The following is a 72,089-nucleotide window of genomic DNA, read 5'->3' on the forward strand; positions in this document are numbered from 1 at the left end:
ATTCCACACATTTTTCCACACCTCTTTCTAAACTTCATTCCACACATAATTCCACACATCAATCCACTCATCATTCCACACATCATTCCACACCTCATTCCACACATCATTCCACACATCATTCCACACATCATTCCACACCTCATTCCACACATCATTCCACACACCATTCCACACAACATTCTACACATCATTCCACACACCATTCCACACGTCATTCCACACATCATTCCACAGCTCATTACAAACATCATTCCACAACTCATTCCACACATCATTCCACACCTCATTCCCAACCTCATTCCACACATCATTCCACACACCATTCCACACAACATTCTACACATCATTCCACACACCATTCCACACGTCATTCCACACATCATTCCACAGCTCATTCCAAACATCATTCCACAACTCATTCCAAACGTCATTCCACACGTCATTCCACATATCATTCCACACATCATTCCAAAGCTCATGTCACTATCATTCCAGACATCATTCCACACGTCATTCCACACATCATTCCACAAATCATTCCAGTCATCATTCCACACATCATTCCAAACCTCATTCCACACATCATTCCACACATCTTTCCTCCACATCATTCCACAGATCATTACACACATCATTTCACGCATCATTCCACAACACATTCCACCCGTCATTCTAAACATCATTTCCACATCATTCCAAACTTCATTCCAAACCTCATTCTACACGTCATTCCACACATCATTCCACACATCATTGCACACCTCATTCCACACATCATTCCGCACATCATTCCACACATCATTCCATACGTCATTCCACTCATTATTCCACACCTCATTCCATCCTCATTCCACACATCATTCCACACCTCTTTGAACAAATTATTTCCACATCATTCCACCCCTCATTTTAAACATTATTGCACACAGCATTCCACAATTCATTCCACACATCATTCCAGACATCATTCGACACATCATTCCACACATCATTCCACACCTCATTCCACAAATCATTCCACACATTTTTCCACACCTCATTCTAAACATCATTCCACACAGCATTCCACACATCAATCCACACCTCATTCCAAACATCATTCCACACATCATTCCACAGCGCTTTCCTCACAGCATTCCACAACGCATTCCACACGTCATTCCACACGTTATTCCACATATCATTCCACACACCATTCCACACCTCATTCCACACCTCATTCCACACATCATTCCACACACCATTCCACACGTCATTCCACACATCATTCCACAGCTCATTCCACACATTATTCCAAACCTCATTCCACAACTCATTCCACCGGTCATTCCAAACAGAATTCCACACAACATTCCAAACTTCATTCCACACATCATTCCAATCCTCATTCCACACATTATTCCACACATCATTACACACATCATTCCACACCTCATTGCACACATCATTCCACACATCATTCCACGTATTATTCCACACATCATTCCACACATCATTCCACGCATCATTCCGCACATCATTCCATACATCATTCCACACATCATTCCACACCTCATTCTAAACATCATTCCGCACATCATCCAGACATCATTACACTCATTATTCCACACATCATTCCTCAAATAATTCCACACATCATTCCACGTATCATTCCATACATCATTCGAAGCATCATTCCACATATCATTCCACACATCATTCCGCACCTCATTCCACACATCATTTCACATATCATTCCACACATCATTCAACTTATCATTACAAACCTCATTCCACACATCCTTCCACACATCATTCCACACATCATTCCATACATCATTCCACACCTCATTCCATTAATCATTCCACACATTTCACCACACCTCATTCTAAGCATCATTCCACACATCATTCCACACATCAATCCACTCATCATTCCACACATCATTCCACACCTCATTCCAGACATCATTCCACACATCATTCCACAGCGCTTTCCACACATCATTCAACAACTCATTCCACACTTCATTCCACACATTATTCCACATATCATTCCACACACCATTCCAAACCTCATTTCACACATCATTCCACACATCATTCCACACGGCATTCCACACGTCATTCCACACATCATTCCACACACCATTCCACATATCCTTTAACACATCATTCCACACATCATTTCAGAACACATTCCACACATCATTCTACACATCAGTGCACACATCATTCCAAACATCATTCCACACATCATTCCACACCTTATTCCACAAATCATTCCACACATTTTTCCACACCTCTTTCTAAACTTCATTCCACACATCATTCCACACATCAATCCACACATCATTCCACAGCTCATTCCAAACATCATTCCACAACTCATTCCACACATCATTCCACACCTCATTCCCAACCTTATTCCACACATCATTCCACACACCATTCCACACAACATTCTACACATCATTCCACACACCATTCCACACGTCATTACACACATCATTCCACAGCTCATTCCAAACATCATTCCACAACTCATTCCACACGTCATTCCACACGTCATTCCACATATCATTCCACACATCATTCCAAAGCTCATGTCACTATCATTCCAGACATCATTACACACGTCATTCCACACATCATTCCACAAATCATTCCAGACATCATTCCACACATCATTCCACACATCTTTCCTCCACATCATTCCACAGATCATTACACACATCATTTCACGCATCATTCCACAACACATTCCACCCGTCATTCTAGACATCATTTCCACATCATTCCAAACTTCATTCCAAACCTCATTCTACACATCATTCCACACATCATTCCACACATCATTGCACACCTCATTCCACAGATCATTCCGCACATCATTCCACACCTCATTCCACAAATCATTTCCACATTATTCCACCCCTCATTTTAAAAATTATTGCACACAGCATTCCACAATTCATTCCACACATCATTCCACACATCATTCCACACATCATTCCACACCTCATTCCACAAATCATTCCACACATTTTTCCACACCTCATTCCAAACATCATTCCACACATCATTCCACACATCAATCCACACCTCATTCCAAACATCATTCCACACATCATTCCACAGCGCTTTCCTCACAGCATTCCACAACGCATTCCACACGACATTCCACACGTTATTCCACATATCATTCCACACACCATTCCACACCTCATTCCACACCTCATTCCACACATCATTCCACACACCATTCCACACGTCATTCCACACATCATTCTACAGCTCATTCCACACATTATTCCAAACCTCATTCCACAACTCATTCCACCGGTCATTCCAAACAGAATTCCACACAACATTCCAAACTTCATTCCACACATCATTCCAATCCTCATTCCACACATTATTCCACACATCATTACACACATCATTCCACACCTCATTGCACACATCATTCCACACATCATTCCACATATTATTCCATACATCATTCCACACATCATTCCACGCATCATTCCGCACATCATTCCATACATCATTCCACACATCATTCCACACCTCATTCTAAACATCATTCCGCACATCATCCAGACATCATTACACTCATTATTCCACACATCATTCCTCACTTAATTCCACACATCATTCCACAGCTCATTCCAAACATCATTCCACAACTCATTCCACACATCATTCCACACCTCATTCCCAACCTTATTCCACACATCATTCCACACACCATTCCACACAACATTCTACACATCATTCCACACACCATTCCACACGTCATTACACACATCATTCCACAGCTCATTCCAAACATCATTCCACAACTCATTCCACACGTCATTCCACACGTCATTCCACATATCATTCCACACATCATTCCAAAGCTCATGTCACTATCATTCCAGACATCATTACACACGTCATTCCACACATCATTCCACAAATCATTCCAGACATCATTCCACACATCATTCCACACATCTTTCCTCCACATCATTCCACAGATCATTACACACATCATTTCACGCATCATTCCACAACACATTCCACCCTTCATTCTAGACATCATTTCCACATCATTCCAAACTTCATTCCAAACCTCATTCTACACATCATTCCACACATCATTCCACACATCATTGCACACCTCATTCCACACATCATTCCGCACATCATTCCACACATCATTCCATACGTCATTCCACTCATTATTCCACACCTCATTCCATCCTCAATCCACACATCATTCCACACCTCATTGAACAAATCATTTCCACATTATTCCACCCCTCATTTTAAACATTATTGCAAACAGCATTCCACAATTCATTCCACACATCATTCCACACATCATTCCACACATCATTCCACACCTCATTCCACAAATCATTCCACATATTTTTCCACACCTCATTCTAAACATCATTCCACACATCATTCCACACATCAATCCACACCTCATTCCAAACATCATTCCACACATCATTCCACAGCGCTTTCCTCACAGCATTCCACAACGCATTCCACACGACATTCCACACGTTATTCCACATATCATTCCACACACCATTCCACACCTCATTCCACACCTCATTCCACACATCATTCCACACACCATTCCACACGTCATTCCACACATCATTCTACAGCTCATTCCACACATTATTCCAAACCTCATTCCACAACTCATTCCACCGGTCATTCCAAACAGAATTCCACACAACATTCCAAACTTCATTCCACACATCATTCCAATCCTCATTCCACACATTATTCCACACATCATTACACACATCATTCCACACCTCATTGCACACATCATTCCACACATCATTCCACATATTATTCCACACATCATTCCACACATCATTCCACGCATCATTCCGCACATCATTCCATACATCATTCCACACATCATTCCACACCTCATTCTAAACATCATTCCGCACATCATCCAGAAATCATTACACTCATTATTCCACACATCATTCCTCAATTAATTCCACACATCATTCCACGCATCATTCCACACGTCATTCGAAGCATCATTCCACATATCATTCCACACATCATTCCGCACCTCATTCCACACATCATTCCATACATCATTCCACACCTCATTCCATTAATCATTCCACACATTTTACCACACCTCATTCAACACATCATTCCACACATCATTCCACACATCAATCCACTCATCATTCCACACATCATTCCACACCTCATTCCAGACATCATTCCACACATCATTCCACAGCGCTTTCCACATATCATTCCACACATTATTCCAAACCTCATTCCACATCGCATTCCACCGGTCATTCCAAACAGAATTCCACACAACATTCCAAACTTCATTCCACACATCATTCCAAGCATCATTCCGCACATCATTCCATACATCATTCCACACATCATTCCACGCATCATTCCGCACATCATTCCACACATCATTCCACATATTATTCCACACATCATTCCACACATCATTCCACGCATCATTCCGCACATCATTCCAAACATCATTCCACACATCATTCCACACCTCATTCTAAACATCATTCCGCACATCATCCAGACATCATTACACTCATTATTCCACACATCATTCCACGCATCATTCCACACATCATTCGAAGCATCATTCCACATATCATTCCACACATCATTCCGCACCTCATTCCACACATCATTTCACATATCAATCCACTCATCCTTCCATGCATCATTTCAGGCATCATTCCACGCATCATTCCACACCTCATTCCACACCTCATTCAACACATGATTCCACATATCATTCCACACCTCATTCGACACATCATTCCACACCTCATTCCACACACCAGTCCACACATCATTCCACACATCATTCGGGACATCATTCCACACATCATTCCATACGTCATTCCTCTCATTATTACACACCTCATTCCACACCTCATTCCACACAACATTCCACAAATCATTCCCACAGCATTCCACACCTCATTTTAAACATCATTCCACACACCATTCCACAAATCATTCCACACATCATTCCACGCATCATTCTAAGCATCATTCCACACATCATTCCAAACATCATTCCACACATCATTCCACATTTCATTCCACACATCATTCTAAACATCATTCCGCACATCATTCAGACATCATTACACTCATTATTCCACACATCATTCCTCAATTAATTCCACACATCATTCCACGCATCATTCCACACATCATTCCACGCATCATTCCACATATCATTCCACACAACTTTCCACACCTCATTCCACACATATTTCCACATATCATTCAACACATCATTCCATACCTCATTCCACAAATCATTCCACAAATCATCGCACACAGCATTCAACTTAACATTACAAACCTCATTCTAAACATCATTCCACACATCATTCCACACATCAATCCACTCATCATTCCACATATCATTCCACACATCATTCCACACATCATTCCACAGCGCTTTCATCACAGCATTCCACAACGCATTCCACAAGTCATTCCACACATTATTCCACATTTTATTCCACACTCCATTCCAAACCTCATTTCAAACATCATTCCACACATCATTCCACACGGCATTCCACACATCATTCCACACGGCATTCCACACATCATTTCACATATCCTTTAACACATCATTCCATACATCATTCCACAACACATTCCACACATCATTCTATACATCAGTGCACACGTCATTCCACACATCATTCCACACATCATTCCACACATCATTTCACATATCCTTTAACACATCATTCCATACATCATTCCACAACACATTCCACACATCATTCTACACATCAGTGCACACGTCATTCCACACATCATTCCAGACATCATACCAGACCTCATTCCCAACCTCATTCCACACATCATTCCACACATCATTCCACACATTATTTCATATATCATTTAACACATCATTCCACACATCATTCCACACAACATTCTACACATCATTGCACACATCATTCCACACATCATTCCACACATCATTCCACACATCATTCCACACCTCATTCCACACATCATTCCACACATCTTTCCTCCACATCATTCCACAGATCATTACACACATCATTTCACGCATCATTCCACAACACATTCCACCCGTCATTCTAGACATCATTTCCACATCATTCCAAACTTCATTCCAAACCTCATTCTACACGTCATTCCACACATCATTCCACACATCATTGCACACCTCATTCCACACATCATTCCGCACATCATTCCACACATCATTCCATACGTCATTCCACTCATTATTCCACACCTCATTCCATCCTCATTCCACACAATTATTCCACACCTCATTGAACAAATCATTTCCACATCATTCCACCCCTCATTTTAAACATTATTGCACACAGCATTCCACAATTCATTCCACACATCATTCCAGACATCATTCGACACATCATTCCACACATCATTCCACACCTCATTCCACAAATCAATCCACACCTCATTCCAAACATCATTCCACACATCATTCCACAGCGCTTTCCTCACAGCATTCCACAACGCATTCCACACGTCATTCCACACGTTATTCCACATATCATTCCACACACCATTCCACACCTCATTCCACACCTCATTCCACACATCATTCCACACACTTTTCCACACGTCATTCCACACATCATTCCACAGCTCATTCCACACATTATTCCAAACCTCATTCCACAACTCATTCCACCGGTCATTCGAAACAGAATTCCACACAACATTCCAAACTTCATTCCACACATCATTCCAATCCTCATTCCACACATTATTCCACACATCATTACACACATCATTCCACACACCATTTCAAACCTTATTTCACACATCATTCCACACATCATTCCACACGGCATTCCACACGTAATTCCACACATCATTCCACACATCATTCCACATATCCTTTAACACATCATTCCACACATCATTTCAGAACACATTCCACACATCATTCTACACATCAGTGCACACATCATTCCAAACATCATTCCACATATCATTCCACACCTCATTCCACTAATCATTCCACACATTTTTCCACACCTCTTTCTAAACTTCATTCCACACATCATTCCACACATCAATCCACTCATCATTTCACACATCATTCCACACCTCATTCCACACATCATTCCACACATCATTCCACACATCATTCCACACCTCATTCCACACATCATTCCGCACACCATTCCACACAACATTCTACACATCATTCCACACATCATTCCACACGTCATTCCACACATCATTCCACAGCTCATTCCAAACATCATTCCACAACTCATTCCACACATCATTCCACACCTCATTCCCAACCTCATTCCACACATCATTCCACACACCATTCCGCACAACATTCTACACATCATTCCACACACCATTCCACACGTCATTACACACATCATTCCACAGCTCATTCCAAACATCATTCCACAACTCATTCCACACGTCATTCCACACGTCATTCCACATATCATTCCACACATCATTCCAAAGCTCATGTCACTATCATTCCAGACATCATTCCACACGTCATTCCACACATCATTCCCCAAATCATTCCAGACATCATTCCACACATCATTCCAAACCTCATTCCACACATCATTCCACACATCTTTCCTCCACATCATTCAACAGATCATTACACACATCATTTCACGCATCATTCCACAACACATTCCACCCGTCATTCTAGACATCATTTCCACATCATTCCAAACTTCATTCCAAACCTCATTCTAAACATCATTCCACACATCATTCCACACATCATTGCACACCTCATTCCACACATCATTCCGCACATCATTCCACACATCATTCCATACGTCATTCCACTCATTATTCCACACCTCATTCCATCCTCATTCCACACATCATTCCACACCTCATTGAACAAATCATTTCCACATTATTCCACCCCTCATTTTAAACATTATTGCACACAGCATTCCACAATTCATTCCATACATCCTTCCACACATCATTCCACACATCATTCCACACCTCATTCCACAAATCATTCCACACATTTTTCAACACCTCATTCTAAACATCATTCCACACATCATTCCACACATCAATCCACACCTCATTCCAAACATCATTCCACACATCATTCCACAGCGCTTTCCTCACAGCATTCCACAACGCATTCCACACGACATTCCACACGTTATTCCACATATCATTCCACACACCATTCCACACCTCATTCCACACCTCATTCCACACATCATTCCACACACCATTCCACACGTCATTCCACACATCATTCCACAGCTCATTCCACACATTTTCCAAACCTCATTCCACAACTCATTCCACCGGTCATTCCAAACAGAATTCCACACAACATTCCAAACTTCATTCCACACATCATTCCAATCCTCATTCCACACATTATTCCACACATCATTACACACATCATTCCACACCTCATTGCACACATCATTCCACACATCATTCCACATATTATTCCACACATCATTCCACACATGATTCCACGCATCATTCCGCACATCATTGCATACATCATTCCACACATCATTCCACAGCTCATTCCACACATTATTCCAAACCTCATTCCACAACTCATTCCACCGGTCATTCCAAACAGAATTCCACACAACATTCCAAACTTCATTCCACACATCATTCCACGCATCATTCCGCACATCATTCCATACATCATTCCACACATCATTCCACACCTCATTACACACATCATTCCACACATCATTCCACATATTATTCCACACATCATTCCACACATCATTCCACGCATCATTCCGCACATCATTCCATACATCATTCCACACATCATTCCACACCTCATTCTAAACATCATTCCACACATCATCCAGACATCATTCCACTCATTATTCCACACATCATTCCACGCATCATTCCACACATCATTCGAAGCATCATTCCACATATCATTCCACACATCATTCCGCACCTCATTCCACACATCATTTCATATATCATTCCACACATCATTCAACTTATCATTACAAACCTCATTCCACACATCCTTCCACACATCATTCCACACATCATTCCATACATCATTCCACACCTCATTCCATTAATCATTCCACACATTTTACCACACCTCATTCTAAGCATCATTCCACACATCATTCCACACATCAATCCACTCATCATTCCACACATCATTCCACACCTCATTCCAGACATCATTCCACACATCATTCCACAGCGCTTTCCACACATCATTCAACAACTCATTCCACACATCATTCCACACATTATTCCACATATCATTCCACACACCATTCCAAACCTCATTTCACACATCATTCCACACATCATTTCACACGGCATTCCACACGTCATTCCACACATCATTCCACACATCATTCCACATATCCGTTAACAATCATTCCACACATCATTTCAGAACACATTCCACACATCATTCTACACATCAGTGCACACATCATTCCAAACATCATTCCACACATCATTCCACACCTCATTCCCAACCTCATTCCACACATCATTCCACACATCATTCCAAAGCCCATTCCACACATCATTCCACAACTCATTCCACACGTCATACAACACATCCTTCCACATATCATTCCACACACCATTCCAAACCTCATTCAACACATCATTCCACACATCATTCCACACGGCATTCCACACATCATTCCACACATCATTCCACACAACATTCTACACATCATTCCACACACCATTCCACACGTCATTCACACATCATTCCACAGCTCATTCCAAACATCATTCCACAACTCATTCCACACGTCGTTCCACACGTCATTCCACATATTATTCCACACATCATTCCAAAGCTCATGTCACTATCATTCCAGACATCATTCCACACGTCATTCCACACATCATTCCACACATCATTCCAGACATCATTCCACACATCATTCCAAACCTCATTCCACACATCATTCCACACATCTTTCCCCCACATCACACCACAGATCATTACACACATCATTCCACGCATCATTACACAACACATTCCACCCGTCATTCTAGACATCATTCCACACATCATTCCAAACTTCATTCCAAACCTCATTCTACACATCATTCCACACACCATTCCACACATCATTGCATACACCTCATTCCACACATCATTCCGCACATCATTCCACACATCATTCCACACATCATTCCACACATCATTCCACCCATCATTCCACACCTCATTCTATATATAATTCCACACATCATTCGAAACATCATTCCACACCTCATTCCACACATCATTCCACACATCATTCCACACCTCATTCCGCACATCATTCCAAACATCTTTCCAAACATCATTCTTCACATCATCCCACACATCATTTCACACATCATTTCACACATCATTCCAGACTTTATTCCACACATCATTCCACACATCATACCACACATCATTCCACACATCATTCCACACCTCATTCCACATATCATTCCACACATCATTCCACACCTCATTTTAAACATCATTCCACACATCATTCCACACATGATTCCACACATGATTCCATGCATCATTCTACGCATAGTTTCACACATCATTTCACACATCATTTCACACATCATTCCAAACATCATTCCACACATCATTCCACCACTCATTCCACACACCAGTCCACACATCATTCCACACATCATTCCAGACATCATTCCTCACATCATTCCATACGTCATTCCACTCATTATTCCACACCTCATTCCACGCCTCATTCCACTCATCATTCCGCACCTCATTCCACAAATCTTTCCCACATCATTCCACACCTCATTTTAAACATTATTTCACACACCATTCCACAATTCATTCGACACATCATTGCACGCATCATTCTATGCATCATTCCACACAACATTCCATACCTCATTCCACACATCATTCCATACATAATTCCACACATCATTCCACACATCATTCCACACATCATTCTGCACATCATTCCACACATCATTCCACACATCATTCCACACATCATTCTCCACATCATTCCACACATCATTCCACCCATCATTCCACACATCATTCCACACCTCATTCCACACATCATTCCAAACCTCATTCCAAACATCATTACACACATCATTCCACACATCATTACACACGTCATTCCATACGTCATTCCACACGTCATTCCACACGTCATTCCACGCATCATTCCACACATCATTCCACTCATCATTCCTCACCTCATTCCACATCTCATTCCACACATCATTCCACACACCAATGAACCAGCGGTACTAAATTAGTTGAAACATTTCTCATGTCTTTCAGGGAAAATTTGGCACAACCAAGTGAATGCCTTTGTCATTGATGCTTGATCTACAATTCTAGTTTTCAAATCGTGTGTTCAACCGCCAGTTACTTGTTAGAAATCAGCAGAGGAGAAATCAGTTTTCTTGTCTAATGATGCCTTTGCCTGCAAAATGTGTGTTGTATTTTTCCGTGCAATATTAATTCAGCAGGTTGAATAAAATAAACGCCTTTTGGAATGCAGGCACTGCATGTTTTGCACTCAACCAAACGTTACATTTTGTTGTTATGCCAGGCATTTTAAATTAATTCATTGCAATGCGAACTCACCTTTTTCCCGAAACGTATGAGAAATGTTTCAACCGAAACATTGGTTTGATGGTGTAATGGTATAATGGTGAGCAATCTGGAATTTGAATTCAGCGATCCGAGTTCAAATCTTGGTAAAAGCTCAATTTTTGTTGTCCCAGCTGCTGCAAATTTGGGACAACCAAGTGAAATCCACCTGGTGCTGGTGTGCAGTTTTGATGCCTTTGCTATTGAAGCTTGATCTACAAATCTAGTTTTCAAATCGTGTGTTCAACCGGCAGTTACCTGTTACAAATCTGCGTCGGAGAAATCAATTTGTTGTCCAACAAAATTTCCCTCCTAATAAGGATATCCTTCAGTTCCTCCTTCTCACTGGACCTTCGGACCCGTAGTACATCGGGAAGGTTATTTGTGTCTTCCTTTGAGAAGACAGAACCAAAGTACTTGTTCAATTTGTGTGCCATTTCTTTGTTCCCCATTATAAATTCCCGCGAATCCAACGGCAAGAAACGAACGTTTGTCTTCGCTAATCTTTTTCTCTTGACATATCTATAGAAGCTTCTGCAGTCTTTTTTATTGTTTCCGGCAAGCTTCCACTCGTACTTTATTTTCCCCCTCTTAATTAAACCCTTTGTCCTCCTCTGCTGCATTATAAATTTCTTCCACTCCTCCGGCTTCCTACTTTATCTGGCTAATTTGTATGCCTCTTCCTTGGATTGAACACTCTCCTTAATTTCCCTTGTTAGCCACGGTTTAGCGACCTTACTCGTTTTATTTTTACTCCAGAACGGATGTACATTTGTTGAAGATCGTCCATATGATCTTGGCAATAGGTTTGCCATTGCATATCCACCGCCAACCCTTTAAGTATCATTTACCAATCTAATCTAGCAACTTCACGCCTCATAACTTCACGCTCACCCAAGGTGCCTCGCACATTATTGCATATTAGTCGCTTCTCATTACACATCACCCAGTCTATGATGGCCAGCTCTTGGGTTGGTTCCTCGAAATATTGGCCTCGTAATCTATCCCAAATACATTCCAGGAAATCCTCCTCCAAAGCATTGCTCATCCACCATATAACACATCCATCATATTACACATCCATCAGATTACACACCCATCCTATTACACATGCAAACGCTTACACATTCGTCATATTACACATCCATCCTGTTACACATCCATCATATTACACATCCTTCCTGTTATAAATCAATCATATTATGCATACATCACATTACACAACCATCCTATTGCAAATCCATCGTCTTAACATCCAACATATTACACATCCATCATATTACAGATTCATCATATTACACATCTATCCTATTACACATCCATCCTAATATACATCCATCATATTATACAACCATCATATTACACATCAATCATATTACACATCCATCCTATTATACATCCATCCTATTACACATCCATCATATTACCCATCCATCCTATTACACATCCATCATATTACACATCCATCCTATTACACACCCATTATATTAAACATCCGTCCTTTTATACATCCATCCTGTTATACATCCATCCTATTACACAACCATCCTATTACAGATCCATCATATTACGCATCCATCCGATTACACATCCATAATATTACACATCTATCATATTAAATATCTATCTTATTGCACATCCATCATATTACACATCCATCCTATTACACTTACCTCCGATTACACACCCATCGTATTTCACATTCATCATATTACACATCGATCATATTACACATCGACCCTATTACACATCCATCATGTTATGCATTCATACTATGACACATCCATCCTATTACGCATCCATCAAATTAAACATCCATCATATTACACATCCTTCCTATTACACATCCATCATTATATACATCCGTAATGTTATACATTCATCCTATTACACATTCATCCTATTACACCTCCATCATATTACACATCCATCCTACTACACATCCATCATATTACACATCTATCCTATTACACATCCATCATATTACACATCAGTCATATTACACAACCATCCTATTATACATCTATCCTATTATACATTCCATCCTATTACGCATCCATCATACTACACATCCATCCTATTACATACACATCATATTACACATAAATCAGAATACACATCCCTCCTATTACACATCCATCCTGTTACACATCCATCATATTACACACATATTATATTACAAATTCATCCTATTACACATCCATCCATATCAACATCCATCCTATTACACATTCATCCTATTAAACATCCATTCTATTACACATCCAACCTATTACACATTCATCATATTGCACATCCATCCTGTTATACATCCATCCTATTACACATCCATCCTATTACACATCCATCATATTACACATCAATCAGAATACACATCCATCCTATTACACAATAATCCTATCGCACATCCATCATATTACACACCTATCATATTATACATCCATCCTATTGCACATCCATCATATTACACATCCATCATGTTACATATCCATCCTATTACACATCCATCCAATTACATATCCATCATATTACACATCCATCCTATTACACTTCCATCATATTACACATCTGTCCCATTATACTTCCATCATATGACAAATCTATCGTATTACGTATCCATCATATTACACAACGATCATATTACACATCCATCCTATTACACATCCATCATGTTAACCATTCATCCTATTGCACCTCCATCATATTACACATCCATCATATTACACATCAATCATACTACACATCCATCATATTACACATCTATCATATTACACTACCATCCTATGATACATCCATCCTATTACACATCCATCCTATTACACATCTAAACTATTACACATCCATCATATTGCAAATCCATCCTATTGTACATCCATCCTATTACACTTCCATATTATTGCACATCCATCGTATTATACATCCATCCTATTACACATCCATCATATTAAACATCCATCCTATTACACATTCATCATATCATATATCAATCCTATTACACATCCATCCTATTGTGCATCCATCATATTGTGCAGCTATCATATTACACATCCTTCATATTACATATCCATCCTATTATACATCCATCCTATTACACATCCATCCTATTTCACCTCCAATCTAATACACATTCATCATATAGAACATCCATCCTGTTATACATCCATCCTATTACACAACCATCCTATTACAGACCAATCATATTACACATGACTCATATTACACATCCATTCTGTTACACATCCATCCTCTTACACATCCATAATATTACACATCTATTATATTACATATCGATCTTATTGCACATCCATCATATTACACATCCTTCCTATTACCCTTCCATCCGATTACACATCCATCGTATTTAACATTCATCATATTACACATCGATCATATTACACATCTATCCTTTTACACATCCATCCTGTTACACAATCATACTATTACACATCCATCATATTAAACATCCATCATATTACACATCCATCATATTACACATACGTCCTATTATACATTCATCTTATTACATATCCATCCTATTACACATCTATCCTATTACACCTCCATCATATTAGACATCCATCATACAACATATCCATCCTATTAGTCATGCTTCATATTACACATCCATCCTATTAAACATCCATCCTGTTACACATCCATCATATTACACATCCATCATATTACACATCCATCCTATTACACATCCATCATATTACACATCAATAATATTACACATCCATCCTATTACACATCTATCATATTACACATCCATCCATTTGGGACAACCAAGTGAAAGGCACCTGTTTCTGGTAAGCCGTTTTTTTTTGCCTTTGTCATTGATGCTTGACCTACAAGTCTCGTTTTCCAATCGTGTGTTCAACTGGCAGTTTCCTGTTATAAATTAGCGAAGGAGAAATCAGTTTGTTGTCTAATGATGCCTTTGCCTACCCGATGTGTTCTGTGATTATCTGTGCAATATGCATTCAGCAGAATGAATAAAAGCAACGCCTTTTGAAATGCAGGCACTGTATGTTTTGCACTCAACGCATCCCATGGCCAACAAATGGTCTAATGGATATCAACTCAGGTGATATTGTATCATGATGTGCATCGCAAAGTGCTACATGTAATATTGAATCTGACCAAAGTGGGACTACGTGGGTTGTGCAAGCCTAAAACAGCACGGCTACTTGGGAGAATTAACAACGGATTTTGGCAGAGGGCGAGTACAACCTGCACTGAGTTCAAGGAAAGTGATGTGCTTGATCGGACCTTGACAAGAATGATGTCGAGACCAGTCGGGTGAATCAACACAGAAGGCAGTTAGGCCTTATTAATATGTTGCAACTGGATTAATGCTAAAAGAGGGTAAACAAGATTATAGAAGGGGAACAAATCGTCTTCAACGAAACGGCTTGAAGTAATGTGTTGATCTTGGTTAGTGGAACAAGCCCAACGAAACCTGCAACATATTGCAGTAAGAAAAGTTTCTTTCTGGGTAACTGATGCAGACCTTGGGCAATGTTCACTTATCAACTTACTATGATTCAGGAGGTTGGTAAAAGTGTACCCGGTGGCATGAGTATCAGTTGCAGGAACAGAATGACACCACCTTGTTAGAGATAGTAGGATATTACACAAGCATGCCTGAGAAATACTTAGTTGAATGCAACGAACATAGGAAATTAACCGGGATGGATGGGATAACATGGAATTGCACCATGAAGGTAATTGCGGGATAGCATTTTCCTGTACGATCTGTATAAAGAAGGAAGGGTGAATATTGTTTCAGCACCATGCACCTGAAAGACCAGTATGGTACCAACCTGACTTTTCTCATTGTGAAAGGAACCTTTTGTATTACCCCATTCCAAACTGTGAAACTTGTGGCGCGTCTTTCACGGGTAACTATTTGCGTAGGCAATAAATATCATGATGAGGAAGGAGTTAAAAGTGCAACTGCCAAAGGGAAGATATAATTAATTTGGATTGTTAATTGGGCCAATTGAAGACCAAGTGAAATGGGCATTAAGCGAAATGGGCAACAGAGGGTAACACCGGCTAGAGGCTGAGGTGATATTTACAGTATATATGATCGAAATAGTCCGACAGTGAACCAAGAGACTATGTGTGGTTTTTATGTTCCCTATTATCTAACAACAGAAACACACTATCGGTATGTGGCGAGGGTTGCAGCTGTTAACACATTTGACATAGTCAGTATTGACCAAGAGGTTGAAGACGTTGCCCAACGATTTAAAATCCTTTTGCTAAAGAGAAACGGTCGGACTTCGCGGACTTGTCAGAAACGGGGGACGAGATCGCCAGATACATGCTGCAAATCGAGTAAATCGGAGAGCCTAATGCCCATAAAATCAGTACGATAAATAAGCGACTAAATAATCAACCCAAGAAAAACATAACGAACTTGTATGTGCAATGTATGGCTCATGGTTACTGGGGAACAGCTGGCGCAATATAAAGCAGATGAAACAAGTCAATACCCGATTGGATAACAAAGAAACCTAGAAAATAGGTGCAGGATTAGGCCATTCGGCCCTTCCAGCCTGCATCACCATTCAATATGATCATGGCTGTTCATGTAACATCAGTACCCCATTCCTGCTTTCTCACCATACCCTTGATCCCATTAGCCGCAAGGGCCACTTCCAACTCACTTTGAATATATTTAATGAACTGAACATATTCTGTGGCAGAGAATTCCGCAGGGTCACAATTCTTCACTCAGACAACTGTGAACCTGTGGAATTCTCTACCACAGTTTCTCCTCATCTCGGTCTTAAATGGCTTGCACCTTATCCTTAGACTGTGACCCCTGGTTCTGAAATCCCCAACATCGGGAACATTCGTCCTGCATCTAACCTGTCAAATTTCGTCAAAATTTTATATGTTTCTATGAGATCACATCTCATTCTTCTAAACTCCAATGAATATAAGCCTAGTCGATCCAGTCTTTCTTCATATATCAGTCCTACCATCCCGGGAATCAGTCTCGTGAATCTTTGCTGCACTCCCTCAATAGCAAGAATGTCCTTCCTCAGATGAGAAGATCAACATTGCACACAATACTCAAAGTGAGGTCTCACCAAGACTCTGTACAACTGCAGTAAGACATCACTGCTCCTATACTCAAATCCCCTCGCTTTGAAGACCAGCATGCCATTTGCTTTCTTTACTGCCTGCTGCACCTGCATGCATACCTTCAATGACTGATGTACCATGACATCCAGGTCTCGTTGCAGCTCCCCTTTTACTAATCTGTCACTATTCTGATAATAATCTTGCTTCCACGTCTTGCCACCAAACTGGATAACCAAACAATTATCCACATTATACTGCATCTGCCATGCATTTGCCCATTCACCTAACCTGTCCAAGCCCCCCTGCAGCCTCGTCGCAGCTCGCACTGCTACCCAGTTTAGTGGCATCTGCAAACTTGGAGATATTACTTTCAATTCCTTTGTCTAAGTCATTAATTTATATTGTAAATAGCTGGGGCCCCAGCACTGAAACCTGCGGCACCCCACTAGTCACTGCCTGCCATTCTGAAAATGACCCTTTAATTCCCACTATTTGCTTCCTATCTGCCAACCAGTTCTCTATCCACATCAATGCTTCACCACTAATACCATGTGCATTAATTTTTCACAACAATCTCTTGTGTGGGACCTTGTCAAAAGCCTTGTGAAAGTACAAATATACCACATCCACTGTTTCTCCCTTATTCTTACACTAGTTAGATCCTCAAAAAACTCCAGAAGATTTGTCAAGCATGATTTGCTTTTCATGGATCCATGCAGATTTGGAGAATCCTGTCACTGCTTTTCAAATGCACTGCTATTACATCTTTAATAACTGATTCCAGCATTTGCCCGAGCACCGATATCAGGCTAACCGGTCCATAATGCCCTGTTTTCTCTCTCCCTCCATTTTTAAAAAGTGGAGTTACATTAGCTGCCCTCCAATCAATAGGATTGAACCAGAGTCCATGGAATGTTGGCAAATGACCAACAATGCATCTGCCACTTCCTTAAGTACTCTGGGATGCACACTATCAGGTCATTGGGATTTATCATCCTTCAGTGCCTTCAATTTCCCTAACACCATTTCCTAACTAATAAGGATTTTGTCAGTTCCCCCTCCTTGCTAGACCCTCGGTCCCCTAGTATTTTCAGGAGGCTATTCGTGGCTTCCTTAGTGAAGACTGAACCAAAGTATTCTTTCAATTGTTCTCCCATTAACTTGTTCCCAATTATGAATTCACCTGATTCTGACTGCTAGGGACCTTCATTCGTCTTCACTAATCGTTTTCTCTTCACATATCTATTGAAGGTTTTGCAGTCAGTTTTTATGTTACTTGCAAGCTTACTCTCATACTCTACTTCCCCCCTCTTCATTAAAACCTTCGTCCTCCTCGGCTGAATTTTAATGTCTCCCAGTCTTCAGGTTTGCTGCTTTTTCTGGCCACTTTCCCTTTTAATTGTTATGCCACACAGGGATGTACAATTGTTGTAGTTCATCTATGTGACACTTAAATTTCTGCCATTGCCTATCCACCGTCAAACCTCTAAGTATGGTTCTCCAGTCTATCCTAGCTAATTCACGTCTCATACCGTCGAAGTTTCCTTTCTTTAAGTTCAGGACACTAGTCTCTGAATTACCTGTGTCGCTCTCCATCTTAATGTAGAATTCGACCATATTATTGTAACTCTTCCACAAGGGGCCCCGCAAGACCAGATTGCTCAGTAATCCTCTCACATTACACAATACCCAGTCCAGGATGGCCTGCACTCTAGTTGGTTACTAGACTTATTGGTCCAGAAAAGCATCCATTATGCACACCAGGAATTCCTCCTCCACAGTATTGCTACCAGTTTGGTTAGCCCAATCAATATGCAGTTTAAAGTTACCTATGATAACTGCTGTACCCTTAACGCACCCCTTCCCCAGTGCCTGCATCCAGCTCTACCCCAGTGTCTGCACCTACCCTTGCACCAGTGCCTGCATCCTTCCCTCCCCCAGTGTCTGCACCACCCCCTCCCCCGTGTCTGCACCCACCCCAACCCCCGTGTCTGCACCCACCCCGCCCCCAGTGTCTGCACCCACCCCTTCCCCCAGTGTCTGCACCCACGCTCCCCCGTCTGCACCCATTACTCCCCCAGTGTCTGCACCCACCCTCCCTCAGTGTCTCCATCCACCACTACCCCAGTATCTGCGCACACCCCTCCCCCAGTGTCTGCAACCACCTCTCCCCAGTGTCTGCACCCACCTCTCCTCCATTGTCTGCACCTACCCCTGCCCTAGTGTCTGCACCCACCTCTCCCCCAGTGTCTGCAACCACCCTCCCTCAGTATCTCCACCCACCACTACGCCAGTATTTGCACACACCCTTCCCCCAGTGTCTGCAACCACCTCTCCCCAAGTGTCTGCAACCACCTCTCCCACAATGTCCGCACCTACCTCTCCTCCATTGTCTGCACCTACCCTTGCCCTAGTGTCTGCACCCACCTCTCCCACAGTGTCTTCACCCAGCCCTTTCCCAGTCTCTGCGCCCTTCCCCATTGTCTGCACCCATCCCTCCCCCAGTGTCTGCACCCATCCCTCCCCCAGTGTCTGCAACGACCCCTCCATCAGTGTCTGCACCCACCCCTCCCCCAGTGTGTGCTTCCAACCTCCCACAAGGTCTGCAGTAAAACAAACAGAGAATGGGATATTCGACCCGGGCCTCGCAGTAACTGGGGTTTGTGTTCGGCTCCAGTCTCAGTTCCTGGTCATTATCATTTCAAAGATTCAGGGGGAGAGTCGCACTTAGATGGTGGTAGTTGCGGCGATACCCCGCCTCACAACACAAATCCCAAACACCACATCCTCCAAATCAGCTGGAATAAGATGTGTGCAAACTGCTTCACCCGTCTGTGAGAGGAGATGGAATAAGGTCTGAGATTGACAGGGATGGGACTATATACGCTGGAATATTCATGATTGTTAATTGTACCGGGGCCTTATTTAAAAGCTTTTGATTCCTGGAAGCCTTGGAAAAGTGTCATGTATGTACATTCTGTTTGTAGCCACCAGATGGCATCATTGTTGGAGGCCACTGAGCAGCACGCAATGGTGCTGCTCAGGGATAAAAGGCCAGCCATTTTGAGAGTCAGGCACTTTGGGCCTAAATAAAGCAGAGCCAATTTTATACCTTGCTTAGTTAAACAGTACTCAGTTTGATCCTTTATTGCATACATAAGATATGGCCAGGACAACACAACAACCTTTGCTTGCAAAATGAGCACGATTGGATTTTTAGAGCGTGTCGTGAAAGAAGATGATTGGGCAGACGTTGTGAGCCATTTGAACAAGTTTTTCAAGGCCAACAAAATGAGGCGGTCGACTGTGTGCAGCTCAAGGTCTACAGTCTGACAAAAATCGACTCATGCCGAGTGATCCAACAGAGAAAACGTATGAGGAGTTGTGTACTTTGGTATGGGAGAACCTCAAGCCAGACGATGGCATCTTCATCTCGAGATAATGATTTTCTACGCACATTCAATCAGAGGGCCAGTGTGTGGTGGAATTGTTTGCTGACCTGAGACGTCTAGCCAGACCGTGCAAGTTCGGGACGGTTTTGGCAGACATGCTGCGGGACTTCTTTGTTATCGGTATAAATCACGCGGTGATCCTGCGCAAACTTCTGGCAGTGGAGGAGTTGGATTTAAAATGGCCCCTCCAGATCGCTCAATCATGTATGATGACAGGAGTCAAAAGCAAATAGCGGTGAAGAACCGATCCTCGGCAAAAACTGTAAATACAATTGATTCAGCGTTTGGCAGAGCGGCACATGGCAGGGCCTCTCCGGTTGCATTCGCGAAACCTGTGGCTGCCCATAGTCCGCCAGCGGGAATGTATCCGACTTGTCTGTGTTGGCATTGTGGGGGAAATAATCGGCACCAGCAGTGCCGATTTAAGCAATATAGTTGCAAAAGATTGTTTGAGATTGAGGCATCTCCAGCGCAAGTGTTCGCAGATGAGCAAGCGAGCTGCGACACATCAAGTGGAGGATGAGAATCAGACCAGTGTGGATCGGGATACGCAATCCGAGATGACACAGGAGGAAGTCTATGGATTATATTCCTTCATAACCAAGAGTAAGCCAATTTTGACTTACGTAAATTTTAATGGGATACTGATATCGGTGGAACTAAACACGGGGGCGAGTCAATCGATCATGAACGAGAGGGCATTTAATAAGCTGTGTGATACTCAGATTGAGAGGCTCAGGCTGAGCCTGGTAATGCCAAGCAGCGCACGTACACCAACGAAATGATAAAGGTGATTGGCAGAGCACAAATTAAAGTGTCATATAATGGTGCAGTTCAGGAGTTACCGCTGTGGGTTGCTCGGCAGGAGCTGGTTGGAGAAAATCAGACTTGACTGGAACAACATAAAGTCTTTGTTATCGGAGGAAGATACATGTGCCCAAGAATTGAGCAAGTTCCCCTCGCTGTTCGAACCGGGTATCATAACTTCACGGGAGACAAAGTGCAGATCCATTTGGACTCAGCTACAAGACAGTCCATCGTAAAGCTCGGGTAGTGCCGTATATGATGAGGGAGAAGGTCAAAATTTGAACTGGACAGACTGCAGGGTGAAGGAATCATATTACCGGTCGAATTTAATGAATGGGTCAGCTCCATTGTTTCTGTGCTGAAAAGTGATGGCACAGTCAGAATCTATGGAGACTACAAGGCTCCGATTAACATGGTTTTGAAACAAGATCAGTACCCGGTACCGAAGGCTGATGACTTGTTTGTGACGCTAGCAGGAGGAAAGTCGTTCACAAAACTGGACTTGACATCGGCCAAGATGACATAGGAGTTGGTCGAGACATCGAAGAGACTGACGTGCATTAACAGACATAAAGGACTGATTATTCACCACAGATGCCCTTTCGGAATTTGCTCAGCAGCAGCAATATTCCAGCGGAATATGGAATGTCTACTGAAATCCATTCTGAGAACAGGCGTGTTCCACGATGACATCCTGATCACCAGTTGTGCCTCCAAGAAACATCTGAACCACCTGGAAAAGATTCCACTGCCTTTGGATAGGATGGGACTCAGACTGAATCGCTCGAAGTGAGTCTTCATCGCACCGGAGGTCGTATTCCTGAGGAGCAAAATCGGCGCTAATGGGATCAGACCGCCTGACATGAAAACCAAGGCCATTAAGAATGCAGCCAAGCTGTAGAATGTGATGGAGCTGCGTCCGTTCCTGGGCCTACTCAACTACTTTGGTAACTTCCTACCTAAATTGAGCAGCTTACTAGAATCACTGCACATTCTAATGAGAAAAGGGGCCAACCTGTTAAGGGGCACATCACAAGACAGAGCTTTCGAGAAAGCCACCAACTTGCTTTGCTCGAAAAAGCTTCTGGTACTTATGATCCATGTAAACGTTTAGTTTTGGCCTGTTATGCATCGTCATATGGAAGTTATTGCATACTCCAACAAGCCAATGAACCAGGGAAACTTCAATCTGTCACGTATGCATCCAAACGTTTGTCGAAAACGGAAAGAGCCTTCAGCATGGTAGAAAAAGATGTTTTAACATCTGTGTTAAAATGATATTAATACCTGTTCGGTCTGAAGTTCAAATTAGAGACTGATCACAAGCCGCTCATTTCATTGTTTTCTGAGATCAAAGTTATCAATACCATTGCTTCATCCCGCAACCAAAGGTGGGCGCTGACATTATCGACCTATGATTATGTCATTCGCTGCAGAACTGTCGCAGATAATTGTGCTGATGCTTTGAGCTGGTTGCCGTTGCCCACACCGGAGGTCGAAACGCCACAGCGGCGAATCTAATGTTAATCATGGATCCTTTTAAGAGTGAAGGAACCCCTGTCATGGCTCAACAAGTTAAGACGTGGACCAGCCAGCACCCAATTTTATCGGTAGTAAAGGTTTGCATCCTCAAAGGAGATTGGTCTGCCATACCTAAGCAAATGTGCGAGGATGACAAACAATACATTCGTTGCAAGAACGAACGGTCTATTCAAGCAGATTGCATATTATGGGGCAATCGCGTTGTAATGCCAAAGAAAGGGATAGACAAGTTCGTGCATTAGTTACACAGCATACATCCTGGTATAGTGATGTTGAAGGACGTCGCCAGGTACCACATTTAGTGGTCAGGAATTGATTCTGAGCTGGAAGGATGCGAGCATCAGTGCAACACTTGTATGCAGCTCAGAAAGCACCAGTGGAATCGACGCTCAGTCTGTTATCATGGCTATCCAAAACTTGGTCCAGGATCCATGTAGATTTTGCAGGTCCCTTTCTGGGCAAGGTGCTTTTAGTGGTGGTAGACGCTAATTCAAATAGAATGCATAATCATGACCGCTTATTCGAAGTGGATAGAATGCAGAATCATGTCATCCAGTACCTCCACGGCAACTATAGAGAATATCAATGCCATATTCGCCACACATGGTTTTACTAACATAATTTGAGCGACAATGGGTTGTGCTACACGAGTCAGGAGTTTCAGTAGTTTGTAAAACTTAATGGCATAAACCATGTAATGTTAGCACCGTTCAAGCTTGCGTCCAACGGGCAAGCTGAACGTGCAGTACAAATTATCAAGCAAAGCATGAGGAGAGTAACCCAAGGGTCACGAAAGACCCGCTTGTCCTGCATACTGCTGTGTTACAGGACAAGACCCCACACACTCATAGGGGTCTCGCTTGCTGAACTCATGATGAAAAGAGGTCTTAAGACCAAGCTATCTCTGGTACACCATATTTAAATAATCATGCTGAATGCAGAAGAAAAAGTCAACAACGGTACCACGTTCACGCAACTGTGTCACGTGAGATTTCTGTTAATGATCTGCATATGTGTTGAACTCTGTTCAGGGTCTCAAATGGACTGTTGGTACGGTCACGGCCAAGAAGGGCAACAGAGTACTCGTTATTAAGCTCAAGAATAGGCAAATTTGCAGGAAACACATGTTTCAAACAAAGCTGAGGCACAGAGATGAGCCAGAACAGTCGGACGAAGAAACTGTCGATGACCAACCACCCTAACAGCAGCCTTCAGAGAACCCGGAATTTCCATCATGGAACTGTTCAATAAAAATGGAATTGCAATTCCAGACATGGCCACGGCCACCCCCAACAAGTCAGCCTTCCAGCCACCAGCCAGAACAGACTCCGCGCGTTCACCCAAGGCTGGAATCGAAATAAGAGGGTCAACCCGGAGGGGCAAAGCACCGGACCGTCTTAGCCTGTGAAACACTGTTATACGATTGCACAGGGGTGTATTTTCATGTATGAACATTCTGTTTGTAGCCACCAGATGGTGTGATTGTTGGAGGCTACTGCGCAGCACGCACGCAAAGGCCAGCCATTTTGAAAGTCAGGCAAATTTGGGACTAAATAAATCAGAGCCAACTGTGTACCTTGCTTCGTTAAACATTCCTCAGTTTGAATGCTTATTGCATACATAACAATATGAATTTCGAGTCTGTAAGGATTTGTGGGGAGCGCTGAGCATCGCTTCTATTGTTGATAAAACAATTTGAAATTGGCGGTTGCAGAAAGCTGGAGCTGGAGCTGGAAGATCAGCGCTCTGCTCTCTCTCTCAATTTTGATTATGTTGCCTTCCCTGCTGCACTCTCTGTTGAATCTCTCATTCTGTCTCCTCCCCTTCCCGCCTCTTTCAATCTGCACTTTCTCAGTCAGGTCGGGGCTAGCTCAATAAAAAGGAGCCAGTTGCAGTTCGTTTCTCATTCATACCTGGCCGAGGTAAATGAGGCAATGGAATGGGCAAAAGCAGAGTCAAGTGGCACCGTAAAGTGCTCCGTGATGACATCCAGGGCATCACCAAACCTGCCATCCGCCACCTGGCTCGCCGTGGCAGTGTCAAGCGGATCTCGGGGCTGGTCTATCAGGAGATGCGCGGGGTGTTGAAGGTTTTCCTGGAGAATGTGATCAGGGACATGTCACCTACATGTGAAGCACAGACAGTCACTGCCAAGGATGTGGAGTACGCTCTGAAACGGCAGGGCCGCACTCTCTATGGATTCGACGGCTGAACAACTCGACCCTTTCCTCCGGACATAACACAAAGGCTCTTCTGAGAGCCACCCATCGCCTCACACAGAGAGAGCAGCGACCTGGGGATGGGAGTGTGGACAGTTGGATTGGGATATTAATTCAGCTACTTCATTAATGGAAAGAGAAATAAGTATCGGATTTATATAGCGCCTTACAGGACCACTGGACGTCGCAAAGACAATGATGTACTTTTTGACTGTTGTCGCTGTAGGAATATGGGAATTATTAAATCTTTGAGAACAATATTTTAATATGAGAGATCAGAAATTCGATCACGGTCAAAATGAGAGGGCGGGAATACAGAGTCTCCTTTACCCAGACATTACAGTTTCCCCTGACAGGTAATCCTGTCATATTGTGAGATTTCTATGTGCGAACCGGTTAAACGAGACGGCACTGGTGGGATTGATGCGGGAATTTGTGCTTCCAGGTTGCAGTGACCGGGGATGTATTCTTGCCCGGTACAGACCGATCAGGGAATGGGACAGAATTCAAACCGGAATGCTAAAGAGAATGAGATTGGTGACTGATAATGGAGCAGCAGCGAGGTTCTAAAAAAGGGGATTCTTAAACTGCTGGTGGGAAATTAGAGTTTCTTTAATCTGTTTGTTGATACTCTGAAATTGGCCGGCTGTTTGAAATTGACAAACTGTCAGTTTCATTTCAGTCAATCATGGCCCAGTAATCCCCGCCCTTGCTTTTCACTCTCGGTGATTGGTTCAAACTTGATTGGCAGTCGAGCTGCGACCAATCACAGCCCCGGGGCGGACATTCCCAGACACTTTCAAAGGTGGCTCCGCATTCATCATCGGCAGTCCCTTGGGATTGATGAAGACCTGCTTCCACTCTAAAAATGAATACTTGGGTGGCTGTACAATCCAATATGAGAACCAGAATCCATGGTACATGTGGGCAGATAGTCATTGAGGGTAAGGGATGAAGGGACAGGTTTGCCGCATGCCCTTTCCTCTACTTGCGCTTGGTTTCTGCATTTCCCGGCGATGAGACTGGAGGTGATCAGCGCCCTTCCGGATGCACTTCCTCTACTTAGGTTAGCCTTTGGCCAAGTAATGCCAGGTGTCAGTGGAGATGTTGCATTTTATCAGGGAGGCTTTGCGGGTGTCCTTGTAATGTTTCCTCTGCTCAAATACATCCAGGTGGCCCGATGCATCAGTAGGGAGTGCGTCTAGACTCCCCCTGCCCGGCTCGAAGCTTCAGCACCAAATGCAACAACGGCTCTTTTCAGAGCCACCAAATCAGCATAGGAAAGAAGTGTGACCAGCGCCAGGCAAACTAACCTGTGCACACACCGTGCAGGTCTTGTAGTGTTACTGCAACTGGGTTTACACAGGGCAGGCGGTGAATAACTTACGGTGCGGGATTGATCCAGGTTTAAAAGTGAATGAGATGCCCAGTCTATCGACAGCGCACGCCCAATGTGGGTCAGTAAGTATAGGTGAGAGCTCTGATAGTGAATTGTTCCCTGTGCACATACCGGGATAGATTCCAGGGAGAGGACGAGGTGTCTACAACCTGTATCTCACCGTTAAACCAGCTTTTAATGCGGGGATATTATTTGGAATATTTTGAATTAACCAGAGATGCAATTCTGGACCAGAACTTAAAGAGGGTTGATTTTGAAGGTATGAGGCGTGAATTCGCTAGGATTGATTGGCGAATCATTCTTAAGGGGTTGACAGTGTATGGGCAATGCCAGACATATAGATACCGCATGTATGAACGACAACAATTCTACATCCTCTCTGGCATAAAAATAAATAAAGGAAGGTGGCTCAACCGTGGCTATGAAGGGAAATCAGGGATACTATAAACGCCAAGGAAGTGACATAAAAATTGGCCAGAAATAGCAGCGAACCCGGGGAGTGGGAAAATTTAGAAATTAGCAGAAGAGGACAAACGGTTTGATTAGGGCAGGGAACATTAAAATGGACTGCAAAACCTTCTATAGATATGTAAAGAGAAAAAGGTAGGTTCCCTGCAGGCAGAAACAGGGGAAGTCATAACTGGGAACAAAGAAATGGCAGACCAAATGAACAAGGACTTTGTTTCGGTATTCACTACGGAGAAACAAACAAACTTCGGATATAAAAGTGGTCAGAAGGTCTACAAAGAAGGAGGAACTGAGGGACGTCCTTATTAGTCGGGAAATTGTGTTGGTAAAATTGATGATATTGAAGGCCGATAAATCCCCAGGGCCTGATGGTCTGCATCTCAGAGAACTTAAGGAGGTGGCCTTGGAAATAGCGGATGCATTGACAGTCATTTTCCAACATTCCATAGACTCTGGATCAGTTCCTATGGAGTGGAGGGTAGCCAATGTAGCCCCGCTTTTTAAAAAAAGAGGGAGAGAGAAAACAGGGAATTGTAGACCGGTCAGCCTGACATCGGTAGTGGGTAAAATGATGGAATCAATTATTACGGATATCATAGCAGCGCATTTGGAAAGAGGTGACATAATAGTTCCAAGTCAGCATGGATTTGTGAAAGGAAAAGCATGTTTGACAAATCTTCTGGAATTTTATGAGGATGTTTCCAGTAGAGGCGACAAGAGATAACCAGTTGATGAGGTGTATTTGGACTTTCAGAAGTCTTTGGACAAGGTCCCACACAAGAGATTAATGTGCAAAGTTAAAGCACATGGGATTGTGGGTAGTGTGCTGGCATTGTGAAATGGTTGGCAGACAGGAAGCAAAGAGAAGGAGTAAATGTGTACTTTTCAAAATGGCAGTCAGTGACTAGTGGGGTACCGCAAGGATCTGTGCTGAGGCCCCAGCTGTTTACATTGTACATTAATGATTTGGACGAGGGAAATAAATGTAGTATCTCCAAATTTGCGGATGACACTAAGTTGGGTGGCAGTGTGAGCTGCCAGGAGGATGCTATGATGCTGCAGAGCGACTTGGATAGGTTAGGTGAGTGGGAAAATGCATGGCAGATGAAGTATAATGTGGATAAATCTGAGGTTATCCACTTTGGTTGTAAAAAGAGAGAGACAGATTATTTTCTGAATGGTGACAGATTAGGATAAGTGTAGGTGCAACGAGCCCTGGGTGTCATGGTACATCAGTCATTGAAGGTTGGCACTCAGATACAGTAGGCAGTTAAGAAGGTAAATGGCATGTTGGCCTTCATAGCGAGAGGTTTGAGTACAGGGGCAGGCATGTGTTACTACAGTTGTAAAGGGCTTTGGTGAGGCAACACCTGGAGTATTGTGTACAGTTTTGATCTCCTAACTTGAGGAAGGACATTCTTGCTATTGAGGGAGTGCAGCGAAGGTTCACCAGACTGATTCCCGGGACGGCGGGACTGATATATCAAGAAAGACTAGATCAACTGGGCTTGTATTCACTGGAGTTCAGAGAAATGAGAGGGGATCTCATAAAAACGTTTAAAATTGTGACGGATTTAGACAGGTTAGATGCAAGAAGAATGTTCCCAATGTTGGGGAAGTCCAGAACTAGGGGTCATAGTCGAAGGATAAGGGGTCAGGCATTAAGTATGGAGATGAGGAGAAACTTATTCACCCAGACAGTGGTGAACCTGTGTAATTCTCTACCACAGAAAGATGTTGAGACAAATTCACTACATATATTCATAAGGGAGTTAGATGTAGTCCTTACTACAAAGTGAAGCAAGTGGTATGGCGAGAAAGCAGGATTGGGGTACTGAAGTTGCATGTTTAGCCATGAACTCATTGAATGGTGGTGCAGGCTCCAAGGGCCGAATGTCCTACTCCTGCACCTATTTTCTATGTTTCAATCTTTCTATTCTGTATAAAAATGAAACGGGTAAAAGTCTGCATGGATCAATGTGTTCAGGATGTATAAACCTCTCCCTGTGGAATTATTGTCCCAATAAGATACGGTGAGGCCATCAACCGCCCATTTCCTTTATACTCGGCTCTTAACATCCGTTCATATTCAACTCTCACAACAACTTTTTGAATGATTGGTGGTCTCACGTTCAGGTTCCGCCTGATTTGTATTTTTCTGAAGCCATTCCCTCTCTACTTTGATTCACTGATCTGAATATTGGCTAACAGCATACATGCGGCACTGGTTGGTGAGCTGGACTTCGAGATGTTTATGCTCTTAACTGAGAAGGTCTGAGGCTCGTTTTTGATCAGCAAACTCCCAGCTTAATTACAGAGATTTAATATTAAATTAGAATCGGTAAACTGCGACCCATAGAACTGTAACCAGCCGTTTCATAGATACTGTGTGTGTCTCTGAAAACAGCCTTTGGGTTAATAGATTCAACCCTGTCCGCTTTACATGCTCTTTGTTTTCTTGGGCAGCAGCACAGCCTGGCTATCAGGCAGCATCCTGCCCTGAGCGATGGCCACCTTTCCCAGCTGCTTGTTGAGCTCCTGGTCGTTGCGGATGGCCAGCTGCAGGTGGCTGGGTATGATATGAGTCTTCGTGTTGTCGCGGGCCGCGTTGCTGGCCAGCTCCAGGATTTCAGTGGTCAGATACTCGAGCACAGCAACCATGTAGACCGGGGCTCCGGCACCCACATGCTCAGCGTAATTCCCCTTCCGCAGGAGCATTTGAACACGGCTCACAGGGAACTGCAGTCCGGCCCTGGAGGAGCGAGACTTGGACTTGGCCCGAGCTTTACCGCCGCTATTTTCCTCTTCCAGACATTTACTTATTCCACACGTTCAGAGAAAGAATGAGAAAATGTTCCCACATCTGCCCTTCTTATACTATCTCGAGGAATGGAGAGAGCGAACTTGTGATTGGTTGCTCTGTGAGGAATTTCTTTGGTATTTTCTGATGACCAATCGCAGCCTGTTTAGCCCGCCAAAAAAACCTGGGCGGAAATGAATGTTCTCAACAGTCAGTCCTCTAACGATTTAGATATTGATAAAATACCGCAAATAATTGTTAAAATTTCGGATTATGAAAGTAACTTCACCATTAGCCAAATATATCCAAACATTTTTTGTTTCCTTTAATCTTAATCCATATTTCCATTGCAAAATCCAGGCTTTTACAATCAGGATTAAATTCCGGTTCAGTATAAACTATCTGTAATGTGCGAGAATCATTCCCCACTGATTCTATAAAGGGATACATTCCAGCTCAATCTTTGTAAAACTCGGGATTCATAGATTATCGATCGATCCAGCGCAAAGGCGGCAGTGAGACCAGAACTGGGAGTCCGTTTGTGAAAAGTGAAGAGGGACAGAGTGTTCAAACTGTCCCGTTTGTTACGTTCGGACTCCAGGGTTAATAAACTGTTTGACTCCTAACTAGAATGTTCTTTTAATTTGAAAAGGGCTTGAGAGAGAATGAGGTAGCCAAAGTCTGAGTCTCAGCCTAAAACAAGCTTCAAATTCGTCAGTAGGCGGTGTAAAGGAACGGGCCTGAGAGTAATGGGAAAAATGGACCAGGGACCGAGTTTTTAGTTTACGTCAAAGCGGACAGTACAATCGGTTATCTGAGAATTTAAAACTAAATCTGTAGCAGGGACTGCAAAGGTTCGCACACAATTATTCTGAAAATAATTACAGTAAATTGAGTCCAAATGCAGATGCGTTTGTGCAGCTTTTTGAGAGTGGTTGTGGGTGCCTCTTAAAAGAGCCGTTGTGTTTGGGTTTGATCTCTCAGGACAGCACGCAGTTATACTTGGAGCTGGTGGACATGGTCACCGCCTTTGCCCCTTCCGATACGGCGTGCTTGGCCAGCTCCCCGCATAGTAGCTCCAGAAACACAGGAATGATCATATTACCGCATTTACCTCTAGAAATAGGGAAAGTGCGTTTAGAAAGAGGATAGTTACCTTCAGGAAACGTGAATTTTCCGTTCATATTGCAGGGTAATTAGGAGAGCGCACCATAAACAGAACAATGCGGAACCATATATATCAGCAAACTACTCGACACGTAAGAAGTACAATTATGTGCTTTATAAACCGCACAATTCGGAGCTCCCGAAAAAGGAAAATTTGAGCTCCAGAGGAATTTTCCCAAGAAAAAAACTTTAGCTCCAGAAATAGTTGAATTAATAACAGAAATAGGGGAGTTACCTCCAGAAGCAGATACATTAAGGGATCCACAATCTGGGATATGAATAACTCCAGGAAAAACATGAGCTCCAGAAACAGTGAAATTAGCTCCAGGAACAGGGGAACTAGGAGCTGCAGAGAAGGGGATTAAGAAGAGGATTGAGGAGAGCGCAACATAAAGAGGACATTTCAGAAATATATATATATAACTAGTAGACACTTAGATGGACAATTAGGTGCTTCAACAACAGCGCAATTTGGAGCTCCAGAAAAAGGACAATTAGGAGCTCCACAGCCAACTCAGAATCTGCAGAAAATGGAGAACTAGGACTTCCAAAAACGTCGAATTTTCTCCGGAAACATAGATATTAGCTCCAGAAACAGCTGAATTAGCTACAGAAACAGGATAATTCCCTCCAGGAACAGAGAAATTAGGAATCGCAGAAAGTCGAAAGGTAGGAGCTCCAGGACATGGGAATTAATGCAAAAACAAGGGAAATAGTGACGGAAAATGTGGAATTAAGTTTAGACACTGTGGAATTAGGTCTTGAAAGAAGAAAAGTAGGAGTTACAGAAACTGGTAAATTAGACGCACCAGAATCTGTGGAATTTGCTCCAGAAGCAGGGAAATTAGGAATCGCAGAAAGAGGGAAGTAATAGCTCCAGGAACACGGGAATTAGCATAGAAACAGGGGTTTTATCTCCAGGAACAGGGGAATTAGGAGCTGCAGAGAGGGGAATTAGGAGCTCGAGGAATACTGGAATTCGTTCAGAAACAAGTGTATCAGCTCCAGATAAGGGGGAATTAGATCTAGAAAGATGAGAATTAGCAGTTACAGAAACTGCCGAATTGGACATTGGAGAAACTTGGGAATTAGGAGCTCCAGAAACACGGAAATTTGATCAGTACAACGTAAGTAGCTCCAGAAAAAAGAGATTTACATTTAGAAAGAGAAGCATTAGCTCAAGTCGCAAGGGAATTAGGAGAACGCACGGCAAGCAGAATAATGCACAGCTAAATATATCGGGAGATGGTAACCACATAAGATGCACAATTAGGTGTTTCATTAACAGCGCAATTTGAAACTCCAGAAACAGAGGAATTAGGATCTCCTCAAATAAGTGAATTAGCTCCAGAATCAGGGGAACCATGACCTGCATAACCTGGGGTGGTAGGAGCTCCAGCAACAGTGGCATTCGGAACTCCCACAAGATGGGATCTAGCAGCTCCAAGAACATTAAAACTAACCCCTGAACAAGGGAAATAGCAGCAGAAACAGGGGTAATGGGTTATCTTTAAATTACAGGAAATAATTCCATAAATCGGGGAATTAGCTCCAGAAATATTGGAGTTAACTCTACAAGCTGGGGAATTAAGTTCTTCAGAAACACCAGAATTAGGAACTCCAAAGAGAGGGGAGTTATGTCCAGAAATATCGCGATTATCTACAGAAAGAGACAGAATTAAGTTCTCCAGAAAGAGAGGACATTTCAGCTACAGTTGCAAGGTGATTTGCTACAGGAACATGGAAAGTTGCTCCAATAACACAGAATGGGAAATTAGCAGCCTCTGGAATATTAGAATTAGCTCCAGAAACAGCGAAATTAGCTCCAGAAACAGGGGGAGTCGGTTTAGAAAGAGCAGAGTAAGCTCTAGAAAGAATAACCTTAGCTGTCCCTGCAACAGCGGATTTAGAATAGCGCAACATAAACTGGACAAATCGGAGCTATGTATATCGGCAAACGAGTGGACAGGTAACAAGGACAATTTGTTGCTTCATAAACAGTGCAAACTGGAGCTCCAGTAACAGGGGAATTAGTTCCAAAAACAGCTGAAATATTTCCGGAAAGAGGACCTTCAGAAACTATGGAAACTTCTCCAGAAACAAAGGTATTTACTCCAGAAACAGATGAATTCGCTCCAGAAAGAGGAGAATTCCATCCAGGAAGAGGGAATTTGGAGTCGCATAAAAAGGGAAAGTAGGAGCTCTAGGAACACGGGAATTAGCGCACAAACAAAGGAATTAGCGCCAGAAACAGGGGAAAAAAAAGATGAATTTACATTTCATGTTGCAGGGTAATTGAGAGAGCGCACTATCAATAGGACACTTCCTAGCCATATATATCCGCAAACTACGAGACACTAAAAGGAAAGAACAATAATGTGCTACATAAATTGCACAATTTGGAGCTTCAGAAAAAGGGAAATTAAGATCTCCAGAGTAATTTTCCCCAGAAACAAAGGTTAGATCCAGAAACAGTTGAGTTAGCAACAGAAACAGGGGAATTATCCCCAGAAACAAATGCATTAGTAGATCCCCAATCTGGATATCACGAACTCCAGAAAGACATGAGCTCCAGAAACAGGTGAATTATCTCCAGGAACAGGGGAATTAGGAGCTGCAGAGAGGGGAATTAGGAGCTCCTGTATGACTGGATTTTAGTTCATGAAAATAGGTATTAGCTACAGAAACTGGGGAATAAGGTTTACGAAGAGGAGAATTGGAGTTACAGAAACTGACGAGTTAGGCACTGGGGAAACTGGTGAATTATGAGCTCCAGAAACATGGAATTTTATTCAGTACAGCGAAAGTTGCTCCAGTAAAAACAATTACATTTAGAAAGAGAAGCGTTGGCTCATGAAACAGGTAAACTATCTATTCCTGTAGCGGGGGAATTAGGAGAGCGGACCATAAGCAGAATAATTCGAAGCTAAATATATCAGTGAAATGGTAGCCACATTAAAAGCCCAATTCGGTGTTTCATATACAGCGCAATTTGAAGCTCCAGAATCAGGGCAATTATGGTCTCCACAATTAAGTGAATTAGCTCCAGAAACAGGGAAACTCGGACCTGCATAACCTGGGGTAGTAGGAGCTCCAGCCACAGCGGCATTGGCAGCTCCCATAAGATGGGATTTAGCAGCTCCAAGATAATTGAATCTAAACCCGGAACAAGGGAAAAAGCTCCCGATATGGCAAATGGAATATGCTTAGTTACCAGAATTAATTCCAGAAACCGTGGAATTAGCTCCAGAAATATCGGAGTTAACTCCACAAACTAGGGAATTAAGGGCTCCAGAAACCGCGGAATTAGGAGCCGCAGAGAGAGGGAACTTATGTGCAGGAATATCGCGATGATATACAGAAACAGAGAAAATTAGGTGCTCCAGAAGCAGAGGAAATTTCAGCTTCAGATAAAAGGTGATTTGCTGCAGGAATAGGGTAATTTGTTCCAGTAACAGAGGAATTATGAGCTCCACGGACAGGGAAATTAGCAGCAACACAAACCTTGGAATTAGCTCCAGAAACTGTGCAATTAGCTCCAGAAACAGAGGAATTGTGGCTAGAAAAAGCAGATTAAGCTCTAGAAAGAGGTGACAGCAGAGGATTTAGGGGAGCGCACTTAAACAGGACACTTCAGAGATATATATATATATATATATATATAACTAGTAGACAGTCATATAGGACAATTAGCTGCTTCATAAACAGCGCAACTTGGAGCTGCAGAAAAAGGACAATGAGGAGATCCATACACAACTCAGAATCTCCAGAACGAAGGGAACTATGACTTCCAGAAACTATATTTTTCTCCAGAAACTAAAGGTATTAGGTCCAGAAACAGGTTATTTGCTGCAGAAAATTGGGAATTCCCTCCGGAAACAGGGAAATTAGGATTCGCAGAAAGAAGGGAAGTAGAAGTTCCAGAAACACGGGATTTAGCGCAGAAACAAGGGCATTAGCGACAGAAACAGGAGACATAGCGACGGGAACAGGGGACATAAATCTAGAAACTGTTGAATTAGGTCTTGAAAGATGAAAAGTAGTAATTACAGAAACTGGTAAACTAGCAGCTCCAGAAACAGAGAAATTTGCGCCAGAAACAGGGGAAGCCAGCTGGCGGAACACAGTAATATTCACAGTACAGTGCAATTTGCTCCAGAAACAGTGGAATTACATTTAAAAACGGGAGAGTTAGCTCCAGAAAAATTGCATTTTCATGTTCATGTTGCTGGGTAATTAGGAGAGCGCACCATATACAGGACAATTCGGAGCCATATATATCGTCGTCTACTAGACAGGTAAAAAGCACAATTATTTGTTTCACTAACTGCGCAATTTGGAGCTCCAGATAAAGGGAAATTAGGAGCTCCATAGGAATTTTCCCCCGGTTAAAAGGTATTAGCTCCAGAAAGAGTTGAATTAACAACAGAAACAGGACAGTTACCTCCAGAAACAGATGCATTAGGAGATCCACAATCTGGGATATTAGGAACTTCAGAAAAACATGAGCTCCAGAAACAGGGGAATTAGCTCTAGGAGGAGGGTAATTAGCAGTTGCAGAAACAGGGGAATTAGCTCCAGAAACTATGGATTGGGAGTTACTGAAACTGCCGAATTGGGCGGTGCAAAAACTGGGGAATTAGGAGCTCCAGAAACATGGAAATCAGTACAGGGGAAGTACATAGAAACATAGAAACATAGAAAATAGGTGCAGGAATAGGCCATTCGGCCCTTCTAGCCTGCACCGCCATTCAATGAGTTCATGGCTGAACATGCAACTTCAGTACCCCATTCCTGCTTTGTCGCAATACCCCTTGATCCCCTAGTAGTAAGGACTTCATCTAATTCATTTTTGAATACATTTAGTGAATTGGCCTCAACAACTTTCTGTGGTAGAGAATTCCACAGGTTCACCACTCTCTGGGTGAAGAAATGCCTCCTCATCTCGGTCCTAAATGTCTTATCCCTTATCCTTAGACTGTGTCCCCTGTTTCTGGACTTCCCCAACATTGGGAACATTCTTCCTGCATCTAACCAGTCTAACCCCGTCAGAATTTTAAACGTTTCAATGAGGTCCCCTCTCATTTTCTGAACTCCAGTGAATACAAGCCCAGTTGATCCAGTCTTTCTTGATAGGTCAGTCCTGCCATCCCGGGAGTCAGTCTGGTGAACCTTCGCTGCAGTCCCTCAATAGCAAGAATGTCCTTCCTCAGGTTAGGAGAACAAAACTCTACACAATACTCCAGGTGTGGCTTCATCAAGGCCCAGTACAACTGTAGCAACACCGCCCTGCACCTGTACTCAAATCCCCTTGCTATGAAGGCCAACATGCTATTTGCTTTCTGAACCGCCTGCTGTACCTGCATGCCAACCTTCAATGACTGATGTACCATGAGACCCAGGTCACTTTGTACCTCCCATTTTCCTAATCTGTCACTATTCAGATAATAATCTGTCTCTCTGTTTTTAACACCAAAGTGGATAACCTCACATTTATCCACATTATACTTCATCTGGCATGCATTTTCCCATTCACCTAACCTGTCCAAGTCGCTCTGCAGCCTCATAGCATCCTCCTCGCAGCTCACACTGCCACCCAACTTAGTGTCATCCTCAAATTTGGAGATACTACATTTAATCCCCTCGTCTAAATCATTAATGTACAGTGTAAACAGCTGGGGCCCCTGCACAGAACCCCACTAGTCACTGAAAAGTCCCCATTTTCTCCTACTCTTTGCTTCCTGTCTGACAACCAGTTCTCAATCCATGTCAGCACACTACCCCCAATCCCATGTGCTTTAACTTTGCACATTACTCTCTTGTGTGGAATCTTGTCGAAAACTTTCTGAAAGTCCAAATATACCACATCAACTGGTTCTCCCTTGTCCAATCTACTGGAAACACCCTCAAAAAATTCCAGAAGCTTTGTCAAGCATGATTTCCCTTTCACAAATCCATGCTGACTTGGACCTATCATGTCACCTCTTTCCAAATGCACTGCTATGACATAAGTGTGGTGCCAGATGACTTGCGTTTTGCAAACACTGTACCATTGTTTAAAATGAAGAAAGGGGTTCACCGAGTAATTCAAGCTGTGTGACCCTGAACGAGACCGTGGGAAAATTATCGGAAAAAGTCTGAGCGACTGTATTAATCATCATATGTAACGGCACGGATTAATCAAGGACAGTCAGCATGGATTTGTTAAGGGAAACTCATTTCGAACTGACATGATTGAATTTTTTGAGGCGGTAACAAGGAGGTTCGGGGAGGACAGTTTGTTTGATGTAGTCTGCATGGATTTGAATCATTGCTTGCAGCAAACTCCCACATGGAAGAAAAATAAAAATCATCGGATCCAAGGGAAAGTGTCAAGTTGGACCCATAATTGTCCCAGTGGCAGGAAGAAAAGGCAAATGATTGGTGTGTTTTTGTGACTGGAAGATTGTTTCCAGTGGGGTTCGGCAGGGCTCAGTACTAGGTCCCTTGCTGTTTCTTTAATTTTTCCATTAGTTTCTCCCCGCTACCCATCACTTACCACCTATTTAAACGCTGAGATGTTATAGCACCCGGTTATCTCCCATTTACCCAGAAATGGAAACTAACGTCCATCTATCGCCTATTTATTTCCCATTTATCGCCAGCATTAGTTTTAGAATCAAGTTAACGCCGACATTTAATTTAACCACTCGTCCATATCTTTAAGAAGTCAACATCCAGAAAACAGATTTTCATGGAAACTAACGCCAATAAACCGCCCAGCCTAACGTTAGCCCAAAAAAACACTGAAAAAAAGCTGCATTCACCTGATCTTAACCCAGCGGCATGGAATCCATTTCGTAAATGGAAGGACTTTTCTAAAAAAGGCTGCTTCAATTTCTGGAGAGCATTGATTTAATCTGTGAGTTATTTTAAGGTGAATATCAAAATTTAAAAAACACCTTATAATACTGTGGTCGAGTTTAGAAGAATTTATGAAATTTCGGATGAAAATGTATTATTTCTGAAGAATACGTCTAATAGTAATTGTAATGGGGCCTGAAATTTCTCAGCCTGTATTGATGACTACAGACATGCTGCAGATTAGAGGTGAAAGAAGGGATATTGAAGAGCATTATCTGCCCAATTAAGGACGTGGCAGGAGGAGGAGGAGAACATACACCCGACGCACTTCCAGAGAGAAACGGTCTTACCTGAACGTGTCGGTGAACACGTGCCTTGGGAGAGTATGATTCCAAAAGAGGTCATCGCTGGGATATGGCAGATCATCAAGGAGATCTGCAGCCTAACAGCACCATCATGACCGTGCTGCCCTTTGAGGTCAAGGTTACTGCGGCACTTTCCGAATATGCATCTGGCTGCTTTCAGGCTTCAGCAAGCGACATTTGCGATATCTCTCAGTATGCCACGCATTGCTGCTTTCGATAGGTTACTGAAGCCCTTTACGCTCAAAGGATGGACCTGATAAGCTTCCCTTTGACCAGCGTGGCACAGACTGAGGGGGCTTTGGATTTCGCCAGAATAGCAAACTTCCCCAAGTTACAGGGAGGAATACACAGCCCGCACATCTTCATGAGAGCACCCTTTCAGGAAGCAGAGGTGTTTCTGAACAAAAAGGGAGTCCACTCCCTGAATGTGCATCTCGTTGTTGACCACAAGGAAATGATCATGGCATTCAATGCAACATTTCCAGGCAGCATCCCTGTTGCACTCATCATGCGTGAGAGTACTTTGCCTGACCTGATTATGAGTCAGCCATAAGTCACGGTTGGATGCTGGTGATAAAGGATATGGCATTACCAGCTGACTGATGGACTCCCCTGCGTAAGCCACAGACAGAAGCCGAGAGGTGATAACATGAAAGCAACATCGCCACACAAAATGTCGTCGAAAAGACAATTAGAATGCTTAAACAACACTCCAGATGCCGGGACCATTCAGGAGACGAATTGAAATAATACTCTGAGTAGTTTGCTCAATTAATTGTGGTGTGCTGCATGCTGCATAATTTGGCTACCAGGTAGGGATAAGAATTGCCAAATGGGACTGCCGATCCACCTCAGGAGGGAGGAGAAGATGATGAAGATGAGGTGGATGATGACCTCGGGGAAGACACTCAGGCTGATGTTGAAACCATGCCCTTACTCTCCTCTAGAACGCAGGAAAGGGCCCGTTGTGACTACACAGCTGAACGTGTTATGTCTGCAGCTCATAAATGAAAGCTTTGCGTTAAGTTTGTGACAAGTACCGTTACGTTTGATGTTAACCTTTCATGGTAAGGACTCGCCGGAGTTTAATGCTACAAGTAGCTGAATACAATGCACAACAATGTTAAATTAAGTTTTTATAAATACGTTTAACGATATATTTTTTTTAATAAAACATAACACAATACAACACAAAACAACAGTACCCCCTCCCCCACCTCAACCCAAACTTTCAACATTTTAACGTTTTAGCAATACAATAACAACAGATTTTAATTTAAAAAAAGCCTTCATAACCCACTCTCTCGCAAACCATCCCAACAATTAAACATTTAAAAATAGGAACAATTTAATCAATTAAAAGTAAACCGAAACACACACCCCACCTCACAGACAACAATAGTTACGTATAACAAAACACATTCCCTCCATCCTTACGGCCACGCCCCTCCTTAACTTTCCACCGGTCTGATCAGCACCTCTTTCCTTTCACCTACCAACACCAAGGTGATGATGGTGGAGAGGACATTTCTGTGGAAATATCCTCCGAGCCAGATGCACCAGCTTCCTCTGGCTCGCATGGGTCTCGGGCAATGGGGGTGCGGCACATTGGGGAGCAGTGCCGGATTCCTGGACCAAGGATAGCACTCTGGCACCAGTGTCCCTGGCTATTATCTCCAGGGCCACCGCTATCTGTGTCATTTTCTCGTTCACTTTAGTGGATAGGGTGGCCATCTGCTGAGATATTCCACCCATTGCCTGGAGGAGCTCTTGACAAAAGTCAACACTTCTCCAGGACAAGTTAAACATGTACACGCTAAGATCTCCTGTTCGTGGAGCAGTTCGACTGCGCCGAACCAACTGCCGCGTGCTCGTCACCGGCAGTGAATCACTGGAGGCACCCTTTGGCAAAGCACTTGGCCTAGCTACCTCCTCGTTCGAGGAGTACGTGGCCGCAGGAACACTGGAAGCTACGGCTGCTGCAGACTCCTTCTTGACCTCCTCACTTTCTTCAGTGGAGAGTAGGACCCGCAGCAGAACGGGGGGGATTCAGGCCTCTATGAACCCAGAAATAAGTTAGACCGGCTCCATTATTTGAAGTGGTGGTTCGATTTCCAAGGCCTGCACCCTTGGTTGAACTAGAAGACAAAAAAGAGCTAATTAGAGGAGAAGGCGGTGCTTGGGTCACATCAGAATCCAAACGCTACACAGCCATGTGCATGAGAGCAACTCTAATGTTGTAAGAATGATGACAGACTTCACGAATGATGAACATCATGATCGTACTAAATTAGCATTACAATAACTTTCATGATCCCATCATTAATTACATAACAGTACATTACATAACATAATATTACATAACATTGCATCGATAAATCATCAATGATATATTTTATGGATATATGAGGCATCAATTGACTTTACATCACCCAATTGTTTATAGTTTACTCACGTGGCCTGACGACAGGTTCTGACGCAGCACAGGTGGGCAAACGCTTGTGGAACCCCAGAAGTGCCAGCACCGGCTCCTCGAGATCGGTGAGGGGACATAGATCTGCTGGGCCGTTATCCGTGCTCCGCTGCTCATCCCTGTTCTATGAAAGTTTTTTCTGCAAAAGGTGACAACGGCATGTCATTGTCAGGTATTGTTACAGATAGAGATACATAGATTACTGACAGATATTTTATTATTATCATCATTATTATTATTAATACGCAACACAACACAACATACATGACTATCCACCGTAAAAGTTATGCATACTGCATGCATGGTTACATCTGCCGTCTGCAAAAAAATTACTTAAGATCGACATTTGTATTAAATGCTGAATGAGAGGTGAACTTATCGAAACGTATAAGATTATGAGTGGGATTGACAAGGTGGATGCAGAGAGGATGTTTCTACTGATAATGGAAACTAGAACAAGGGGGCATAATCTTAGAATACGGGGCCAACCACTCACGGCTGAGATGAGGACAATTTTCTTGTTGCAGCAGGTCGTAAATTTGTAGAATTCGCGGCCTCAGAGAGCTGTGGAAGCTGGGTCATTGAATAAATGTAAGACAGAGATAGACAGTTTCTTAAACGTTATATGAATAAGGGGTTATGGGGAGCGGGCAGGGACTGGTGCTGAATCCATGATCGGAACAGCCATGATCATATTAAACGGCGGCGCAGGCTCCAGGGACCGTATGGCCTACTCCTGTTCCAATTTCTTATGTTCCTTTGTTCTTAATTCTAATTAAACACTCACTGTGTTCTCCCAAATTTCCCAGTCCTCTAATTCAAATGTAACTCTCATTGTATTCCCCTCAATTCCCCAGACCTCTATTTCTACTTAAACATGCACTGTGTTCCCCGAAATTCCCCGGCCCTCTAATTCTCATTAAACACTCACTGTGTTCCCCTAAACTCCTCAGTCCTCTATTTCTAATTAAAAACTCACTATGTTGCCCTTAATTCCCCAGTCCTCCCATTCTATTTAAACTCTCACTGTTTGCCACTAAATCCCCAGTCCTCTATTTCTAATTAGACAATGACTCTATTTCTCTGCAATTACCTTTATATGATTTATAACTGAACAGTTGTTCTATTGCCCTAAATGCACCAGTTCTCTGTTTCACATTAAACTGTGACTGCATCCCTCCACATTCACCTGACCTATATTTGTAATTTAACAGTAAATGTATTACCATGAATACCCTGATGATTCCCATTTCCTGTCGTGTTGGCGACGAGCTCATTCTGACCGCCTGATCCACATCGTGTTAAATATAAACATAAAAACATAGGAAATATGTGCAGGAGTAGGCCATTCGGTCCTTCGAGCCTGCACCGCCATTCAATAAGATCATGGCTGATCAATCCTTCAGTACCCATTTCCTGATTTATCTCCATACATCTTGATCCCCTTAACCGTAAGAGCCATATCTAAATCCCTTTTGAATATATCCAATGAATTGGCATCAACGATGCTCTGCGGCAGGGAATTCCACAGGTTAACAACTCTCTGAGTGAAGAAGGTTCTCCTCATCTCAGTCCTAAATGGTCTACCCCTTATCCTAATACTATGTTTCCTGTTTCTGGACTTCCCCAACATCGGGAACATTCTTCTCGCATCTAACCTGTCCAGTCCCGTCAGAATCTTATATGTTTCTATGAGATCTCCTCTCATCCTTCTAAACTCCAGTGACTAAAGGCCCAGTTGATCCAGTCTCTCCTCATATGACAGTTCAGCCATCGCTGGAATCAGTCTGCTGAACCTACGCTGCATTCCCTCAAGAGGAAGAACATCGTTCCTCAGACACTAAACACAAGGTGAGGCCTCACTCAGGCCCTGGACAACTGCAGAAAGACTTCCCAGCATCTATATTCAAATCCCCTAGCTATGAATGCCGACATACCATTTGCATTCTTTATCGCCTGCTGTTCCTGCGTGCACACTTTCATTGACTGATGAACCATGACACGCAGGTCTTGTTGCACCTTTCCTTTTCCGAGTGTGCCGCCATTCAGATAAAATTCTGCCTTCGTGTTTTTGCCCAAAAATGGATAACCTCAAATTTATCCACATTATACTGCATCTGCCATGCATTTGAACACTAACTTAATCTGTCCAAGTCACCCTGCAGTGTCTTAGCGTCCTACGCACTGCTCACACCGCCACCCAGTTTAATGTCATCTGCAAACTTGGAGATATTACACTCTATTCCTTCATCCAAATCGGTAATGTATATTGCAAAGAGCTGGGGACCCAGCACTGAGCCCTGCGGCACTCCAGTGGTCACTGCCTGCCATTCTGAAAAGGATTCGTTTATCCCGATCTCTGCTTCCTGTCTGCCAACCAGTTCCCTATCCACCTCAGTATATTACCTCCAATACCATGTGCTTTGATTTTGCACAACAATCTCTCGTGCGGGACCTTGTCAAAAGCCTTCTGAAAGTCCAAATACACCACATCCACTGGTTCTCCCTTGTCCACTCTACTAGTTGCATCCTCACAAAGTTCCAGAAGATTCGTCAATCATGATAACCCTTTCATAAATCAATGCTGAACTGATGCGATCCTGCCACCGCTTTCCAAATGCGTTGCTATTTCATCCTTCATGATCGATTCCAACATTTTCCCCACTACTGATGTCAAGCGAACCGGTCTATAATTACCTGTTTTCTCTCTCCCTCCTTTGTTAAAAATTGATGGTAAATTACCTACCCTCCAGTCCATAGGAGCTGAACCAGAGTCGATCGACTGTTGTAAAATGATCACCAATGCATCCACTATTTCTAGAGATACATCCTTGAGCATTCTGGAATGCAGACGACAGGCCCATCGGATTTATCGGCTTTCAATCGCATGAATTTTCAGAACACAATTTCCCGCCCAATAAGGATATCCTTCAGTTCCTCCTTCTCACTAGACCCACTGTCCCTAGTACCTTCAGATGGTTATTTGTTTCTTCCTTCGTGAAGACAGAATCGAAGTATTTGTTCAATTGGTCCTCCATTTCTTTGTTCCCCATTATAAATTTACCTGAATCCGACTGCAAGGGTCCTACGTTTGGCTTTACTAATCTTTTTTTCTTCACATATTTAGAGAAGCTTTTGCAGTCAGTTTTTATATTCCCTGCAAGCTTCCTCTCGAAGTGTTTGTTCCCCCCCTTAATTAAAACCTTAGTCCTCCTCTATCGAATTCTAAACTTCTCCCAGTCCTCGGGTTTGTTGCTTTTTCTAGCCAATTTACATGCCTCTTTCTTGGCTTTAACACTATCCTTAATTTCCATTGTTAGCAATGGTTGAGCCACCTTCCCAGTTTTCTTTTTACTCCACACAGGGATTTACATTTGCTGAAGTTCATCCATGTGATCTTTAAATCTTTGTCATTGCTTATCCAGCGTCTCCCCTTTCAGTGTCGTTTGCCAGTCTATTCTAGCCAATTCATGCCTCATACCGTCGAAGTTACCTTTCCTTAAGTTCAGGACCTTAGTTTCCGAATTAAATTTGTCACTCTCCATGTTAATAACGAATTCTACCAAAGAATGTTCACTTTTCACCAAGGGGCCTCGCACAACAAGTTTAGTCCCTTCTCATTACACATCGCCCAGTCTAGGATGCCCAGCTCCCTGGTTGGTTCCTCGACATATTGATCTCATAAACCATCCCTAATACACTCGAGGAAATGCTCCTCCATCGCATTGCTACCAGTTAGTTTAGCCCAAGTAATATGTTGATTAAAGTCGCCATGATTACTGCTGTACCTTTATTGCACACATCCCTTATTTCTTATTTGATGCTGTCCCCAACCTCACTACTACCATTTGGTGGTTTATACAAGCGTTTTCTGCCCTTTAAATTCTGCAGCTCGACCCATACCGATTCCACATCATCCAGGCTGTTGGAGCGGATTTTTGGACATATACTTGTCCAACATTCTTTTTATTTGCCCCTTTAAATGAATTTTGTAAGGGATAATACTGATGCATTGTGCTTTCAACAGTTAAACTTCAAGGTATAATGGCCTTGAGTTAATGGAGATAGGAAAGTGAGATAATGAACACTGAAGAGTTAAGTGCTGAGTATGTTTGTTTATACCGGTGTCAAAAGCCTGCACTTCTTTATACTGCCCTGTCACAACGCAGGATGGGTTATATCAAAAGCTTAGCCTTCGATAGTCAAAGCTTTGTAGTGCTAAAGCATGTGTTGTAAAGTGACGTAATTTGTAAGATAAAAGAACTTCACTGCAGATACCAATTTGAGTCGTGGTTCAGAGACAGGGGTCTCTAACACTTCTCCCAAAGCTTTGTCTCCGATTTAATAAACCTCTCTTTATATATTATACAGTCTCGGAAATATTTTTCCACAACAAAATGGCGTCACGACCGGATACTCTCTGATCAGACATGACCATTTAAGACAATATTTGGAATCTGGTGTTAGAGACTGAAAAGTGAGGTGTCCGGGCACAACGGGATAGTGTATAAGATACGAGTAAGTAGATAGCGGGAGGAGGTTGTCTAACCAGTTTGATTTTTCCCTTTGGTAAATAAGGTCTGTGCGGAAGGGAACTGATCACTCCAACCAAGAGCCGAAAAACTCCAGTGGTAAAGAAACACGCTTGCTTTGTTGCGAAGACAAAGAACCCCACAGAGTAGTCGTGGTCGTGAGTATTACAGGAACAAAGGGAAACGTGCGAGCCTGGCGAAGATTGATGGTAAGGAAGGGAATGTAAAACGTGGGCCGCCCGGCTCGTTAATTAATTCCTATATGACCGATCGACAGGTCTTAATCAAGAAAATGCAAAAAGACGGTTGGGATGTATCCCAGACGTTAGAACAACATCGAAGTTGGATAGTTAAACAAAAGAAAGATAAAACTAAAAAAGCCGGAGTATTATTGGTGCATCAGTTAGCAGGACTAATGGAACAGGTTAAGGATTTTAAAGAGAAAATGGATGAAAAAAGTAAACAATTAAACCAGGCACAAAGGAAAAAATAGAGTGGGAAAAGAAATGCCTGGCGGTGGAACAACAGATCCAGGGTCGATCTCAATGGGGGGGATCGCTGCCCCCTCACGAGAATTATCAATGCGAAGCAACTGCCCCGGGTCAGGAAGATTTAGAAACCCTCCCGGTGGCGCTGGTAATAAGAGGTGGGACGGCTGCAAATCCCATTGCGAAATTAAGCCCTTTACCTCCGGCGAAATACAGCAGATAATGGCATCCCTGGGTAAATTACAGCCCCGATGTGCGAATATTAAATTTTGGGCAGAGCTGGATACAGTTTGGGTGGGCCACCAACTACACCTCAGAGATATCCACCAACTAGTCTGAGCGGCTTGCCCGGCAGATCGGTGGATAGTAGTGGCCCGAGGAGCCGCGGTAGCAGCCAATGTCGACTTTTCAGGGGGACGTTGGACACACGCGGTACCTTTAACCACCGAAGTAGATGGTCAACTGGCGGCCTTTGGACATTTTAAAACCGAGATCCAACGGGTTTTAGGCAATGCCCCTACTAATTGGGGTAAAATTACTACAACAAACAGCAAAAAGGGGAAGGAGCCTCAGAGTATGGGGAACGATTGTTCCCGATATATCAAGAATGCTCTGGACAGGGAAACCCAGGCCGCGGTGACCGAACATTTATTCAGGCATTCAAGGACGGACTATCCGCTGCACACCAGACCATTATAAAAATAGGAGTAATTGTAACCCAGGATTATGATGAACTGGTCGAGTGGGCTAGTGGCGTCCAGGGAGGGGGCGATGAAAAATCTCAGACAAAGATAAAGCAGGAAAAGGTATCTGCCACGGGAGCAGGAGGAGAGCAGGAAAGGGGGACTTGACATAATTGTGGAAAACCGGGCTATTTTGCCAGGGAATGCAAAGGGAAAGGCAGTGAAAAGCAATGTATGTATTGTGGTAAGAAAGGGCACCTGGAAGCGACATGCTATGGTAAAAATGAATGTCCTAAAAAGGCAAGGAACCTGTCACAACAGGAAAACCAGCAGTGGCAGGCGTACAAAGCCACCCTGTGATGTCCGGCGGCCCCTGTACAAAGTAAAAAGAAGGAAAGGATATATGTGTCTGAACGAGTATGTGGCCGACAGTGTGAGATGCTCGTGGACACGGGAGCCTCAATATCCATCACCAATATTCACCTTCCCGTCACCGACAAAAAGGCTCTGATAAACGGAATAGATGGACGGCCCACACTGGCAACCTGAGCAGCACCCAATTGGAGGAAATTGATAACTTATATATACCCATGAGATTTTACGTATGCAAGAATCGTGAGGGAACAATATTGGGGAATGATGTATTGAGGGAATTTAAGGCCCTGATTGATTGCGGCAAGGGGAAACTGACATGTCTAAAGGCGGATGGCAGTAAGGGAGATATAGGACAAATAGCCCACCATGTGGAAAGTATAGGTGTAGCTACAGCCACAAAAACTGACTGGCTTATCGGGACTGGAGGGTATGGAGGCATATGTGCCTCTGTGCCCGGGGTCTGGGCACAGACAAAATTGTATACTGGAAAGTCGAAGATGGATCCTATTAAATTCCCTGGACCACCTCATAAACCACATCGACAATACCCTATAAGACCTGAAGCTAGAACAGCGTTTGTAGAAATAGTAAAAGGGCTAGTGGAAAAGGGTTTCTTAAAAGAAACAGTTAGCACCACTAACTCTCCAACATGGCAGGTAGGGAAACCAGAATGGAGTTATAAACTCACTATCGATAAAATACCCTTAACAAGGTCACGCCCAAATTACACCCGATAGTGGCCAGTCACTCCACAATCCTTAATGGATTATACCATGAACATAAGATCTTTACAGTCCTAGACATAGCCAATTGGTTTTGGGCCTTTCCACTCGACCCAGAATCACAAGAAAAATTTCCCTTCAAGGTGGAGGATAAACAATATTCTTGGGCCCGATTACCACAAGGATTCCATAATAGTCCTGCCATATTCCATCGAGTCATGAGGGATGTACTAAAACAAATAGAGGTACCGGCAGGAAATAGTATTTTACAATATGTCGACGACATATTAATAGCCTCAGAAACCAAGGAAGGACATCAGGCAACCCTATACTTAGTATTAAGGGCTCTGGAAACGGCGGGCCTTAAGGTTAACCCCAAAAAGGCCCAGGTAGGGAAATCCCAGGTCCTGTACCTAGGGTACTGCCTCTCAAAGGGGCTGAAAGAAATGCCCTCGGATATGAAAAAGGCTGTCAAGGACAAGCCTCGACCAGTAAAGGTAAGGGGGGTGAGGAAGGTACTGGGCCTCTTTAATTACAGCCGGAGCTTTATCCCTGATTTTGCAGAAATTGCTGAGCCAATACAAAGATTAGTGAAAGGGGGGAAACCGGCCCTAGACCTTATAGAGTGGGGTCCTGAACAAGAACAGGCGTATAGTAAACTCAAGTCAGAACTAGTCTCCGCACCTGTATTGGGACAGCTTGACATGAGTAAGGATTTCCACATCCACTGTGACAATGAAGGTGGGTTCTATATGGCCGTGGTCATCCAAGATCACGGGCATAAAAGGAGACCTATAGCCTACTACTGTACCAGCAAAAGCCCGATGGTAACTGGGTTATCCAGATGTATAGCCACCATAGATTGCGCAGCTTGGGCGGTAAAAATAAGCGAGCCTGTGGTGATGACTGGAACCATCATTCTCCACACTAAACACACATTGGTAGAAATGTTAAACACAGGAAAACTGAGAACCATATCTAATATGAGACGGGCAAAGTGGGAAGCAGTCCTCTTAACACCCAACAAAGTGGTAACCATAATTAGGGATGTAGGAAACAACCCCGCAGAAGGTATGATGGGTGAAGGGGAACACCAATTTTGTGAAGAGGTATGTGAGGATATGGAAGAGGATAGAATAAAAGACGCCCCCCTTCAAACCGCAGAACAAACTTTGTTTGTGGGCGGCTCACGAAAATACGTAGAGTGACTACCTCGTACCGGATGGGCCGTAGTTAACCAGGATCTAGAGACAGTTGAATAAGTGGCAGAACTGGTAGCCCTCACCCGGGCACTGGAATTATCGGAAAATAAGATTGTTAATATCTATACGGACAGTAGATATGCATTCGGGGTAGTACACGATTATATGACAGCATGGGGGAGAAGGGGTTTTATCACAACTAGCGGACATTCCATAAAGCATCAGCTGAGAATAGAAGCTCATTTAGCAGCCAGTAATAAACCAAAACAGGTAGCGGTTATTAAAATTAAAGCCCTCAGGAGGGAGCCGGACCGAACCAGTCCAGATTGGCTGAGTCACCAGGGAAATAAAGCTGTAGACGTAGCAGCACAGAAGGCATTAGAACAAGAAGCGTGTGAGGAAGCCTCAGTCAGTGCCGCTGGGGTCCGAGACGAACATTTAAGTATTGAGAAACGACCCCAGGACATTTCTGAGGAGGAAATAAGTATGTGGACAAAGCAGGGCGCAACGCAAGGGAAGGATAACGTTTGGAGACGAAACGACAAGGTAACGGCGCCTGAATGCATACAGAGTTGCATCATGGCCTGTCTCATTCAGGACGAGAGGCCATGACCGGGAGTCTTGGAAGAGATTCGTGGTGGAAAGGGATGGGGAGAGATATCGCCAAATATTGCCATCGAGGCGTTACGTGTACACAATATAATCCAGGCAGGCCCATTTAAATTAAAATGGGACACCAGCCCCGTTCACGGGGGCCATGGGAACACGTACAAATTGATTTCACAGGTCTTTTGCCCCCATCCCATGGAAAAAGTTATTGCCTCGTGATTATAAATCAATTTACCAGGTTGGTGGAAGCTTTTCCCACACGTGATTGCACTGCCTCACAGTGGCAAGGATATTCTGACCAAGGTACCCACTTCACCGGAAAAAAATTGTAAAAAATATATGCCAGCTTATGGGATTAAAGCAATAATTCCACATCCCCTACCACCCGCAGAGTTCTGGGATGGTAGAGCGCATGAACCATACCCATTCGGGATAGGACGCACCATAGATGAATTACGTAACCTAGAGAGGGTAGTGGAACAGATAGTTAACGACAGTGCTGAAGCAATAGAGGGCATAACGGCTGAAATGGTAGCTATACGCACAATGGTACTCCAGAACCGAATGGCCATGGATACTAGCACAAAGTGTGGGCACATGTGCCTTAATTGGAGCTGAATGTTGCACTTACATTCCCGATAATTCAGAAAACATAACCAACCTCGCTGAACACGTAAGAAGGGAGGTAAATAAGTTATCCACGACAGCAGGAGGATCTAGCTGGTTTGACTGGCTGTTAGGGGCATCCTGTGGTCCTATCTTATGCATGGAGTAAATATGCATAATTACTCTGGTAATTATTCTGGTTGTAATAATAATTACTTGCTGTCTGATTATCGGGTGTTTTAATATCTGCTGTAAAGTTATGATGGCTCGACTGATGCCAGTAGCAAGTGTAATCGCCGAAGAAGAAGCACACCTGATGGAAATACTTGAAGACACACAAGGATGAAGAAACAGATCACGATGACACCGACCACTATCTTTGAAGGGGAGCCTAGAGCTGCAGGCAAGGTGGACATACGGAACATCAGGAAAGTAACATAACCCAAAGGACGAATATATGACACCATGCTACTATCATTGTGGTCATCTGGATTTCGTGAACATCCTCAAGGACCAAAAGGGGGAATATTGTTGGAGCGGATCTTTGGACATATACTTGACTAGTATACGGGATCAAACATTTGTTTTTATATTCCGCTTTAATGAATTTTGTAAGGGACAATACTGATGCTTTATATAAGAAAAAACACAGTTAGACTTCAAGGTATGCTGGCCTTGAGTTATGGAGATAGGAAAGTGAGATAATGAACGACTGGAGAGATAAGTGGGGGCCTGTTTGTCCATACCGGTGCCAAAAAGCCTGCATTTGTTTATAATGCCCTGTCACAATGCGAGGATGGATTATATCAAGAGCTCAGCCTTGGATAGTAATTGTATGAAAAGCTTTGTAAACCTTGTAATGCGATGATAAGACTGAAGGACTAGTGTTAAAGCATGTGATGTAAAGTGACCTAATTTGTAAGATAAAAGAACCTCACTGGAGATATCAAATTGAGAAGCTGGTTCAGAGAGAGGAGTCTCTAACACTTCTCCCAAAGCTTTGTCTCCGATTTAATAAACCTCTCTTTATATATTATACAGTCTCGGAAATATTATTCCACAGCATGTCTGTGGGAAAATATTTCATACATCAGTGTGACTGGAAAAGCACACACACATCCGAGTGAGAGTGTTCCAGTGCACTGACTGTGGAAAGAGCTTCAATCAATTACACAGCTGAAAAAATATTGCACCATTCACAGCGGGGAGAAACTACACGTGTTCTGTGTGTGGACAAAACTTCAACTGATCATCCAACCTGGAGAGACACAAGGACACCTGCATCATGGAGAAACCGTGGGAATGTGGAGACTGTGAAAAGGGATTCAGTTCCCCATCTGATATAGAAATTCATTGTCACAGTCACACCGAAGAGTGGCTGTTCACCTGCTCTGTGTGTGGGCAGGGGTTCACTCAGTCATCCAACCTGATGAAACTCCAGTGAGTTCACACTGGGGAAGTGTGTGGAGGGATTCACTCAGTCATCTGAATTGCGTGTTCACAAGTGACTGCCCGGGTTATGTTCCACTGTTATTACTGCTGTTAATCGCATCCTGACTGAATCGTGTTCATTCTGTCAGTTGGGATTTGTTTCTGCTGATATTACAACCCCGAAAACTGGGATGGAGTTTAATATTTTGATATTTCAAATAATACAATGTGTCGATATTTAAAATATCCATGATAAGAGGAGACTAATTGATGTCCTGTTATATTTTGGTCCTTTTCTCCTTTCTATCTCTAGATTGTTTCAGTTCTCATGCCTTTGGTTACTCTCAGGGAGAAGTCCCAGTTCCTTATACCTTCCAGAGTGGCTCTCTTTGCCTTGGTGTCCGAGGAGTAGGGATAGCTATCATGCCTGGGATCATTAAACACAAAACACAGGCTGTTAATCCCTATCAGCTACAGGACTTAGCGCGTTCCTGGCAGCATCTCTCTCACTTTCGATGTGTGAATAGAGAATCGTGCAAATCTGTTTTCGATTTAAATTTGAATCCATTCAGTGAATGTATTTGAAGAAAAATGTACAAGTAAACCCATCACATCAAGTAATTGGCAAAGGTTTACAGTCAACAAGATGAACAAGTAAAAATATCACGGCCCAGTAACCCAGCTCTATATTCACAGGAGAATGTCTGTTATCTAAGTCCTCGAATGTCAGTTGGTGAGATGAGAGACTGAATCACTTTCCACATTCTGCTGGTAAACGGCCTCTCCCTAATGTCTTTCCACCCAACGTGCATCTGCATCCATTCCCACTGTCCCCACATTTACAGTGTTGAGTCAGCTGGGCACACGAGTCTCACAGGCTAGACGATTGGTTGAAGGTGCATCCACACACAGAACATGTGTCCTATTTCTCCCCGCTGTGATTGGTGTTTTTCCAAAGGCTGATGATAGGGTGATCCTGATCAATCCGGTGAATCTCTCAAATCTTGCCGTGATGTTTGCTTTCAGTTTCCCAGCTGTAGACCCTCACCTTCTGATACCCTGCAAATGGCGGTTACAAGCGTTGTTACTTTAAGTACAGGATAGACATTTCCACTGTTGTAGGCATCAGAGTCGAGTCCAGTCCTGCCCTCAAATTACAACCACACACTTCCCAGTGAGGTAATTTCCCAGTTGAGGTCATTGGAACGGCATCAAGAACATGGGCACTGACTAATTTTTAATCATATTTAGCCCAGTGGCAGTGAGGACAATTATAACCCCTGAACTGCTGCCTTGGCTGAGATCAACTAACAGCACAGATCAAGGAACGAATTTGGGAACTTCCCAGTCAGTATTGCAGAGTGTTCTAAAATTTGGGGGATGGGGGGAGGGTTAGAAATAATATTTTGAAACACATTTTACTCCAGCTTTAAAGGAAACCTTCGTCACATTGCACAATTCTGAAGTCTTTCTAAATTCAAGTCCAATGGATCATTAAAAAGAGTGTGACATTTTAGAAAGGCGCAAGTCACTGAAATCGACAGCTTTTCAATCACTGCACAGTACAGAAGGGAGCGACTGTTAATGGGAGCTCGGTTCGTGAAGTCCCCCGACACTCCGAGATAAACTACACTGTTCCTTTAAGTATAAATAGGCAGTGAAAAGGGAGTCCGGGTCCCTTTAAATATCTTCTCCATTCCCCCAGGTTTGGAGGAGCAAACGCGTGCGGTCTCCTTATATCCTCACATAGCAAGCACCGCCGGTGGGCTCCCGCAAGGTCCTAAAGGCCAACATTTTTAACGCATCTGGTTAGGCACAACAACTGAAAAGTGCACACACAAAGTCTTTGATATATATGCGTGTGTGTGAGCGTGTGTGTAAACAAAACACATCATTCTTAATGTTTGACAGTGAATTCCACAGAGATAAGCTATTGTCTTCGCCAGTTATTTTCCAGCATTTTATTTGCTCTTATTTACAATGTAATTGCAGAGTGTTCAATCCCTTTACCATTTATTGATGACCTATTGTCTTGTGTGCTCTTGATTCGAAAGTGATGTCACACTGACCATGCCGTTACCAAGGTGACCACTTGTCCGCAGTATACTGTGGGAGAGGGGATTAAATCTCACCGAGGGTAATAAGCAGCCTCCCACCAGTCTCTGCACTTTATTGCCCAGTGATTACCTCGCCATCGCACAGAAGGTCCTGAGATTTACCTCCAGTGTGGATGACTTATGTAAGTGATGTTAAACATTAAATTGTCGGTTAAAGAGGAGTTGGGTGAGGAGGGTTTGAGAGAAATGCGGTGATAGAGGAGTTGGGGTGAGGGGTTGGGGAGTTGGGTTGAAAGAGTAGTTGGGGAGGGGGAGGTGGAGAGTTGGGGTGAAGAAGGTGTATGAGTGAGTGGGATTTACAGCCCCTTAATTGCCTTTGTTGAACTATGATGGGGTTTATTTTTCCTTTAAAATGTTTTGTATTGTGTGTTTCACTGAAGTTAGACGTGGGGTTGCAGTTCCTTGCAGGCACTGGACTATTTCTGGTGAATTAATGTGGGAAGTGTTAATTGGGAAGAGATTTGAGTGGGATCATTCTGTGCTGAATGCGTGGCTGGGCGGCGGGTTTACCCTCAGTCCCAGTGATGAGGTATTGTTGACACCAAATCCAGGGACCACATACATTGTGCCTCCAAATCCAGGGACAACTTACTTTGAGTCAACAAATCCAGGGACCCCTTACACTGAGGCAACAAATACAGGGACCAGTTACAATGCGACATCAAATCCATGATAAATTACATCGTGACAGCAAATTGAGGGATTACTAATACCGTGACAACAAATCCAGAGACTAATAACACTGAGGCACCAAATCCTTGGACCACTTACACTGAGACTATAGAATTACATCAGATATATGGGACAGAAATGGGCCATTCGGACTAACCAGTCTGTGCCGGTGTTCATGCTCTGCTCGGTAATTTTAGAGCCTCAGTATGGGGAATGGCCATGCCACTGAAAGCAGCTCTAGTTAGAGGGGAAAGGTGGGTAATGAATGAAGATATGATGGTGGAATCAGACGGTGACTGTGAGGCCTGGTGACAGATTATTGTCAGAAGCCCTTTTCAAGCAGGCTGATGATTAAATGTAACCAGCACAACAAATGTATCCTTCTGTTATTGTCCCAAAATCCCCAAATCTAATGTCACTAATTGATTTTTCTGTGAGAAATGTAGAGATGTAAAAGAAGGGAGGAAATGAGGCTTGGGCAGAAACGAGGGTTCCTTGAATTAACACATTGTGAGGCTGTTTTGTGACTCGTCTGTGAGAGGTTAAAAACATGAAATGGAAAAAGGCAAGTTCAGTGACACTTATATTGCCAATAGTGCTTTCTACGCTAATCACTATATCCTAAGCCGAATATCATATTGACTATCCCAATCACTAATCCCAATGCTAACACATAACCACAAACCACACACACTAACCACTGAACCTACATCTAAACCCAGCCCCTAATCAATGCTAAGAACATGAAAAATAGGAGCAGAAGTCGGCCATCTAGCCCCTTGAGCCCGCTCTGCCATTCAATAATATCATGACTGATCTGATCTTGGCCTCAATTCTAATTCCCTGCCCTCTCCACATAACGCTTGCCTTCCCTATCTTTCAAAAATCAGTCCATCTGCAACTTAAATATATTCAATGACCCAGCGGCCGTTGCTCTCTGGGGTAGAGAATTTCAAAGATTCACGACTCTCTGAGAGAAGAAACTCATCCTCATTTCCGTTTTAAATGGGCGACACCTCATGCTCAGACTATGCCACCTAGTTCTCGATTCCCCCCACAAGAGGCAACAGAGATCAGTGGGGAAGCTAAAGACCCGATAAAGGAAGTGTTTAAACAATTATTTTGATGCAAAAGATTTCTGCAACGTATTAGTAACAAGTAATTATAATCAACTAACCCATCAAAATTAGCAAAGACAATTACAAAGACCAGAACATTTCAAAGGTGATCACATGCATTACGTGTGGAGATCTATTAACCGCATTCAAAAATCGTTAAACAATATGGAAAATAAGAGAGTTCCAGTCTTAAGCAAGATAGTTCTTTCAAGGAACATCAACTGAGTGTAAAGTTATACACGCCGGTTCAGTGTATGACATCCACAAGCCGTATACTCAAACGAAACAAGCTTGGGATTTGATGTGGCAAAAGGTGAACTGTGTGAGAAGTGAAATAATCTAGAGTAAGAAAAGGCCCAAAATGAAACGGAAGGGAACATGAATTAGTCTCCCGTGCAGCGGCACGGTCCCGGCCTGGATGACCATCAGCAGGTCGGGGCCATCAGAGGGAGCAGTGTGCGGCGGTGGCATTCCATTGTAGGATGGTGACGGCTGCAACGTCACGTCGCTAATTGCAGTGTGGGCAGGCACAGCAGGAGGGGCGAAGGAGCAGCAAGAGATTATAGAAGGACGTGACCGGGGCCCAGGAGAGGCATGAGACTGGGGCCCAGAAGGGGCAAGGGCCTAGGGGCAGCACGGGCCAGCCCAAACTGGTATATGTGTGCTCAGTCCGTGCAGCACAGCTGGTCTCCAGTCGTCTGGGGTAATCCTTGCCACTGGACCAAGACCGAGCTCTGTCAAGCCAGTGTGGTGCCTCGTGTGCAACGGCCACCGCACGTTAAAACAATTCAAGCACAGACAGCTTCCACCCTTCAAAATGTAGCTCGGGATCTGCAATATTAGGTCCTTCATTAAAACACCTGTGACCTTAGTCTTTTTTGGTGTGGAAAGAAATCATCCTCGCTTCAAGGCCTGTGATGATGATGATGGTTATGGAGAAATCCAATATTGGACACAGGGTGTTTGAAACAATCCTGAGACAGAACATTACTGTCCAGCTCAGGGACAGGGTTATACAGAGCAGCAGGAACAATGACTGAGGGCCAGAATGAACATGTTCAGTGCCCAATGGGGGCCCAGTAAATCCTGTCCCAGTCACTGAGGTGGTCTTGGGTATTTACCCAGCATTCCCCGCGATGGAGAATGTGCCGAGCCCAGACTACAGGGGCCCAGTGCGCAGGCGCGGGACATGGCTGTATTTGGAGCATGCGCGGTGCGTGTAATGGCGGAGCGGCTGTGGTGAAATGTGTTCCGCCAAACAGCTCCTACTCCGCGGGGCGGAGGGGAGTAAAGGACCAGCGGGGAGCCGGGGAGGCTTCAGAAACACCTGGTGCCCGCCGGAAGCCCGGAATAATAACCGGAATATCGGCGGCTGCAGCCTCGAGGCTTTCTCCCGGTCACAGGCCCCGGGTAACGGCGGCCATCTTTGTACAGGAAGGCAGGGTCAGTCCTCTGCCATCTTGGTTCAGTGAGCAGCAAAGCGCATGCGCGGCCATCTTGGTAAAGTAAGAGCTGAGTTATTTTATTCTCACACCTCGGATTTCTCTCATTGTTCTGATCTCCAAAGTGTATCGTCCCAACCTGCTCAACCTGTCCTCATCAGAGAATCCCCTCCTCGACGGAATCAACCTCTGAACAGCCTCCAGTGTAAGTATATCCTTCCTTAAACACACAGTATTCCAGGTGTGGTCCCACCAATACCCTGGTCACTTGGAGCAGGACTTCTCTGCTTTTTATTCTATCCCCCTGACAATAAAGGCCAACATTACATTTACCTTCCTGACTACTTCCTGAACCTGCATACTAACTTTTTGTGTTTTATGCACAAACACCCTCAGGTCTCTCTGTCCTGCGTAGCACTTTGCAATTTTTCTCCATTTAAATTATAATTTGCTTTTCTATTATTTCTGCCAACGTGGATAACCTCACATTTTCCCATATTATACTCCATGTGACAAATTTTTGCCCACTCATTTACCCTGTCTATATCCCTTTGCAATTTTTTTTTGTCCTCAATTTGCTTTCCCACCCATCTTTGTATCATCAGCAAACTTAGCTATATTACACTTGGTTCTTTTATCCAAGTCATTAATATAGATTTTAAATAGTTGAGGACCTAGCACCGATTCCTGCGGCACCCCACTAGTCACCATTTGCCAACCAGAAAATGACCCATTTATCCCGACTCTCTGTTTTCTGTTAGTTAGCCTATCCTCTATCCATGCTAATATACTGCTCCCAACCCAGTGAGCTTTTATCTTGTGCAGTAACCTTTTATGTCCCACCTTATCAAATGCCTTCTGGGAATCTAAATACACCACATCCACTGGTTCCGCCTTATCCATCCTACTCATTATATCCTCAAAGAACTCCAGCAAATTTGTCAAACGTGATTTACCTTTCGTAAAGCCATACTGACTCTGCTTGATTGAATCAAGCTTTTCCAAATATCTCACTACTGCTTCCTTAATAATGGTCTCCAGCACTTTCCCAATGACAGATGTTACGCTAACTGGTCTTTAGTTTCCTGCTTTTTGTCTGCCTCCTTTTTTAAATATAGGCATTACATTTTCGGTTTTCCAATCTGTTGGGACCGCCCCAGAATCCAGGGAATTTTGGTAGATTACAACTAATGTGTCCACTATCTCTGCAGCCACTTCTCTTAAGATCCTACGATGTAAACCATCAGGGCAAGGTGACTTGTCTGACTTTAGTCCCATTATTTTACCGAGTACTACTTCATTATGAATCGTTATTGTATTAAGTTCTTCCCTCACTATAGCCCCTTGATTATCCACTTTGGTATTACTCTCAGTGACTGAGTGTTCTACTGTAATTAAACTAATCTTGGACTGTTTCTGTCAGATATTAACTCCGGCACGGTCCCAGCAAACACTCCCACTCCCTCGTCCCTCTGATGTTTCTGCAGAATTGCTTTGTGAAGATGGGCTCATGGAGAGAAACACCCTGCACGGAATGATCCCAAATTGAGCATCTCCAAGGGACAAAGCTTGCAGCTTTAATCATTCTCTGTCCTTTCCCCCCAGGCCCAGTTCCTTTGCTCAGATTCTGATAAAAGTAAAGTGGGAAAAGTGCAATTTGATTTTTACAGATTGAATTATTGCAGAGAGCTGCGCATGCGCGATTCAGCCCCACCCTCTGTGTCATTCCCAGTGAGCAGAATAGCACATGTGCCCTCCCCTCCCCCAGCCCTGCCTGTGATCGCCATTCACTCAGCGAGTAGAAGAAGATGGTTTAAAACAGCCAGGAATGGAGGCACCGCGGCCCCAGGATAAGGCAGCGAGCAGCAGCCTCCTTACAGCAGCGCAGCACTTTGGGAGTTTGTCCGCAGATGGGCTCAGAGATCGGCATTGAGTCCGGGGGGAGTTCAGGGGGAGTCGGGGGCTGTGTGTAAGAAGCAGAGTGGACCAAGAATCAGTGTCAGTGCGTGGTGTGAGTGGGGGAAGGGAGAGGCCATTCTCGGGCTGTGTGTGGACAGTGTGTGACCAGGGTAAGGGAGACAGAATGGGCAGAATCTGCTGTTTACAATCTGCTGCTTTCTCTCTCCAAACCAGGAGTGAACGTTCCTGGTTTAGTTCCCTCGGGGGCTGTGTGTAAGGGGCAGAGTGGATCAGGAACTAGTTCCGGAACATGGTGTGAGTGGGGGAAGGGAAAGGCCATTCTCGGGCTGCGTGTGGACATTGCAAGGTAACAGAGAAAGTAAACCACCTCGCTCTTTCAAATCATTGCTGCTTTCTTTCCCCAAATCAGTCGTGAATGTTCCTGATTCAGTTCAAATCTCACCGTGTCTGTAGTTCTTGGGCAGTGAGCAGTGGAAACACACCTGTCAGTGAGGATGTGGGGAGTTTCGCAAAGTGCATCTATTGCAGGCACCAGGAGAGGAGTGTGGGAGAAGATATTTTAAAGACCAATTATATTGTTTCGGTGAGCTGAGTTCTCCAGAACCATGTTGCTGGTGGTTGAGAGATACATTGTCGCTCCCTCATATTCTCCCCCGCATCCATCTCTTAGAACTAATAATGTTCTCGTATTATTATTCTCAGAGCAAAATTCTTCAACCAGCCAGAACAAATGTGAGCTTTCCTCCACCCGGAACACAAGGAACAGTGCAGGCAGCTCCTTCTCACACACAGTAAATAGATGATCACTCACAGAGCGCAGAGACTCAGAACTGGCCTCAATCCTATTGTCACAAACAGCAGAAGCTGTCAGTCCCACAGTGATCCGAAGTGGCAGAGTTACATTGTAAATCTTACAGCCACATGGAGCAGTAGAATCACATGCTGTTTCACCATTGAAACAGATCACACTGACAGGTACATTAATCACACACACTCAGTTGCCAGAAACTGGCAGGTAGAGAATAAAAGACAATCATCTATCAGAAAAAATGTCCAATGGAATGTATAAACCACACTCGCATATCAGAAGCTGATGGTTACAGAGCAAAAGCCATATTCATGTTTCAGAATCTGACGGATTCAGTATTTAAACCCCCCGAACATACCAGAAGATGACAGGTGCAGAATAAAACCCACATTCCCGTAGCATAGACTGACAGATACACACACCCACATATATGAAAGTGACAGTAACAGAATAAAATTCCCACTTGCATACCAGAGAGTGACAGGTAAAGTGTAAATCCCATGTGCACACGTCGGAAAACTGAAAGGCAGTAAGTAAAATTGTTACTTGCATCTCAGAAACTGATCGGGGCAGAGTAAAAGCCACACACACACATCAGAAAAAATTACACAGAGAAGGCAAAATCTTTATTCACATATCAGAGAAAAACAGGTTAAAATTAAAATTAATTCTCACGTTCTCACACTAGAGACGAGCTGATACATAGTAAATTCCACACTCACATAGCAGGAACTGACAGGTACTGTCTAAAACACAATCAAGTAGCAGGAACAAATAGGTACAGTCGAACATAGCAGAAACTGAGAAGCACAGATTATACCTGAACACACAACAAAACCTGACAGTTACAGAAAAATACACACACTTGAATATCAGAGACTGAGTGATACGGTATAAAACCCACACTCACATATGAGCGACTGAGTGATACAGTATAAAACCCACACTCACATATCAGAGGCTGACATATTACAATCCATATTCCCATAACACAAATTGACATGCAGTGACATGCCCAGACTCACGTTCCAGTAATTGACAGGTACAGGGTAAAGATCTCTCTTTCATTCCAGAAACTGACAGGGACAAAGGAAAGCCCACTCACAATTAAGCAGAAACTGGCAGTTATAGAGTGAGGCCCACAATCACATGTCAGAACGTGACAGGTACAGAATAAAACCCAGATTCCCATAACAGAAATGGAGAGATACAGAGAAAGGACCACACTCATAGCAGAGACAGATAGATATAGAGTAAAACTCAGACTCATTTACCAGAGACCGACAGATTCAGCATAAACACTCACCTCCATAACACAAATTGACAGTTAGAAAGAAAAACGAATACTCGATCAGGAATTGGTGGTACACAGTAAAACAATACTAACATACTGGAGAATGACGGGTATGGAGTAGAGCTCACATTCACATAACAGATGGATAGATACAGCACAAAATACACATCACACACCAAGAATGGAAAGAAACATAGAAAATAGGTGCAGGAGCAGGCCATTTGGCCCTTCGAGCCTGCACCGCCATTCAATATAATCATGGTTGATCATGCAACTTCAATACCCCACTCCCGCTTTCTCTCCCTATCCCTTGATCCCCTTAGCCCTCAGGGCCACATCTAACTCCCTCTTGAATATATCCAACGAACTGGACTCCACAACTTTCTGTGATAGAGAATTGCACAGGTTTACCACTTTCTGGGTGAAAAAGTTTCTCCTCATTTCAGTCCGACATGACTTACCCCTTATCCTTAGACTGTGACCCCTGGTTCTGGACTTTCCCAACATCAGGAACATTCTTCCTGCATCTAACCTTTCCAGTCCTGTCATCATTTTATATGTTTCTATGAGATCCCCTCTCATTCTTCTAAATTCCAGTGAGTGTAAGCCTAGCCGATCCAGTCTTTCTTCATATGTCAGTCCTGCCATGCCGGAAATTAGTCTGGTGAACCTTCACTGCACTCCCTCAATAGCAAGCACGTCCTTGCTCAGATTAAGAGACCAAAACTGCACATCATACTCAACGTGTGGTCTCACCAAGGCCCTGCACAACTGCAGTAACACCTCCCTGCTCCTACACTCAAATCCTCTCGCTATGAAGGCCAGCATGCCAGTTGCTTTCTTTACTGCCTGCTGGACCTGCATGCCTACCTTCAGTGACTGATGTACCATGACACCCAGGTATCTTTGAACCTCCCCTTTTACTAATCTGTCACCATTCAGGTAATAATCTGCCTTCCTGTTTTTGCCACCAAAGTGAATAACCTCACATTTATCCACATTTTCCTTCATCTGCCATGCAATTGCCCACTCACCTAACCTGTCCAATTCACCCTGCAGCCTCTTCGCATCCTCCTCACAGCTCACACTGCCACCCAGCTTCGTGTCATCTGCAAACTTGGAGATATTACTTTCAATTCCATCGTCTAAATCATTAATATATATTGTAAATAGCTGGGGTCCCAGCACTGAACCTTGTGGCACCCCACTAGTCACTGCCTGCCATTCTGAAAAGGATCTGTTTATTCTCACTCTTTGCGTCCTGTCTGCCAACCAGTTCTGCCTCCACGTCAGTACATTACCCCAATACCATGTGCTTTAATTTTGCACACTAATCTCTGGTGTGGGATCTTGTCAAAAGCCTTTTGAAATTCCAAATACACCAAATCCACTGGTTCTCCCTTATCCACTCTACTAGTTACATCCTCAAAAACCTCTAGAAGATTTGTCAAGCATGATTTCCCTTTCATAAATCCATGCTGACTTGGACCGATCCTGTCACTGCTTTCCAAATGCTCTGCTATTACATCTTTAATAATTGATTCCAGCATTTTCCCCACCACTGATGTCAGACTAACCGGTCTATAATTCCCTGTTTTCTCTCTCCCTCCTTTTTTAAAAAGTGGGGTTACATTAGCTACCCTCCAATCCATAGTAACTGATCCAGAGTCCATGGAATTTTGAAAAATGACCACCAGTGCATCGATTATTTCTAGGGCCACTTCTTTAACTACTCTGGGATGCAGACTGTCAGACCCTGGGGATTTATTGCCCTTCAATCCCATCAGTTTCCCTACAAGCTTTTCCTGACTAATAAGGATTTCCCTCAGTTCCTCCTTCCCGCTAGACCCTCGGTCCCCTAGTATTTTTGGGAGGTTATTCGTGTCTTCCTTACTGAAGACAGAACCAAAGTATTTGTTCAGTTGGTCTGCCATTTCCTTGTTCCCCATTATGAATTCGCCTGATTCTGACTGCAAGGGGCCGACATTAGACTTCATCAATCTTTTTCTCTTCACATATCTATAGAAGCTTTTGCAGTCAGTTTTTATGTTCCCTGCAAGCTTACTCTCATATTCTATTTTCCCCCTCCTAATTACACCCTTATTCCTCCTCTGCTGAATTCTTAAATTTCTCCCAGTCCTTAGGTTTGCTGCTTTTTCAGGCCAATTTCTATGCCTCTTCCTTGGATTTAACACTGTCCCTAATTTCCCTTGTTAGCCATGGTTGAGCCACCGTTCCAGTTTTATTTTTTACGCCAGACAGGGATATACAATAGTTGTAATTCATCCAAGTGATCTTTAAATATCTGCCATTGCCTATCCACCGTCAACCCTTTAAGTATCATTCGCCAGTTTATCCTATCCAAATCACGTCTCATACCATCGAAGTTTCCTTTAAGTTCAGGACCCTAGTCTCTGAGTTAACTGGGTTGCTCTCCATCTTAATGACGAATTCTGCCATATTATGGTCACTCTTCCCCAAGGAGCCATGCAAGACCAGATTGCTAATTAATCCTCTCTCGTTACACAAAACCCAGTCTAGGATGGCCTGCTCTCTCATAGGTTCCTCGACATATTGGTCTAGAAAACCATCCCTTATACACTCTAGGAAATTTTCCACCACAGTATTGCTACAAGTTTGGTTAGCCCAATCAATATGTAGGTTAAAGTCACCCATGATAACTGCTGTACCCTTATTCCACCTGTCCTTAATTTCCATCCCCAACCTCCCTACTACTGTTTGGTGCTCTGTACACAACACCAACTAACGTTTTCTGCCCTTCGATGTTTCGCAGCTCTACCCATATAGATTCCACATCATCCCAGCTAATGACCTTCCTTACTATTGCATTAACCTCCTCTTTAACAATGAACGCTACCCCACCTCCTTTTCCTTTCTGGCTATTCTTCCTGATTATTGAATACTCCTGGATGTTATATTCCCAGCTTTGGTTACTCTGAAGCCATGTCTCTGTAATCCCAATTACATTATATCCGTTAACAGCTATCTGCGCAGTTAATTCATCCACCTTATTACAAATGCTTCTCGCTTTGAGACTCAGATCCTTCAGGCTTGTTTTTTTAACCCTCTTTGTCCTTTTAGAATTATGTTGTAATGTGGCCCTTTTTGATACAGAATGAAACCCACAGGCAATGACCAGAAATTGACATGTACAGGATAAAATCCACCTCTCGTATCAGAAACTAACATAGAGTAAAACCCTCATTCACATACCAGAGGTAGACAGATAGAGTCAAATCCACACTTCCATACCAGACACCCACTATATAAGAAAATAAGAACATTAGAAATAGGAGCAGGAGTAGGCCATAGGGCCCCTCGAATGTGCTCTGCCATTTAATACAATCATGTCTGATCCGATCATGGACTCAGCTTCACTTCCCTGCCCGTTCCCCTAACCCCTTATTCCCTTATCGGTTAAGACACTGTCTATCTCTGTCTTAAATATATTCAATGTCCCAGCTTACACAGCTCTCTGAGGCAGCAAATTTCACAGGTTTACAACCCTCAGAGAAAAAAGTCCTCCTCCTCTCAGTTTTAAAATGGGGGGGCCCTTATTCTAAGATTATGCCCCCTAGTTCTAGTCTCCCATATCAGTGAAAACATCCTCTCTGCGACTACGTTTTCAAGCCCCCTCATAATCTTATACGTTTCGATAATTCATCTCTCATCCATTCTTCTGAATTCAATGAGTAGAGGCCCAACCTCCTCAACATTTTCTCATAAGTCAACCCCTCATCTCTGGAATCAACCAACTGAATCTTCTCTCAACTTCCTCAAAGCAAGTATATCCTTTCATGAATATGGAAACCAAAACTGCACGCAGTATTCCAGGTGTGGCCTGACCAATACCCTGTGTAACTGTAGCAAGACCTCCCTGCTTTTATACTCCAGCCCCTTTGCAATAAAGGCCAAGATTGCATTGGTCTTCCTGATCACGTGCTGTACCTGCATTCTAACCTTTTGTGTTTCATGCACAAGTACCCCCAAGTCCCGTTGGACTGCAGCACTTTGCAATCTTTCTCCATTCAAATAATAACTTGTTCTTTGATTTTTTTTCTGCCATCGTGCATCACTTCACACTTTCCAACATTATACTCCATCTGCCAAATTATTGCCCACTTACTGAGCCTATCTGTGTCCTTTTGCAGATTTTTTGTGTCCTCCTCACACATTGCTTTTGCTCCCATCTTTGTATCGTCAGAAAACTTGGCTACATTACATAGAATCATATAAAATAGGTGCAGGAGTAGGCCATTCGGCCCTTAAAGCCTGCACCACCATTCAATGAGTTCATGGCTGAACATGCTACTTCAGTACCCCATTCCTGCTTTCTCGACATACCCCCTGATTCCCTTCGTAGTAAAGACTTCATCTAACTCCTTTTTGAATATATTTTGTGAACTGGCCTCAATAACTTTCTGTGGGAGAGAATTCCACAGGTTCACCACTCTCTGGGTGAAGAAGTTTCTCCTCATCTCGTTCCTAAATGGCTTACCCCTTATCCTTAGACTGTGACCCCTGGTTCTGGACTTCCCCAACATTGGGAACATTCTTCCTGAATCTAACCTGTCTGAACCCATCAGAATTTTAAACATTTCTATGAGGTCCCCTCTCATTCTTCTGAACGCCAGTGAATACAAGCCCAGTTGATCCAATCTTTCTTGATAGGTCAGTCCCGCCATCCCGGGAATCAGTCTGGTGAACCTTCGCTGCACTCCCTCAATAGCATGAATGTCCTTCCTCAAGTTAGGAGACCAAAACTGTACAAAATACTCCAGGTGTGGCCTCACCAAGGCACTGTACAATTGTAGCAACACCTCCCTGCCCTTGTACTCAAATCTCCTCGCTATGAAGGCCAACATGCCATTTGCTTTCTTAACCGCCTGCTGCACCTGCATGCAAACCTTCATTGACTGATGTACCATGACACCCAGGTCTCCTTGCACCTCCACTTTTCCTAAACTGTCACCATTCAGATAATAGTCTGTCTCTCTGTTTTTACCACCAAAGTGGATAATCTCACATTTATCCACATTATACTTCATCTGCCATGCATTTGCCCACACACCTAACCTATCCAAGTCACTCTGCAGCCTCAAAGCATCCTCCTCGCAGCTCACACTGCCACCCAACTTAGTGTCATCCGCAAATTTGGAGATACTACATTTAATCCCCTCGTCTAAATCATTAATGTACAGTGTAAACAGCTGGGGCCCCAGCACAGAAACTTGCGGTACCCCACTAGTCACTGCCTGCCACTCCGAAAAGTACCCATTTACTCCTAATATTTACTTCCTGTCTGACAACCAGTTCTCAATCCATGTCAGCACACTACCCCCAATCCCATGTGCTTTAACTTTGCACATTAATCTCTTGTGTGCGACCTTGTCGAAAGCCTTCTTAAAGTCCAAATATACCACCTCAACTGGTTCTCCCTTGTCCACTCTACTGGAAACATCCTCAAAAAATTCCACAAGATTTGTCAAGCATTATTTCCCTTTCACAAATCGATGCTGACTTGGACCTATCATGTCACCTCTTTCCAAATGCGCTGCTATGACATCCTTAATAATTGATTCCATCATTTTACCCAATACTGAGGTCAGGCTAACCTGTCTATAATTCCCTGTTTTCTCCCTCCCTCCTTTTTTAAAAAGTGGGGTTACATTGGCTACCCTCCATTCGATAGGAACTGATCCAGAGTCTATGGAATGTTGGAAAATAACTGTCAATGCATCCGCTATTTCCAGGGCCACCTCCTTAAGTACTCTGGGATGCAGTCAATCAGGCCCTGGGGATTTATCGGCCTTCAATCCCATCAATTTTTCTAACACAATTTCCCGACTAATAAGGCTTTCCCTCAGTTCCTCCTTCTTACTAGACCCTCTGACCCCTTTTATATCCGGAAGGATGTTTGTGTCCTCCTTCATGAATACCGAACCAAGTACTTGTTCAATTGGTCTGCCATTTCTTTGTACTCTGTTATGACTTCCCCTGATTCTGACTGCAGGGGACCTACGTTTGGCTTTATTAACCTTTTTCTCTTTCCATATCTATCGAAACTTTTGCAGTAGTCTTAATGTTCCCTGCAAGCTTCTTCTCGTACTCCATTTTCCCTGCCCTAATCAAACCCTTTGACCCTCCTCTGCTGAGTTCTAAATTTCTCCCAGTCCCCAGGTTCACTGCTATTTGTGGCCAATTTGTTTGCAACTTCCTTGGCTTTAATACTATCCTGATTTCCCTTGATAGCCACGGTTGAGCCACCTTCCCTTTTGTTATTTTTACGCCAGATAGGAATGTACAATTGTTGTAGTTCATCCATGCGGTCTCTAAATGTCTGCCATTGCCCATCCACAGTCAACCCTTAAGTATCATTCGCCAATTTATCCTAGTCAGTTCACGCCTCATACCTTCAAAGTTACCCTTCTTTAAGTTCTGGACCATGGTCTCTGAATTAACGGTTGCATTCTCCATCCTAATGCAGAATTCCACCAAGGGGCCTCGCACAACGAGATTGCTAATTAATCCTCTCTCATTACTCAACACCCAGTCTAACATGGCCTCCCCCCTAGTTGGCTCCTCGACATATTGATCTAGAAAACCATCCCTTATGCACTCCAGGAAATCCTCCTCCACCGTATTGCTTCCAGTTTGGTTAGCCCAATCTATATGCATATTATAGTCACCCATTATAACTGCTGCACCTTTATTGCACGCACCCCTAATTTCCTGTTTGATGCCCTCCCCAACATCACTACTACAGTTTGGAGGTCTGTACACAACTCCCACTTACGTTTTTTGCCCTTTAGTGTTCTGCAGCCCTACCCATATAGATTCCACATCATCCAAGCAAATGTCCTTCCTAACTATTGCATTAATCTCCTCTTTAACCAGCAATGCTACCCCACCTCCTTTTCCTTTTATTCTATCCTTCCTGAATTGTTGCATACCCATGGATGTTGAGTTCCCAGCCCTGATCATCCTGGAGCCACGTCTCCGGAATCCCAATCACATCATATCTGTTAACATCTATTTGCACAGTTAATTCATCCACCTTATTACGCATACTCCCTGCATTAAGACACAAAGCCTTCAGGCTTGTTTTTTTAACACACTTTGTCCTTTTAGAATTTTGCTGTACAGTGGCCCCTCGGTCCCTTCTTCCAAGTCGTTAATATAGATTGTAAATAGTTGGGGTCCCAGCACTGATACCTGCGGCACCCCACTCATTACTGATTGCCAACCCGAGAATGAACCATTTACCCAGACTCTCTGTTGTCTGTTAGTTAGCCAATCCTCTATCCATGCTAATATATTACCCCCAGCCCCGTGAACTTTTATCTTGTGCAGAAACCTTTTATGTGGCACCTTGCAAATGCCTTCTGGAAGTCCAAATACACCACACCCACTTTATCCACCCTGGCCCATGATGTGAATTGGAACATAATTCATCGAAAGCACCTCTGACAGTGTTGAGGAGAAACTGACCGACCAAATGTGAAAAATGAATTCCTGAAGGTTTGGTATTGTACAAGACAAAAATAGAAAGAATGCATTTCTTCCAAATGTCCAGGCCTGGTCTGAATGATGGATTAGTGATTTTGAGATGAGATAAAATTAGAACTTTCGCATACTGTTTAAAAATAGACTGATAATTGAGGACAAAAATATTTCTTTCAGAATTTTTTTCAACATGGTACAAGCAGAGAAGGAGTTTGATGACGTATGCCATTGCCTAATAGAGAACTGATTTAGTTGGCTACTATTGCATATTTTCTTCAAATTTTTTAAAGTTTTGATTTGCTGTGAATTTCAAGTTCCAAGTTCCAAGTCCACCTGTTTTGAATAACACCAAAAATGAAAATAATCATTGCATTTAGGATAAGGGGTAGGCCATTTAGGACTGAGATGAGGAGAATCTTCTTCACTCAAGAGAGTTATTAACCTGTGGAATTCCCTGCCGCAGAGAGTTGTTGAGGCCAGTTCACTGGATATATTCAAGAGGGAGTTAGATATGGCTCTTACGGTTAAGGGGATCAAGAGGTATGGAGAGATAGCAGGAAAGGGGTACCGAAGGAATGATCAGCCATGATATTGAATGGTGGTGCAGGCTCGAAGGGCCGAATGGCCTACTCCTGCACCTATTTTTCTATGTTTCTATGTTCGCTACATGCTCAAAGAATTCAAGCAAATTTGTCAAACTTAACTTTCCCGTCATAATTCCATGCTGACTCTGCCTGACCGAATTATGTTTTTCCAAATGTCGTGCTAATGCTTCTTTAAGAATGAACTCTTCAACATTTTCCCAACCACAGCTGTTAGGCTGACTGGTCGAAAGTTTCCTGCTTTTTGTCTGCCTCCTTTTTAACCGAGTGTGGCTCTCAGTCCCCGGGCAACACCGAGTGTGGCTCTCAGTCCCGGGCAACACCGAGTGTGGCTCTCAGTCCCCGGGCAACACCGAGTGTGGCTCTCGGTCCCCGGGCAACACCGAGTGTGGCTCTCAGTCCCCGGGCAACACCAAGTGTGGCTCTCAATCCCCGGGCAACACCGAGTGCGGCTCTCAGTCCCCGGGCAACACTGAGTGCGGCTCTCAGTCCCCGGGTAACACCGAGTGCGGCTCTTGGTCCCCGGGCAACACCGAGTGTGGCTCCCGGGGCCTGACTCAGAGCCACCGGACCCAGCACCTCCCCCACACCAGGAATACAACAACTTACATTTTTGCAGCAGGTCCAGCAATTCCCAGCCGCTCTGTATCAGGTGGGCGCTGGATGTGGAAGTCACTCACTGGCCTCCTGTGTGGGTCTGTTTGTTACATCAGTTTGAGTTGGATGGAGAGGGGGAGAAGCTGCTGGGTTTCACCCCCAGTACTTCTGGGCCCAGTGGGACCAACAGTTTCCCATGTGGGCCTGTCGAGGGAGGTGGGTTCCCTTCCCCGAAGGACAGTACTGACCCAGATGTGTTTTTACAACAATCCAGCAGCTTTCATGGTCATTTTTTTCTCGTGCCGGCCCCATAAATGAACAGACTCATTAAGCTCAATTTCACAACCTGCCTTTGTGTTTTTGTGGGTTCTCTCTCACACTCACTTCTCCTGTTTGAAATTCACTTTACAGGATGTTAAAAGGGGAGGATTTGTAGACTGGAAGTTCAAACCAAACATCACCTCAAGATCTGACAGTCACTCGATACATCGGGACTGGAATATCATCAGCTTTTGACCATGGAAGCAGAAGGCACCGTTTACAGTGGGGAGAAATGGTACACATGCTCTGTGTGTGGCTTCAGCCAATCGTCCAAACTGGAGAGACACAAGTGCAGTCACACTGGGGAGAAACCCTGTAAATATGGGGATTGTGAGAAACGATTCAACTCCCCGTCCTTTTAATTCCTGGATTCTTTTACCTCAATCTGGTTCAGTAAAATTACTGAGTCGAATACCTCTTGTGCTTTGAACAAAGCAGTCTTTATTTTACCGGCCGGCAAGACTTATCAGAAAGAGGATATACATTCTCGATCGAGTGTACACACTCCCTATGGATAAGTGAAGTTACATCGTAAAGCGACAACAGTTATACATTCTCGGCAAAAGATAACAAGATAGGGCTAGAGTGACATCCTAGTTCAACCTATCTCTTTTGGTCCCTCTTTCCCTTTGTCCACTCATAAGCCGACCTAAGTATGGTCTGATTTTAAACAAAGACCTTCTGTTAATGTTTCA

The sequence above is a fragment of the Pristiophorus japonicus genome, unplaced genomic scaffold (assembly GCF_044704955.1).
Source record: "Pristiophorus japonicus isolate sPriJap1 unplaced genomic scaffold, sPriJap1.hap1 HAP1_SCAFFOLD_117, whole genome shotgun sequence".
NCBI classification, from domain to species: Eukaryota; Metazoa; Chordata; class Chondrichthyes; family Pristiophoridae; genus Pristiophorus; species Pristiophorus japonicus.